General features: G+C 38.5%; 1 protein-coding gene across 1 annotated transcript; it reads right to left on the bottom strand.

Annotated features, from left to right (window-relative positions):
- Positions 1-41400: 41400 nt before the first annotated feature.
- Positions 41401-63924, bottom strand: Tram1 (translocation associated membrane protein 1). Its single transcript, XM_019205235.1, has 10 exons — positions 63849-63924; positions 61907-62028; positions 61668-61784; positions 57423-57481; positions 55635-55719; positions 48547-48617; positions 48341-48445; positions 47293-47436; positions 46797-46960; positions 41401-42210 (listed from the first exon to the last, which is right to left on the bottom strand). The coding sequence occupies exons 2-10, from the start codon at positions 61955-61957 to the stop codon at positions 42137-42139; spliced, it is 870 nt and encodes a 289-aa protein (XP_019060780.1). The 5' UTR covers positions 61958-62028; positions 63849-63924; the 3' UTR covers positions 41401-42136.
- Between the last annotated feature and the right edge of the window lie 8165 nt (positions 63925-72089).

Raw genomic sequence — 72089 nt, 5'->3', positions numbered from 1 at the left:
TTTTTGAGACAGGCTCTCACTATGTAGTTTAGACACTATGTAGCCCAGGCTGGTCTGGAACTCATAGCGATCCTCTTGCCTCAGCCTCCCGAGTGCTGGGATTATAGGCATGCTCCACCATGCCTGGATTTGACTTTCCTATTGAATGAATTTAGATTTTCTTGCAATATTATTACCAATTTCCTGTCATAATCATTTACATTTTTATTGATCTCTATAGCACATTATTGAAAAGTCTTCACAATTGGCTTTTGATTGACAAATTATTTATTTATTTATTCATTTATTTGTTTATTTACTGGTACCTGGGATCAAACTCAGGACCTTATGCTTGCGAGGCAGGCAGCAAAACCACTGAGCTAAATCCCCAGCCCAATTGACTACTTTTTTTAAAAGCACCTTAATAGGAAAAGCCCATTCTAATTAGATCTGATCCAGTTGCTTTGGTCCCAACACGTAACTATCAAATGCTATGTGGAATCCACTGTGAATAGTATTTCTCTGTGTATTCTTTTTCCAATGTCAGAATAATTAAAAAGAATTTTTGCTTGAGGAAATCATTATGAATGACTTCTCTGTGTTTCACCATATTTCTGAGGGAAATTTGTCTTTAAAAAAATGGATTCAGTACTGGGAGAGGTTCTGCATGCCTTTTTGCTGACTTTCCCAGTCTCAAAATAACAATCTTCACAGTAGGGAATACTGAGGAGACTAATGGTAGGGTCACAATGGCAATTGTTTTCTAAAAATTATTTTATCTTCAAATATTTGAAATAAAGTTTTTTAGTATGTATAATTTCTTTTAAGAGACGGTGCAACCTTAGCATTTAAAGGTAGCGTTTTAAATATAAAACATTACTTTTCAAATATGCATGAAGATTATATTTTCTTAATATAGTGTTAGGATGTTTGTGAGGAAATGAAAATTATAGAAAACAGGCTTTTATGTTTTGCCACATTCTGAAGGGCTTGTTTCATGAATGAGGCAGGCTTTGTGAGAAAGTGAGTACTGCACTAATATAGATAATGTACATCTTTTTCCTAAGTTTCATTAGGATAAAACCTTTATTTTAATGTGGAAGTGAGTCAAGAAGCAAACTCTTTAAGATATTAGTATGTGTGTGGTAGCTCACAACTGTAATCCCAGCTACACTAGAGACTGAGGCAGGAGGATTACAACTTTGAGGCCAGCCTTGGCAACTAAGCAAGAGCCTGTCTCAAAATAAAATAATAGGGGCTGGGGATGTAGCTCAGTGCTTCCTGAGTTTAATCTCTGATACTGAAAAAAGAAGTTATCAAAAATTCAATTATCATCAGATGCATGATGCAGATCTATCTCTTACACAAATGTTGTGACTAGGACAATAACATTAGCTCACTTTAATAATTTTGCAGTTTCACTTCATTTTCCAATATCATGTTGATACTACCTCCATTATTATTATCAATTTAAAAAATAGCTAAACTTATTTACTAAGACTTACTGTATATTTGGCACAATATAGGTACTTATCACCTAATTCATAACAAACCAACAAAGTAATTGTTTATATTAGCTAGGAGTAGGTTTAGTTGTAACAGAAATCTAAAATAACTTATTTTAAATAAGAGGCTGGGAGGGCCGGGGATTTAGCTCAGTGGTTCGGTGGCCTGCCTTGCAAGCGCAAGGACCCGAATTCAATCCCTGGTACCAAAAAATAAAATAAAGTAAATAAGTAAATAAAAATAAGAGGTTGGGGATTTAGCTCAGTGGCACCGTGCCTGCCTCACAAGTATAAGGCCAGCTACTCAGGAGGCTGAGATTTAAGGAGAATCACTTGAGCCCAGGAGTTCAAGGCAGCCTGTCTCTTAAAAATAAATAATAAATAACTCAATACTTTAAAAAAATCTCAGCAAAGGAAATGCTAGCTTTGTTAGGAAAGTTTCCTCTACATGATATTTCACTTTGGATCTCAGGGATAGAACTTAGTCACATGAACACATGTAGGTGGGTGGCCACACACCCATCTAAATTTGAGGATCTAACATATGGAGAAAGGGTGGGACTCACACCAAAGGACAACTAAATTCCTTGTCTGCCAAAATATTGTCAACTTTGTTTTATAAATAAGGAACTTGAACTTTAGAACTTTTTTTTTTGGTACTGGGGATTGAACTCAGGACCTTGCGCTTGTGAGGCAGGCAGCAGCACCACTGAGCTAAATCCCTGGCCCTTGAGCTTTAGAGCTATTAGTTACTTTCCCTAATTAATAAGATAAGTAAGAGAGAATTGAAAACTACATCTATCTATCTGAAAAGCCTATGCTTTGGGGGCAGGATCAGAGGAGGTGGGAGTAATCATAACTTTGTTTGTTTATTTGTTTTTGGTACCAGGGATCGAACTTGGGTCCTTGCACTTGCATGGCGGAACCACTGAGCTAAATCCCTGGGCCTGTTTGTTTGTTTTTGCAATCCTGAAAATTAAACATAGGGTCTTCATACCTAGCTACATCCCATTCCCTTTTTTTATTTTGAGAAAGGGTCTCAATGATTCACTTAGTTGCCCAGGCTGGGCTCAGACTTGTCCTTTTCCTCAGCCTCCCAGATGTGCACAAAGTCCAGCTGTCTTTCAGAGGTGTAGTATATATTTTTTTGGTTTGGTTTGGTTTTGGGGTTTTGTTTTGTTTTGTTTTTGGTACCAGGGATTAGCACGTTGATTTAGAGTCTCAGTTAGTTGTCACCATGTAGAAAACCATGCCCAACATAAGCAATATTCATTCATTGAGCTCAGCAGATCATTTATGTGAATCTGTGTCAATCTTTGCTGTTCTTTGTATGGAGGATGGCAAGGGGCTGACAGATCTATGGTCTTAGTTGGGACAACTTGACACTGCTTGGCATGACCTCATTCTCCATCTGCCAACCTGGGTGTCTTGTGGCATGACAGATGTCCAAGAGCTGGGACAAAAGCATAGAAACCTTCTTAAGGCATAGATTGTTTTTTTGTTTGTTTGTTTGTTTGGTACTGGGGATTGAACTCGGGTCCTTGCACTTGCAAGGCAGGCCACTGAACTGCTGGGCTAAATTTCTGGCCCCCGTTTTTGTTTTTTGTTTTTGTACCAGAGATCGAACTCAGGACCTTACGCTTGCAAGGCAAGTGGCGGCACCACTGAGCTAAATCCCCTGCCCAACACTTAGGTTCTTAATTAGCTTACAGTTCTTTCTACTGGTTTATGTTGTCAAAATGAATAGGAAGACTAACCTAGATTCAAATGTGAGAAAACAGACTCCAAGATTCCTGCATACAGAGACTACTGATTGGGACAGTGAATGCAGTTAATCCACCATGATCATAATAAATTTGTTGACTGGGATTGAAAATAGTAAAGAGAATCTTCAATGTACTGTCCTTATTTAGCATATGGTTGTGTTTTTCTTCTTCAAGGAGCTCATATTCTATAATAGTTCTATTCGGCGGCCATACACATATCTGTGAAAAAAACAGAAAAGGATCCTTGGGTCTTGGAATATTTTCTTTTGCTGGATTGAACCTGTACTAAGTCTAGGAAGGAGCAGAAAGCACCTGTAGCTAAGGATTTCTCACTGTCCTTAGAAACTGTAACTGTAACCTATATTGCATTTTTCTCTAAAACATGTGTATGTTAAATCCTGATCAAAAGTGTGTCCATGTCCTTAGCTTCTTAAGAAACAGGATGAAGCCAGGATTTAGCTCAGTGATTCCTCCACCTGCCTAGCAAGCACAAGAACCTGAGTTCAATCCCCAGTACCATACCCCCCCAAAAGAAAAAAAGAAATAGGATGAAAAGACAATATTGTTTTGTTTTCTTCATTATTGAACTGTTTGTTCACTCACTTAACAAAAATGCATCAAATTACTGCTATGCACCAAGTTCTATGCTAGGTACAGAGGTGTAAGGATTAACAAATTAGAATTGTTGCCCTTTCTCATGAAGTTTATCACTGTGGGTTTGGAAATAAGACATTGACTATATACTCATACAAATAAATGCATCATGGAAAAATGTTAGAAGTGATATAAAGTCATATATAAGGCGAGCTGAGCTAAAACAAAGAGCTGATTTGGTGTTGGACATCAAAGGCTTTCTTTCATTTTTGGTATCAGGGATTGAACTCATGACTTTGCACTTGTAAGGTGGAGGCAGGCAGAAGAACCACTGAGCTAAATCCCCAAAAGCATTTTTTTTTTTTTTTTTTTTTTTTTTGATACCAGGGATCTAACTCAGATGCTTGCTCTTGCGAGGCAGGTGGTGGAACCACTGAGCTAAATCCCCGGCCCTCGGAAGCCTTTCTTGAGGAAGAGATGTTCAATCCAAATTTGAAGTGTGTACAGAGTAAGAGTACAAGAAAGGCTTCTAGGCAAAAAAAGAACTTTTGCAAAAGTCCTGAAGTGCTAAAAGAGCCCAGCAGTTATGAAGGCTGAAAGAAAGCCATTGGTCTAGAACACAGAGTGAGAGGAAGTGGGTTATGAGAAGAAATTAGAAGGCGAATATTGGAGCCCCATGCCATTTATGAAGCTTTTGTTTTTATCCTCAGTGGATGATAAGCAGAACTGCTGTCACGAGATGGTAGTAGAAAATCCACAGGCCTATTGCATTAGTCAGCGTTCTCCTTTCTGGAAACAATATCCACACTCACTACTTAAAGGCCAAGAGGTTTAATGTAGCTCATGGTTTGAGTAATTCAGTCCACAGTCACCTGGCTCCAAGGCAGGGACTTCATGGTGGAAGGGTTTCGCAGAGCAAAGCAAGCACAGCAAAGCAGGGGCCAAGAGCCAGAAAAGGATGGGTGAGTGAGCTTACATAGCACCTGCCGCCATACCTCCCCCACCCACCCAGACACACCCAGGAGTGTGGCTCTACTCTTCTGCCAGGGGTTTCTTAATCCAATGAAGTTGACACTTCAGGATTGATGGTCAAGCTTTGTGTCAGCTAGGGAAAGTAAAGGAGATGTGATGTATTGAATTTTTCACCCTTCCCTGCATCTGCATGATTGTGCTCTCACTCACTTTGGGCTTGATCATGGGGCCTGCCTCAGCCAATGACATACACAGAAATGTCAGCACATCATTTGAAGCCTAGGATTAAGGAGATTTTGAGTATTTTCATGTGTGCTATTGCGCCTTAGCCACAGCAATGAAAGGAACATGCCCAGGCTGGCTTACTAGCCTGAAAGGATGGGAAACATGGAATAGAGCTACCCCATAGACCTACAGAAAGAAGCAGAGTTTTTCCGGGCTGCTGCAACCTAAAACAGATTTGCCCAACTGAGCCCCACCTGAACCAGCCAAAATTCGACTTCTAAATATATGAGTAACAATAGATGAATGTTGCTTTAAATATGGAAATTTGGAATTGTTTGTTACTCGCCAATAACTGACTGATGCCAAGAGAGTCAACACTTACTCTTGGACTCTCTGCTTGCAAAATTAAATGGATGCTGGTACCGTTTACTCCAGCTAATCCATTTTCTATCTCTAAAAATCTTTCTTTACTGGACCAATTTTCCCAGTTTGTTTTTTTTTTCGTTTTTTCTTTTCAATATCAGGGATCGAACTGCCTTAGAGGCAGGCACAGTGCCACTGAGCTAAATCCCTGGCCCCAAATTTCCCAGTTCTTTTCCTGCCACAATTACTTATCTCTATTATGTCTACTTAATCTTTATAGACAAAGGTAAGTAGACTGCTAAGTAAGAGGAATGACACAAGCGTCGGTGTTATCTATGAACTGAACTGTGTCCTTCCACAATATGTATGTTAAAGTCCCAGTGTAATTTTATTTCAGAATAGGGCTTTTATGGAAGTACCTTAGTTTTTTGTTTTGTTTTGGTTTGGTTTGGTTTTTTGAGACAGGGTCTCACTATGTAGTTGAGATTGACCTGGAACTCACTGTGTAGCCCAGGCTGGTCATGAACTCACAGGGTCCCTCCTGCCTCAGCCTCCCGAGTACTGGGATCACAGGCGTGCACCACCACGCCTAGCTGGAAGTACCTGAATTTAAATGAAGTCATAAGAGCTCCAGATCCATAGGATTAGTGTCCTTATAAAGAGGAGAAGGCACCTGAAAATCTCTCTTTTATACAAAAAAGGAGGTCATGTGAATTCACAGTGAAGGTGGCTGCCTAAAAACCAAGAAAAGAGGCTTCAGAGTAGAACTTCCTTGCTCTTGGACTTCTCAACTTCCAGAATCGTGAGGACTACCTTTCTGTTGTTTAAGCCACCAGATTCATGGAATTTTGTTATGGCAGCCAAAGTATAAGAGCACAGAGCAGGTGTGAAATTCTGTGAGGGTGGAAAAGTGGGTGGGTGGATGGAGGTGACAGCAGAGAACAACTCTGCTGGGGAAAAGAAATAGATTGGTCACATGTGGGCATCTCCTTAGAAGGAAATGCTTTAGGCAGCTCAGACACTATTCTGCTGTCACTGGCCTCGCTGAAGCTCATAAAGTGATCATCTACCTTTTTTCCAAATTTCTCTGACTCCCTTGATTGTATATATCAGGTACCATCTATCTGCCGGAAATATGGATATTAACAGTGCAGGTTAGTGTATCCTCCCAAGGTTTGGGCCAAAATAGAAAAGTCTGAGAAGGTCAAGAGGTGGGTGCTCCACACTGAAGGGCTGCGTCAGAGGTCGTCTCGCCAGCCCCAAACAGGCGAGCAAAGCCCATGGAGCCATGCTTTCGAATAGCTCTTCAAGGGACTCTGCTAAACACTTAGACCTGAGAACCGTAGATCAAGGCCCACTCTGCTTTGTCCAAGCTAACACCTGAGTTCTGGCAGGGTGGAAAGACTGTCCCATGCTAAGTGAGGCTCAGACTCCCAGGCCACAGTTGTTTCTTCTCCATGGACCTCACTTCTCCACCAGATTTCTTTGTCTAATATAGATTTTTGTGGGGCAGGGTCCTAGGACTTGAACCCAGGGCCTCATGTGTGCTATGCGTGTATTCTACAGTGAGCTGCACTCCCAGCCCCATTTGTCTGACTTAGACTTTAACACCAGTAAGAAAGGTCTGCAGTTACCTCTTGTGTTTGTAACATGCCATCAGTTTTGCTAGTAAATCGGTATGTATCGCACCAGGTGATACCCCTAGTTTCCCAGCAGTTTTACCTTGTATAGCATTCTCATCAGTGGAGAGTTTTCACTGGCTCAGCCTTTATCCTTCGGCCTAGCAGCTTCTTTGCAGAATCTGGTCTTTGTCTGGACTGACCAAATGTCTTCATGTAAAATCTGGACTCAGGATAGAAAAATACCCCTATTTTTGTAAAAGATGATGTGTGAAAAAAGATAGGCCAAGAATCTACAAATCCACTTTAGTACTTATGGATGATACAGAATGAAAGACAAGATCACTGCATTTAGGAACATTTGAATCTCACTGGTTGTGGAGACCTTAACAGTGACACTAAGATTTCTTTCCATTTCATTTCTCCTTCAGAATGCAGATCCCCTTGGAATTCATCACAGCCATGTGACCTGCTTTAGCCAGGGAAATGTTAGTATAAACAATGTGTATCGCTTCCTAGTGGAGGAGACACACACAACTTCTCCATTCTTCATGCTTTCTTCCCCTGCTCCACTGATCCCTGGAAACTTTTGTTGTGGTGATGATGTCAGATGGTGGATTAGCTGCTAAGCAAGGCCATGTAGTGAGTATGACCACCAGCACCAATGTGAGAAATGTAGTGTGAATGTCAAACAGCAACACCCACCGCTACACTATTGTTTTAAGCCACAGAGTGATTTGTTTACTGCTGCATAATTTAGCTTCATCTGACTAATGCGCTAGTTAATAAGAAATATGTCTAGGAAGCCAGCAGCTAATAATACAAGTTTTGAGGTATTACAAAAAAGAAAGATCTGAGAGGATTGGCGCCATCACAGAGCCGATGTTGGTCAACTGGAATAATGGAACATAGACTGATAGACTGTGGTAGAAAGTTTCAGTAGAAAAATTCATGGTTATACACTTGGAGTTGAAAAGTGAACATGTTCAAAGGCAAGATGCCAAGCACTCAAAGGCAGTTGGCTGGAAAATTGAAAGTATGGCTTTAGTGGATAGCCAGTTGACCGGGAGGAACTGTCACAACCCTGCAGTTCTGTTGAATGAAAAAAATGCAAGCAGGGAACTGTGGCAAATGAAAAGCATGTCTGTATCATGAGGTAATTGTTACATTGCAATTCTGCACTGACCAGAGCTGTAACACAGAGCTGGGGCTGGCTCCAGGCTCCATCGCTCAGTGGGAATTGAGAGAGTGTGCAGAGAGTTCAGAGCAAAAGCAGGATAGTCATTCAGTGACTAGCAAACAAGAGCTAAAGAACATAGGATTATTAGCTTAAAAAACAGATGCCACAGGGGTGACTTAAGTGGCAGCATTGTCTTAAATTTCAGAAGCTACTGGGTAGAGGATGATGGGCTGTTTTTTTCATTTAGTTTTGTTTAGTTTTTTTTTTTCTTCTGTTGGCAAAGATATAAAAAAGAATGGGCTTATTAAACTTGAAAGGAAGAATTTCCCAACCTTCCTGTCAGGATAGGAGATTTCTCTCTGAAGGAGCTCACAAAGATGAGCATGCCTTTCAGTATTCCTTTGAATGTCATGGATTTCCTGGGTCCTTCTTGATGCTGAGAGATGGAATGCTCTTGACCTCGTGTCTGCTGTGATCTGGACGATGTCCAGTGTGGGACCTCTCCCCGGGCATGCCAGACTGACATTTTGCACAACTCCCAGCATCCTGCTGGAAGCTGCATCCCTTTCCTTCTTCTCCAGGAAACGCATGAGATAAAAAGCCCATGTGCGATCAGGATAACCTCAAATCCTCTTTTAAGAAAGATAAATGTTTTGTAAGTGTAAGCCTTTTAACTGTTATTTGTAAAAACAATGAAACATGACCACTTGCACTTATTTAACAAGTAGTGAGTGTGTGTACATACGTAGCAGGCCGTCTATGGCTAAATCAACACAGTCACAGTTCCCCGTGATAAATTCCATTCTGTGGGAAGAGGGACCTGTTCCCGAGGCCTGATTAGCCTGCGCATGGAAAGCACACACAAGTTGAGACACACAGAAGAACAGAGGAGAAGCAGCCAAAAGGAGAGGCAGGCAACAAGACAGGGGGGCTGGGGGTGTGGAGGGTGGGGTCGGAAGCACACAGGGGAACCCCAAAAGAGGAAGTGTTCTGGACACAGCGCCTCAGCAGGGCCAGGGATTTGGCTCAGTGCTTCCGCCACTTGCCTTGCAAGTGCGAAGGTCCTGAGTTTGATCCCCGGTACCAAAAAAAAAAGAAAAGCAACCTGAAACAGCACCTGAGCAGAGCGGAAGCTGGTGAGGGAAGGAGACAAAGCTGGAACACAGGAGGCCAGAACCTTTGGGGACACATCCCAGGAATGGGGGGAGCCAAGGAAAGTTTCAGGGGCACACTTCAGAATGATCATGCTGTGGAAAATTGGTTTGGTGGGCTTTGAAATTAATCTAGCCTGAATTTAAATCTATTACCAGTTAATTTCACTGAATCTCAGTTTTTTCATCTGTAAAATAGATATTTATGTCTAGCCGGCAGGGTGGTTATGAGGGTAGATTTAAATATTGAATGTAAAATGCCTCAGAGTGTCTGATATGCTGGTATAGGCGCTCAACAAATATTGGTTCCATTCTCTACAAATTCATAGTAAATTAGCAAATGATACCATGCACTTGACACGGCGAAGAATCAAATACATTGTTTGCTGGAAAGCAATCATTAAATGTAGTATCTACAGTCCTCTTAAAACTATAGGGACCAGACTAGATTTTCCTTCAGTCCTTTAATCATCTTTGCGGTTCTTTGCAGAACTCTCTCCAATTTTTCAAAATTCCACTTCAATTGTGGAGACCACAGCTACATTAGTCACCGTAGAGAACTCATTATAATTAGATCAACACTGCAGTCGCTTGGGCGGCTGGCTCAGCCATGTAAACCCAGTCAGCCGGTCCCCATCGACAAATAGGTTGTGTTCCAGGAGTTCATTAGTAAGTTGGTTGTTTGGAATACAGAAAGCCTTTCCCCATAGAAACAGAATTATAGATGGTGGCTTGTTTCCCAGCCAGTGCACAAAAATCTATTTAATGCACATGCAGCTGAATCAGGGCTTGGCAATGATAGTTCCTCAAGCCCTTGACTTGCCCAAGTCCCAGTGGAATATGCAATCCCAAGGAGCACTGAGAATCTCTGAACCCTATGGAGGCAACCCTGAACCCTCTGAGGGAAGTGAGCAGCATGACTGTTGGAGAGTGAGAATCATTTGCAGCATAATCCTGAAGATCATCTCTTTGCAATGGCCCTTGATCTGCAGATGTGTTTGTTATTACATAAGTAAGAGCTCTCTTGTGATAAATACACCCATCCACTATATGCTGGATTCTTTACCAAAATCTGCCTACATTATCTTTAATCCTATAAGAAAAGTCTTACTCCTGATACTCCTATACTCTTGATACTCCTGTAAGAAAAATCTTAGACTTTCTATCTTACTAGTATTTTCAGGAGATTGTGCCCGGCCCAGCACCAGGCAGGTAGAAGGTGACAGAACTGGTGAGGTAGCCCTGACTTTTCAAACTTGCAGAACTGAGATCTTTTTCCCTGCACAACACTGCCTCCCAGTGGAATGTTATTAATGTATCATAGCATCACTAAATCAACCAAGTATATTCTCTCTGAGCGCAGTAACAAGTTCTGCATTCATCTCCCCAACAAAGAATCTTTGAGTGCTTTCAATGAGTTAGGCCTTGGGAACACAAAATCAAATTAGACTTGGTGTTTGGTGTTCTCGCAGAGTGGCTGGGAAAAAGAACAACTGAATTAATAACTGAAATCAACAAGACAATAACACCATCAAATTAAAAGACAAAAAGATGAGACAAAAACTGGACTAGTCAGGCAGGGTGGTGGTGGTGGATGAGGAAGGGTTTCTGGAGGAGATGAGCTGTGCTGAGCTCTGAAGGATAAACTGGGGTTGTATATGAAGCTACAATGACCGAAGGGCACCCAATGCCGAAGGCACAGCAGTGTTTAAATGTGCAAGACACGAGGCACAGCAAAAGCACATAGAGCATTTGTTTGACTTGTCTTCTGGATAGATCAGTTTTATGCATGACAGAGAAGCCAATGGCCTATCTTGTGAGCAGACAAATGAAAAGTATATTTTAGCATAGCTTTGTCTTTTGTAAATAATTTTGATGTTTTAGATGTGTGGCTTTTTTGTTTTTGTTTGCTTGTTTTTTTTGAGACAGGGTCTCACTATGTAGTTGAGATTGACCTGGAACTCACTATGTAGCCCAGGCTGGTCTCAAACCTACAGTGATCCTCCTGCCTCAGCTTCCCGAGTGCTGGGATTACAGGCGTGTGCTACCACGGCCGGCTGTTTTAGATGTTTTTAAAAAGTTACCAGGGGATGAATTTGGGGAGCTCTACCACTGAGCTATATCATATCACCTTTTTTTTTTTGGTACTGGGGATTGAACTCAGGTCCTTGCAGGCCACCAAACTGCTGAGCTAAATCCCCAGCCCTCACATCTCCTATTTAAATTTTTTAAATTTTGAGACATGATCTCAGTAAGTTGCCCAAGCTGGCCTCAAATTTTTGATTCTCCTGCCTCAGCACCTACATCCTCATCAGCGGGCTCTTCTTTTCTGTCTGTCTTTTTTTCTTTCTTTTTAATTTTGCATTTTTTTTTCTGCACCAGAAATTGAACTCAGGAACTTGTGCTTGCCAGTTTTTCTTTTTCGACAGAGTCTCTCTAAATTGTTAAGTTGCCCAGGCTGGATTTAAACTTGTGATCCTCCTGCCTCAGTCTCTCAAGTGCTAAGATTATAGGTGAGCATCATTACACCCGACTAGATTCTTTTTTTTTTTTTGGTATTGGAATCAAACTATGGTTCTTGTGTTTGTGAGGCAGGCACTGGAACCACTGAGCTAAATTCCCAGCCCCCAATTAGAAATTTAAAATTTAAAATATGTGTGTATATTAATGCTATTGGTACATTAGAAATTTAAAATTTAAAATATGTGTGTATATTAATGCTATTGGTACATTTGAGATATACAATATGCTGACATTCATTATTGGGGATTGGAACCTTTACACAACTTGGTTATTTTATTTTATTTTATTTTATTTTTTGGTACTGGGGATCTAACTCAGGTCCTTGTGCTTGTGAGGCAGGCAACAGAACCACTGAGTTAAATCCCTGGCCCTTGGTTCTTATTTTTTTTCCCATTCCCCTGCCCTCCATTCAACCCCTCCAGCCCTTCCTATTTTCAAAGACTTTGTTTCCATTTTTTCCTTTTCTCATATTTATTCCTGTCCCTTCTTTCCTTTTCCCTACCCCTCCCACTTCCCCTTCCACTTTGCACCTTTTCTTCCTATTTCACATTATCTATTCTACATTTTGATCCTTATTTACACTTTCAGTTTCTCACACCAGAGAAATTATTCCGTATTTACAGGAGTGTGTCATACTTATTTCACTTGAGTATCACCTCAATGTGCATCCATGTAGCTATAAATATCTCTAGTTTATCATTCTTTATGGCTGAGTAGTACTCTATTTTATAAGAAAAACCACATCATCTTTATCCAGTCTCCAGTTGATGGGCAACAGGGCTGTTTCCAAGTTTTAGCTATTACAGACTGTGCTGCTATAAACATGGGTGAGCATATATCCCTGTGGTATGATTCTTTTGGGAAGATACCCAGTAGGGGAATAGCTGGCTCAAATGGGACTTCTAATCCTAGGGTGTTTTATTTGTTTGTTTATTTTTGTACTGGGGATCAAACTTGGGACCTTGTGCTTGTGAGGCAGGTGCTGGAACCACTGAGCTAAATCCTTGGCCCTCTAATCCTAGTACTTTGAGGTATCTCCATACTGATTTCCACAGTGGTTGCACCAGTCTGCACTCCCACCAGCAGTGGAGCAGGGTGCCTTTTCCCCAAAAGCCACACCAGCATCTGTTATTAATTAATTTCTTTTTTTTCTTTTATTGAGTTTATTGGTACATTTTAGGTATACAGTACAGTTACATTCATTATTGGTATCTTGTACCTTTACATGACAGATCTTGGTTCTCATTTTTCCTCCTTGTCCCTGCTCTCCCTTCACCCATTCCTCCCCTCCCCATTTACAAACACTTTATTTCATTTTTTTCATTTTCTCATATTTTTTTCTTTTCCCTTATTACCTTTCCCCTACCCTTCCCATTTTCCCTACACCTTTAGCCCTTTTCTTCCTATTTCACATGGTCAATTATTTCATTAGGATCTTAAGTACTATTATAGCTTTTCACACCAGAGAAACGATTCGGTATTTACACATGTGTGATTTATTTATTTCACTTAGGAGTATATCCTCAATATGTATCCATTTTGCTATGAATGAATCTAATTTCTCATTCTTTATGGCTGAGTAGTATTCCATTTTATAGAAAAAAAACCACATCTTCTTTATCCAATTTCCAACTAATGGGCAAATGGGCTGTTTCCAAGATACATTCCACCTCACCCCACAAAGAATGGCTGCTATCAAGAAATCAATCAATAACATATATTGGTGGGGTTGTGGGGAGAAAGGAACCCTTCTCCATTGTTGGTGGGAGTACAGACTGGTGCAACCACTATGGAAATCAATATGGAGATACCTCAAAGAGCTGGGACTAGAGGTTCCATTTGACCCAGCCATCCCTCTGCTGGATATCTTTCCAAAAGAATTAAAGGAATCATACCACAGTGATATATGTGCACCCATGTTTATAGTGGCACAGTTTGTAATAGCTAAAATTTGGAAACAGCCTATTAATTGATTTCTTGATAGCAGCCATTCCCTTCTGGAGTGAGGTGGAATCTCAGCATTGTTTTCATTTGTATCTCTCGAATGACCTGTGATGCTGAACATTTTTCATATGTTTATTTGATATTTGTACTTCTTTGAGAAATGTCTGTTCATTTAAGATGGGGAGGTAGGATTTTTTTTAAGTTCTTTGTATATTCTAGATAGTGGACCCTTGTCTGAGAAGCAGCTAGTAAAAAATTTTCCCACATTGTGGATTGTCTGTTCGTGCTATTGGTGGTTTCTCTTGCTGTGCAGAAGCTTTTAAATAAGAAGACATCCCACTTGTTGATTCTTTGCTCTAGTTCATGTGCGACTAAGGTTTTGTTCATGAAATATTTTCCTACACCATTGTCTTCAAGAGTTCTACCTAGCCCAAAATACTGTGTGTTTTCACTACTTTTTTTCAGGCAGCCGGAAAGATTGTGGACATTCAGACTGAGTGTTCTTACCCAAAGCAGCCAGCTATCTTCCCAAAAAAGAGGGTCCTGCCAGGAGAAACTCCCTCTATACAACAAGAGCACTGGTCTGGGTTTCAAGAAAGGTCCAGAGAGGTCATCAAGGGCTCCTACATCGTCAAGAAATGCCTCTTCACTGATCATGTCCCTATCCAAGGGGAAATCCCTTCAGGACCAAGATGAAGATGCAGAGGACTGTTGTCTGCTGGGGCTATCTCTGCTACATCTGTGAGTCCAATTGCTTTAGCACCAGAAGAACAGGCCATGCTCCTGTTCCCTGCTTCAGAGACAGCCAGATCAGTGACATTGTCATGATGGTGACTCAGCAAGACAGGCCACTTCTGTGTGCTCAAGGTCACCAAGGCCACCAGCACCGAGAAGCAGTTCTAGAAGGTCTGAGATGGTCACGTGGTCTCTGCCAAAGAGAATAAGGTGTTGTTCACATGCATACATGCACACATTTTTCTTTCTTTGAACTGTTTCCATTTTGCGTTGATTTTACTGTTGGGTTCTGGTCCCTTAAAGACACTTGTAGCTGGGCACGGTGATGAGATTAGAGTCTCTCCTCCTGGTGATCTTAACACACACGTTGCTGAAGGTTTCAATACGCAAGCTTGAGCTCCCTTTGTTATCTCCTGTACCTCAGCTGTGGACCTCAGGGTCATTCTCTAGACCTGACCACTACCAATAACTGCCAGGGCTCAGTGACCTCGAGGCCAGCACTCCACCTGCTGAGCGTGATCCTGTCTTTGTCTTTCAGACACTTCTGGTTCTCCTTTTCACTCGTGACGCTGGAAACCTGTGCCTTCCTTCTCTCTTAAAACTCAGTCTTACTAGGGGTTAACCAATTTTATCTTTTCCAAGACCTTATAAAATTTTGGCTTTTTCTACCCTTTTACTTTATATATTTCTGCAGCCTTATGCTGTTTTTTGTTTTGTTTTTGGTACCAGGGATCGAACTTGAGACCTGGTGCTTGCAAGGCAGGCGACAGCACCACTGAGCTAAATCCCCGGTCCCTGTATCCTTATGTTGTAAAAACAGAGTGTTGAGGATGTGTGTGTCTGAGTCTACCTAGCTGTATCTAATCACATAGCATCAAATTATGTAAAGATAAATTGCTCAAATATCCAATCTGACAATCTTTGTTTTTATTACAACATTTTGTCCTTTGGCATTTACTTATTAGGGATTTGGGAGAGGGGCTCAAATATACTTTCTTATAAGTGCATTTTCTTCCTTCTGTTTATTCCATGTTACTTTCCTTTATTCTGTTTTTTAGGTCAGCAAGATTTTTCATTATTCCAATTCCACCTCCATTACTTTGGAAATTGTATATTTTTTAATTATCTCCCCCCCTAGATAATTACTATAATGGCAGTAGCATGCTTTTCTTTTAGTACTGGGGATTGAACTCAGGACAGTGTATTTGTGAGGCATGTACAAGTGCTTTTTGACTCTTCAGTCTGATATGATTTGGTACTTTTACTTCTTTTCAGTTGATGCCAAGAATCTTGGAATAGGGTAGTACCTGGTTCATATACTCAGTTATCTCCATGATTCTGGTCACAAACTGAACTTGGCAAGAACCAAATCAAATTTCCCCATAAGGTCAACATTAAACCTAACCGTTGAATTTGATTTGGTTCTCATCCAACTGGCTTTGCGACCAGAATCCAGAAAGAATCCAGTTCATGAACTGAGGTACTACTATACTTTAGTTCTATTTACTTTGCCATGTATTTTTTTTTTTTTGCCATTTTTGTCAGGTATTTTTCTATCTGTGGTTTAAGCTCCAAAGTTATTATTGTTGTTTTATGTCATCAGTGTCCTTTTAGATTTATCCATATAGCTACCATCTCCATTGCGTCTCATCCTTTCCTTCATTTCCAACTTTTTGTCCTTTATCTAAAAACAGTTTTCAGGATTTTCATTAAGTCATTGTCCTACGGCGATAAAAGTTAATGTAGCTCCCCTGGCCCTGGGATTGAACTCAGGACCTTGCACTTGCCAGGCAGGCGAGGCACCACTGAGGCGAATCCCCAGTCCTAATGTAGCTTATTTAAAAATTATTTTGTTTCACTTTTCTTTTTTTGGGTTTTTTGAGACAGGATCTCCCTATGTAGTTGAGACTGACCTGGAACTCACAGTGTAACCCAGCTGGTCTCGGACTCACAGTGATCCTTCTGCCTCAGCCTCCCGAGTGCTGGAATTACAGGTGTGAGCCACCATACTTGGCTCATTTCGCATTTGTTTTTGAAGTGTACTTTTGCTGGATTCTAGGTTGGAATTTTTTTGTTGTTAATTTTTTTCCTTACTTTGAAGATATTCCATTGTTTTTTGGCTTCCATGATTTCTGTTGAGAAATCAACTGTCACTTTAATGAAATGCCATTGAATTCATTCTTCCTTTACTTTTCTTCTTCTTCTTCTTTTTTTTTTTTTAGTGTCCTGTTTGGAATTTTTAGAGGTTCTTGATTCTCTTATTTTTTTAAGCTAGTTTCTAGCAATTATCTTATTAAACAATTGTTTTTGTCCCCCTTCTCTTTATTCTCTTCTTTTGGGAGTTACATATATTGATCTTTACTGAATACTTTATGCCTTTTTTCTTTTTCTTTCTTTCTTTCTTTCCTATTTTTTTTTTTTTTTTTTTGGTACGGGGTATTGACTCAAGATGTTGCCTTTGTGAGGGAGGTGTGGCACCACTAAGCTAAATCCCTGGCCTCCTTTTTCCTTTTTATCTGTATTTTTCTGTGTACCTTGCTTTAAAATTTTCTCATCATCTTCTAGGACACAAAAGCTTTTTTTTATCTAGTGTAAAATACAGTCAATTAAGCCCTTAGTTCAGTTACTGAATTTTTCAATTATAGAATTTCTGTTTAAAAACTTTATGACTAGCTAGACATGGTGGTGCACTCTTGTAATCCCAGCACTCAGGAGGCTGAGGCAGGAGGATTGCTGTGAGTTCAAGACCAGCCTGGGCTACATAGTGAGTTCCAGGTCAATCTCAACTACATAGTGAGACCCTGTCTCAAAAAACTGAAAAAAAAAATATTACTAGAATTTTCAGCTTTATTGATCTCTGAAGATAGAACCCAGAGTTAAAGCATTTGGAAAACTCTAATACTTGAAGGCATTGTGGATTTTGTTTTTACTGTCCTTGGTCTTTGTTGTTTTGGGCTCACATTGTCTCATTTCATGTGCATGGTTGTTATATGCCACATATTTTACCTGCCAAAGTATTTATAGAAATAATCAAGAGAACTTGGATGATAAGGCCATTCCTCTGAAATGATTTATATTTCTAGTGCCTGGGATTTATATAGGATTGCTAGCACTAATCAAATTGAGAAATTGAGATGATTAGGAAGTAAACTTTAGTTCCCAGCAATGGCCTGTGTATTTCAGTTTACTAAATCTTCCCAGATGTACCTTTGTTGGGTGTCACCCCAAAGGCATGGGGTCTAATAGGGCCGACTCAGTCAATGGACTCTAAATTCCAGTCCTGGTTCTTTAGCACCAAGAGGTTGACAAAAGTGTAGATAGGCTTCTGGTCTCCTAGAGTCACCATGGAATAAGCAGAAACCATTTGACTGTCACTCCCCTAGTGTCTATGCTTCCTTTGGATAACAGCCCACTAATTCTTTACTCTCTTATTAACTCTTCTTCTTACATCAGATGATTCTTATAATTTTTTTCAGTCTTTCTAGTTGCCCTCATGTCTTTCATGTTGCCCTCAGTTGTTTATCTGAGATATTTAGTTTATTGTTATCTTCCCTTACCAGAGTTGGAAGTCTTTGGTATGTTTAATTGCTGATAATTTCTGTCCTCAATATTTCCTTTGTTTGTTTGTTTTTTGAGACAGGGTCTCACTATGTAGTTGAGACTGACCTGGAACTCACTATGTAGCCCAGGCTGGTCTCGAACTCACAGTGATCCTCCTGCCTCAGCCTCCCAAGTGCTGGGATTACAGGCATGCACCACCATGCCCGCCTCCATATTTCTAATTTTATACTTTTCTTTTAAAGTCTCAGTTGTTTGCACTTCAAGACAAATAAATTAGTTTATCAATTTGAAATTTTTAATTGTAATGTAATTATACTTAAGCTTATATATTAATGTGAAGAGATTTTTTTTTTTTTTTGGTACCAGGGATCGAACTCATGCTCTTGTGCTTTCAAGGCAGGCTGCAGAATCACTGAGCCAAATCCCTGGCCCATGATGATAATTTTGATGAATAACTTTTCAATAATATTATGTACTCTATAGGTCGTATCATTTAGAAATATAAATAATCTTCATCCTGTGGTATAAATGGTGAGTTGTTGGAAAAGTAAATAAACTAATCTAAGAAAAGCTGTTGGAACAGTGTCTGGTACTTAATGAGTGCTCAATAAATAATAGTTGGTAACTTTTGCTAATTCTTTTTGTGTGTGTGGTACCAGGGATCACACTCAGGACCTTGAACTTGCCGGGCAGGTACAGTGCCACTGAGCCACACCTGCTGCCTGTCTCTTTCAGTTTATTTTTTCCTTTCATTTCGTTGTAGTTGTGCTCTCTCGTACACAAAACAGTCACTAACTTTTTTTGCTCCAGTGCTGGGGATTGAACCCAGGGCCATTCTCACTGGGCTCTATGCCCAACCCTTTATATTTTTTATTTTGAGATAGAGTCTTGCCTAGGCTGGCCTCAAACTTGTGACCCTGTTTACATCAGCTTCCCTACTGCAAGTAGCTGGTTTACAAGCATGAGCTACTGTATCTGGCCAAATGTTATATATATATATATGTGTGTGTGTGTGTGTGTGTGTATTCACAAACATTTAATTATAAACAAATATATCTAAAAATAAATATATAAATAAATATATATTTAAAATAGTATACGTCCAGAAAAGTACACAAAATCATAAATGCATTACTTAGGAAATTTCCACTAAGTTAGAAGGCCAGAGGAACCAGCATTTAGATCACACATGGGTCACCACTCCTACCAGCACAGATGAGTTTTACCTGGTACTGAATTTTAAATGAGTGGACTCATAGAGCACATGCACTTTGGTGTGCATGTTCCTCTGTACAGCACATTTATGAGATCTGTCCTTACAGGAGGGTCTGCCTGTACTCTGCTCGTTCTCACTGTAGAGTAGCACCACATTTATCATCGATGGTCTTCGGGTATTGCAGAGTTTAGAACTGTCTCCTGCGGTGCTGCTGTGCTCTACTACATGGGAATGTACCTAGAGATGGAATTAGTGGATCACAAGATGTGCATTTTTATTTTGTTTGGTTTTGTTTTTAAGAATAGGGAATATTTGGGGCCAGGGATTTAGCTCGGTGGTGCCACCACCTGCCTCACAAGCACAAGGTCCTGAGTTTGATCCCCGGTATCAAAAAAATGTAAAAATAATTAGTTAAATAAAACATATGAGCAGTATAGACTTGGAAGATTAAAAACATTGAAAAAGAATAGGGAATATTTACTGGGGGAAAGAAGGCTCCTGCCTGAGGAACAGAAGGGGACAGTCCAAAAGTGGATTGCCCCTGGATATGCGTATTTTTTTGTTTTAGAAGACAGTGTTAAACAGTTCTAAGTGGTTGTACCAATATAGACTCCCACAAACTTTGCCTTTTAATAAGAAATTTTAATTCTCATAATTGCTATGGCCACTGTCATACTATTTTGTGGTTCTATTTCTGGTTTCCTTGATTTAAAAAAAATGCAATTCTCTTTGTAGTATAAACAGAATTTTATTTTCTCTTGTATCTTGCAATAATTATAAGGATACAAAAATCTGTTCTTCATTTTACTAATAGTATAAAGCAGTTTACAACCGTGTTCATAAGTCTTTAATTATAAAAATTATAATAAACACAATGACTTTGGCTCATTTTGCATGAAACGCAAAGCCTGTAGTGCTGTTACTTTTGTTTCTTTCACGGGTCTTGTCTTCATAAAATTATCTTTGTGTCTTAAATCCAATCACACAGAAGTCAGCCTCATCATAGAGGCCCAACCTGTAGTGCTCGACAATCGCCTATGTAAAGCTGACCAGATGGCATTTGCCATTGACCTTGAATGTTGGTGCAAGATAAATTGAATGAAACTACTGACTACGTACCATGAGGATCTTATTCATTGCATTACTGTGTCCTCTAAACAAGACATTGTTCTCAGATCACAGAATTAGAAATCATAAAGAAATTCTTTATGAGTATCGTGTTCTACATTGTGAATGGGATAGTTCTCCTTTTATAATTTTAGCCCCTAGGAAATTTAGAATATGTTTATCTCTCTGTGTGGTTCATATTTTTGAAAACAGTCTTGAATTCATTTGGAAAGGAGGTAAAATTTGAATCCATGTGTCAAGGCAAAGATGTCACCCATATCGATGATGGTTTATCTCCTGTGAGAGAAGTGAGATGGGAAAAAGCAGTGTGAAAATGGCATTCACTGTCTATGCATCTCTTATGTGAATTGAGTATGAATTTTTACATTATTTTCACAATATTAAAAACAAATAAGTATGCTTTTAAAAAAATAAAGAAGAGTATACCTAAGAAGCAAGACAGAACTTCCTAAGTAAGACACTAGAGCTAGAAACCATAAAGAATTGACAGATTGAGCCAGATGTGGTGCCTGTAATCCCAGCACTCGGGAGGCTGAGGCAGGAGGATCACTGTGAGTTCAAGACCAGCCTGGACTACATAATGAGTTCCAGGTCAGTCTCAGCTACATAGTGAGACCCTGTCTCAAACAAACAAACAAACAAACAAACAAAAAAAAGAATTGACAGATTTCATTCATAAACATCTTATCTTCAACCCAATCAAAACAAAAATATAAAAACCAGTATCAGAGGAGGAGACAATATTTATAACAAATACTATAGGCAAGATTAACAACCTTAAAATAGGGTTGGGGATGTAGCTTGGTGGTAGAATGCCTTCCTACTGTGCACAAGGCCCTGGATTCCATCTCCAAGCAATGCAAATAAAACAACTACAAAAAGACCCCACAAAATAGCAAAGGATATCCCTGAATAATTCATGAAGAAGAAATAGAAGGAGCCTTGTCTTAGTTCAGGCTGCTTATAACAAATTATCATAGACTTGTTGGCTTAAACAATACACTTTTTTTTTTTTTGTTCTTTGGTTTTTTGAGACAGTGTCTCACTATGTAGTTGAGACTGACCTGGAACTCACTTTGTAGCCCAGTCTGGTCTCGAACTCACAGCGATCCTCCTGCCTCAGCCTCCGGAGTGCTGGGATTACAGGCATGCAGCACCAAGCCTGGCAAAACAATACAGTCTTGACATTTCTGGAGGCTTGAAAGTCCAAGATCAGCACGCTGGAAGAGCTAGTTTTTGAGGAGGAACCACTTCCTAATTGTAGACAATTGTCTTCTCATATCTTCACTTAGTGGAGAGGAGAAAGAGAAACAACTGTCTTTTTCTTTTAATAGGGGCACTGAAGTGAAATAAATAAGTCACACATGTGTAAACACCAAATAGTTTCTCTGGTGTGAAAAACTACATAGTACATAAGATCCTAATGAGATAATTGACCATGTGAAATAAGAAGAAAAGGGCTAAAGGTGTAGGGAAAGTGGCAAGGGTAGGGGAAATGTAATAAGGGAAAAGAAAAAAATATGAGAAAATGAAAAAATGGAAATGAAGTGTTCATAAATGGGGAGGGGAGGAGGGGTGAAGGGAGGGCAGGGACAAAGGGAAAAATGAGAACCAAAACCTGTCATGTAAAGGTGCAGGATCCCAATGATGAATGTAACTGTACTGTATACCTAAAATGTACCAATAAACTCAATTAAAAAAATGTTATTCATGAAAAATAATAGGGGCACTGTTCCTATTTACGAGGGTATCTGCCCTTGACATAATTACCTCCTGCAGGGACCATGTCCAAATACTTTTATGTGAGGGGCTAGAATACTAACATATGAATTTAGAATGAACACAAATATTAGTTCATAGCAGACCTATAAATATATATTAAATTGGCAAAAATTCAGGATACATGATGTAAGAGAAAAGAGTATGTTATTGGTTAGGTAAAATAATGCAGCATTTTGGAAGGATAATTGAATACTATATGAACTGTTAATCCTATTTCTTGGACGCTAGCCTACAAATATATAGAGAGGTATGGATATATTTACATCTCTCTCTATATATATATGGACATACACACATCGCAGTATTATTTGTAAGCATACTAAAATGAAAATGATTTAAATGTTGACTTTTTGAGAACATCTATAAATGGAAAACTAAGCATCTAATAAGAAAAATATGGTTGCTTTATATACACTGTCCTTCATGTTACCCCAAATTTTTGTTTTGCTTTATTTTTTGAGACAGGGTCTCACTATGTAGTTGAGACTGACCTGGATCTCATTATGCAGCCCAGGCTGGTCTCGAACTCACAGCATCCTCCTGCCTCAGCCTCCTGAGTGCTGGGATTATAGGCGTGCATCACCACACCTGGCCAAAATATTTTATTAAGTGCAAAAAAGCAAATTGCAGATATGGTCCTACTTTTGTACTCTCGGACAAAGAACTGTCATACGGTATGCATGCCTCTGTCCAAGCAGAAGATAACTTTTGGAAGGATGAAGAACGGGGAGTGGTGGTTTTCCATAGGAAGGAAGTAGAGGGAAGGAGTGGGGACTGTTCTTTCTCTTTGTATATAATTTCTCTTTCCCGTTATGTGTGCCTTTCACTAGTTGTTACTTTGATATTTTTTTTTCAGTAATCCTCAATCTCGCTTGTTTTACATGCACTTAAAGTAGAAAGGGAGTGGTTTTTAGTGTTAGTAATAATTTGTTCATTTCCTTTTGGATCGGTTCATGATAGGAACATACAGTGCCTTGTTAGAAGAAGTAATAGGTAATGAATCACACTGTATAATTAATTAGGTTTCAAGATCAATTAAATAAAACCAACATAAATTATTTCAAAGTGTCTCATTAGCCATTTTTATTCAAAGGCTTAACACCACAAGGATATGGTAAGGTGCGTGGGTATTTGGTCCTTGAAGTTTGAAGAGAGCCATATCAGGGAGAGGGAGGTTAGCAAGGACTTCCTAGGTGTACTGGCAGATGTGACGTGTGGTGACGCCAATGCTGACAACTACCCAGAACCAGTATTAATCTATCAGCCTGCAGAAGAAGATGCTGGGTTACACACACTGAGTCTCTGCTCTTTCCAGGGACAAAAGAGGCCCTTTCCTGGGCCCCGCTTTTATCCTCTTCTTACCACACCCTTCCCGATCAAAGAGCCCTTCCAAACAAAGAAACGCCCACCGAAAGCCTGAAGTCCTATCCCTCTACTACGCTCCAGGCCCTGGGGGATTTTGAATTTCCTGCCCAAACAATCCCAAGATCATGTCTACAGAATGGATGAGCCTCTACATTGGGTTCACTGTCTCAGAGGTGAGCACTGCTCCGGGTATTGCCCTAGGACCAAGGTCGGGTCTCAAGAGGAGGCTGTTTTCAAGGGGTTGGATGGAGCTGGACCGCAAGGGTTGGGTGAGAAGAAGGACAAGCTGCTGCAGGGTGGAACCGCTGGTGTGAAGGGGCAGCGGGCTGGCTTCAGGGCAGGGCCAGGGTGGGAAGAGAATAGGTGTGCTGGGAGCCAAGGGCTTGGAGATGGCTTTCCTTCTCTTCCTCCTTGAAGTATGCACTGCCTAGGTACTCACGAATTCTAAATGCAAACTGGGCTTTTCAGGTTGTCATGCAATTATCTGATTCAAGGTAGTAGTGTAGAATATGCTTTAAGAGTTAAGTAGCTTGATTTACAACCGAGGTGTTTAGGCACGCGATGCGTTCCTGCGACTGTACTCTTCCCTTGAACTTCATCAATACAGGGGCAGCTGTGAAAGATCAGTCAACTAAATTGGAGAAGAGTTATCTAGAAAATAAAATGTGAGCAGAACAAGAAACTTTGGCAAGAGGCTGAGGCAGTGTTGCGGAATAACATTGAGAGATGCACTTCCAGCTGGTGTCGGGAGGTGGCTGATGTATGTGCCCTTGTGCCCAGAAGAACATCGGGAACCCTGTAGATAAAAATGGGACAGGAAAAAACCAGCAGACACAGCGGTTCAAAATATTTTCTGCTTTTGGTCATATGTTGTCATTTTCTATTAGATCTTGGAGTTATTTAAAGGCATAGGAGTTATTCTCTTAGTCACTTTCTTTGTCCCTGAGACATAATACCTGGCATTTGCAACTTAATTAGAGGAGGAGAGGTTTATTTTGGCTCATCTTTTTCAGAGGTTTCAGTCCCTAGTTGGCTGGCTCCAAGGAGTAGATGGCGAGGCAGTGAGCCAAGCTGGTCATGCCACGGCGTTAAGGAAGCAGAGAGAAGCGAAGAGCCAGGGAAGGAGATGCATCCTTCCAGGCCACAGTCCCAGGGACCTGTCTCTGTCCAGCTCTCAGGGCCACGCAGCAAGTCAGCTCTAGCACCCCCGTCACCCAGTCACTTCTCAAAAGCAGCACCCGAGTGCATGAGGCTCTTGGGTGTGACTAGATGCAACCAGAACGGTTACCTTCCAAGACCTGTGTACTTAAAACATAACCTATCGGAGGGTGATCCATCCTCCAGCTACCTAGAAAGGGGAACAGCAAGGGCTAAGGAAAAAAAGACAACAGAGACTTGCATAATTTCAAGGTACATGGGGGCTGGAGGGTCCGTGCCTAGAGAGGGCAGAGACAAAGACTCCAGGCCAGCTACCATTTATTGGGTGCTCACAGTAACTGGAGGGAGTCAGGTGACTTAGAGGGTGGTGATCCTATGCTCAGGAAGATCTTATGCTGATACGGATCTTAGGTCACGAGGTTCTTAGGTTGAGTAGAACGGTAAGGAGAGCGTTCTTCCAATAGTAGGTGGGAAGAATTAAACCGATAAGGACTTCGTTCCTCCCCAGGTGAAACCTTCCTGTTACTACTGGGTTCTCAAGGAACCAGGATGTCTTCAGTTGATGAAATCTCGTCCTGAAGGGCCACAGCATCATTGGACCATTGAGCTTTTAGCTGTGCCTGGAGGCAAAAGTGGAGCTATGTCTCCGCATGTCATAGCTGGCCTGAAGACAGGAAAACTAGGCCTAATAGTATTTTAATTGTGAAATGATTCCCCCCCAAATTATGTAACAACAAGCTTCCTTCTCCTTCCTCCCCCGCCCCTTGTATTTGCCTGTATCATGTGTACCTGCTGATAGACTACAGATGTTTACACATAGCGTTCCTTTGGTCTCCCTGGGGGATCAGTTTCAAATCCTTTCTTTCTTTAAAATGGTGTTAACATTTGCATATAACTTAGCAATCTTTTCATATACTTGAAATCATATCTCAATTACAACACCTAGTCCAATGTACAGTAAATGCTATGTAAATAATTGTTATACTGTATGAAGTGAAATTACAAACTATAGTAAATATTTAAATTGAAGGAAGGGCTGGGGATGTAGCTTAGCAGCACAGTGCCAGCCTGGCAAGTGCAAGGAACTGAGTTCAATTCCCGGTATCAGAAAAAAAAAATTTTTTTTAAGGAACTTACTACTGTAAAAAACACATTGCTTGGCCTGGGATTTAGCTCAGTGGTTCCACAGCCTGCCTCATAAGTGCAAGGTCCCAAGTTTGACCCCTGGTACCAAAAAACAAAAAACAAAAACAAAAAACCCCACCTTTCTATTAACTCCCCTCAAAATACTCCCCCTCACTTTGAACATGCTTATAGCATTATTGCCACATTCTGGAGCAGTTTTGGAAGTCCTCTTTTCTGAATGTCTATAGTTTCACCAATGTGGCTGTCTTGATGTCTGTATTAGTTACTTTTCTCTCATTGCTGAGTCAAAATATCTGACACCCAAAGTTTAAAGGAGGAAAGGTTTATTTAGCTCACAGTTCAGAGAGGTTTCAGTCCATAATCGCCTGGCTCCAGGGCAGAGTGGCACATGACAGAGGGGCAACAGGTCATCACAGAAGACAGCAAAAACAAGCAAGCAAGGGAAATTAACTACATCTTTTTGTGCTTTTAGTTTATTCAGACTACTTAGGGTCGGGAGCACTAGCACCCTTAATCCAAGTGCCCTTGAGCCTAGCATTGCATCATGAATCAAACCCCAGCATCACACACTCTAGATCCAGCCACCTCTGCAAAAGTCTATGACCACATGAGGCTTTGGGGGGACATCTAGACACAAACCATAACAGTATCCTCTACTGTTTCAAAACATTTACCTTTCATGGTCATTTTGACTTTGGGGCAGAGCCACAGATCACGGAAAGCCAGATCTGGTGAATAAGGTGGATGAGGACAGACCATAATATCCTTACAAGCCTGCCTTTCTGCTGAATGATGCAGTGTTCGCTATAATTTTGATCACCTCACAAAATTCACAAAAGAGTTCCAAAACTGCTTCAACAGTGCCAAGAATTGTGGGATAAGATTTTCTTGAGAGAGATTGATGGCAATGTACCTTTAACTGTAATAATATTCTAAAAATTCAATTGTGTGTATATATATAAAAAAATATATATATGTAATTTTTTTCCTGGTACCAGGAATCAAACTCAGGACCTTGCTCTTACCAGGCAGGCTCAGAGCCACTGAGCCATATTCCCAGCCCTCACACTATATATTTAGATTATCCTTTGTTTTATTGTTCAGGGAATAATGACAAGGGAAAAAATCTGTACATATTCAGTGCAGATACAGTTTTTTTCCAAGTATTTCCAATCTGGATCCCATATATGCACTTTTATTTATTTTCTCTTTCCCACTAGAATGTAAGCTCCACGACATTAGGGATTTTCGACTGTTTTGTTCACTGATGCGTGTACTTAGCGCCTCTAAAGCTTCGTGGCACACAGCGGATTTCAATAATTGCTGAACCAGTGGTGGGCTACATGCACAGAAACCCACTCCCTGGTGGAACAAACACAAACTGGGCACAGTAGTGGCTTCCAGGCATTAGGCTCCTGCTCTGTGGAGTCACGCTAGGACTTTCCTCTGCTCCTTTTCTTATGGTTCCTTGTCTGCCACCCGGGGGTGAAGATCCATCTGTCTCAGTTGGACGCATCAACCAAGACATAGCAGTTATTTTCTCCATTCCTCCAGGCTGACTCTGTGTTTCCTTGTCGTCATCATGGTGCCTTGGTCTCAGCAGTGAGGCCAGTATTGCTCTTAGTTCATTTGCATAAAAAACTTGGTGGAAAGGACTCTAAGCTCACTTAATTTACAAACACTTAGAATGAAATTCCTTAATCCTGAAACCTAAATTCCACCTGAAGGCTAGAAGTCCTATATGACTCAGGAGATAGAGGAAAAGGGAACACACTCCCAGGTCTCATCAAGTATTTTATGTATATTTGTCTTGCTTGTGGTGATATATTCATGTCCCTCCTTTTCTATGCAATGATTTAAGGTGACTTACAAAACCCCACACAGATATCTAAGCTCTCTGAGAGCAGAGACTTTGTTCTGTTTGCGGCTATGGTCTGAAATCTTAGAACTGGCACGTGGTGAGTGCTCGTGTGTTGGCTGAAGGCAAGAATGAATGTCCAGTGAACAGAGCTCGACAGTCTTAAAGAAAGAGCAGAAACTCTTCAAAATGGCAATATTTTCCATCTCTCCCAAAATACTGCACCCACATTTAATATTGCCATTCAGCAATAACGTCAACACGTTTTAGAATCTTACAACCTCCTCTACTGTGGATTTGCTTCCAAATCCCCAACTGTAAGTGAGATGGGAACACAGTCCTTAGCCAGGATGTTATTAAAGAGCTTTGGCCTTTTCTTAGGAAGGAGACAGATGTCTGCTCCTGACGTTTAGGGCCAGGATTAACACTCCGGGGCAATCTAGACCTGTATAATAGGTTGACGTTGCTGGATTGCCTTCACTTCCCTCTTCTTGGCACAGATTGGCAGATAGGTAGGAGTGTGGGTTTGTTTAGGAGGAGAACGGACAGAGTTTATAAAAGACTTAAGGAGGTATCATGTAGCTCTCTTAGATGTCTTCTTCATCTTATAAATAGGAACATGTAGGGCTGGGGATTTAGCTCAGTGATTCTGGCGGCTGCTTCACAAGTGCAAGGACCCGAGTTCGATCTCCAGTACCAAAAATAAAATAAAAAAAAAAAAGGAACATATACAAGTAACTGAACTTCACTCTAGCAGGAATTAAGAGTTAGTTGTTAATGTTTTCTAATTCTCTCTCACTGTCCTTCTATCCCTGTTTCTTAACTTTTTGAGCTTTTCTCTGTTACACTAGGAAATATCCCAGAACAGCTATGTGACTACACCACAGGTAATGAAACTCTGATTTTGAGACATAGAAAAGTGCCTGACCCTCCCTTTCCCCCTGGCCAGCGGAGGGCATGATTTGACCAGTGTTGGTCATCCTCCTCCACCTCACTTCCCTTCATCCCTTCCCCACCAGAATGAACTGACGGATTGGGATAACTTTCCTTTTGCCTCAGTGTCCTCCTGGTACCTCTGAAATTGCTCCATGGCTGCTCTCCAGGCTGCTCTGATAGGAAGTGTGGCTTGGCTGTCAGCCATGGTGCCCCTCCCTCGCTCTGCCACTCCAGACACTGAAGAAGCAGTAGGGTGAACCAATGTGACAGAGATCAGGGAGGGATTTTGGTCCATTATTAATATTTCCAACCTCTCCAAGCCCCAGTAAACTGTAATGAACACAATTAACCCACCTGATATTCCTTGGTTTCAGCCCTACCATTTTTTGCAGCATTGCAACAGCTGTTAGTCAAACAGCTGGATTGTAGCCATGATAGCTGGCTATACCTAAAAGAACCAATCGTAGGCCTGCACTTGGACCAATCAGCAGGCCCAAATTTGGGAGGCAGTTGGCAGAACCACTGAGCTAAGTCCCCGGCCCTTAGCAGGCCCAATTTTGAACCAATCACAGGGTTACACTTGGACCAATTAAAGGTCTGTAGTTACCATATAAGCAGTGCTCCTTTCATATTTCTTGGGTTAGTCTAGAAGGGCTCCCTCTGGTGTTCTCACACCACCTCTTGGACTGTAGCACAGGTCCTGTTAAAATAAGGATTTGCTCTGGTGGCCCTGTGAATCTGGTCTTTAGATTGTGATTTATTTCTTGGGTAGTGTATCCTCAAAATGTTCAGCCAGAATAGTGTGGGCAGAGTGGTTGCTCTAAAAGAAAGCAATAGACATTAGGGGTTGTTAGCCCTGAAGAACTCCAGAGACCAGCATCCAAGGAAGATGAAAGCCAGAGGCCAGAATCCAGCAAAGTAGACAGACCAACAGTGTCTAATACAAATTAATTTTGAACAGCAGTGGGTGGGTGGCAGAGGCAGAAACCAGCAGCATCTGTGTTAACTGACAACATCCAGCATTATCTGGCATTGTCTAGTAGCATCGGGGTCATTAGCAGAGCTGCACTTTGCTGACTCATGATTTCTATCTGAATTGAGCAAAAGAACCCTCAATTAATTGGCAACAACTTCAAAATGAATCACTAAGAAGTCAAGTCCTGTACACAGATGAAAGACTTATTCTGCAAACTTCTGCTGATAGCAATAAACCATAACTACGGTGCAAAATGCATTCCTCAAAAAATCAAACAAAGGAAATAGGAAGAAACTACTTTTTTCTCCTTCTTTCCTTCCTTTCTTCCAAGGAACTGGGTAATAGGGACACGCTGTCAGAAAAGATTAATGTATAGGATCCTGTTTAATTGATGTGGTGGCTAATCTTTGTTGTCAACTTGATTGACACTTAGGAGATTAGTAAAGCACACTTTTCAGGGTGTTCGGGGCATGACGTTGGGGACTCTGGCCCCTTCCTCTGGGAATCTGCTTTTCCTCTCTCTTGCTTTTTTTTTTTTTTTTAGACAGGGTCTCACTATGTAGTTGAGACTGACCTGGAACTCACTATGTAGTCCAGGCTGGTCTCATACTCCCAGCGATCCTCCTGCCTCAGCCTCCTGAGTGCTGGGATTACAGGCGTGCACCACCACACTCAGCTTCTTTCTCCTCCTGCTGGCTGCCATGAGTTGAGCGGCCCTCTTCCATCACCCCTTCTGCCATGTTATTTCTGCTTTGGAGCCAGTCAAACATGGGCTGAGTCCTCTGAAATCATGAGCCAAAATAAATCTTCCTTTAAATTGTTCGTATCAGGCATTTCGTCCCATGAATGGAAAGGTGATTAATGCAGTTCCTATAACAAAGGGTTGCTAAAGAAAGAAAAAACCTGGCCCATGAATCTTGGAGTTCCTGTCTTTCCATGTGCCCTCTTTCTCTTGGATGTACTCCCACTGTGATACCATCCACCATGTTGTAATACAGCCAGAGTGGCCCTCTCCAGAGCTGATATTGCACCATACTTTTGAGTGTCCAGATCATTAAGCTAAATGTCTTTTCTTTATAAATCACTCAACCTGTGGTGTTTTGTAATAGCAATAGAAAACAGACTAACACAGGTGGGAAATGATTTGGGCTAAGCGAAGTTGGGGTTGGCGCAGGCGGAGAGAGGGGAGAAGAGGCAAAGAATGGAATGAAATTCCTAAGCCCGAAGTGCTACCAGAACTCCACAAGTGGACTCATGTCAACAGTGGTTTGCTGCCGTACACTGTGCTCTCCCCTCTTTGACCACCCCCCTTGGCTTTGTTCTATCAACCTCACGCCCTCCAGACTCCATCCCAGCAGGAGCTCTGCTTACTGGATATTTGGTGGCGTTTCCCTGTTACAAGAAAGAATACATCCACTTTCTGTCTGAGTATTTCTGCCTATTTGTCTGGAAATTTAAAAACAAACAAGAAAAACAAACAAGGAAAAGGAGTTATGAAAGCACATGTGTTTTAGGTCTCAGTTTCTTAACTGCCCTTGAAATCTAATCACTTGAGGCTTCCTCAAATGGGTGAGTAGTTTGGATTTTGCCTTAACTCATTAGGCATTGACACAAATGTGCCAAGTTCTGAGGGAGGGCACAATACCTGAGAAATGAGAGCTAAGTGATCAAATTTTGTGTTATTTTTTTTCTTACGTGTTTTCATTTTCAAAATATTAAATCCTTGGAGCCTTGACCAAAACAGCATAACTGTGAGGAAAACAGATGTCCTTTGAAAGTGAAGAAAAGGAACCTGTTGTTTGACTTACATCATTTTATCAACTTGGGTTAGTCAATATTTCCTGAGAACCTGCTAGGTACAGAATGTAACAGACTGTGGGAAAATTCCAAAAGATATGGGAAGATTATTATTCATTTTTGCCTGCAAAAAATCCAACTAGTTTAGTCTAAGGGGAGACACCACCTAAAGACATAGAACAGCTAAGATTATAAATAAGGGAAATGTGCAATGTCCATTGTGAATATATGAGTTTCAGTCTGCTCTAAGGGCTGAAATGGAGTCTCAGCGAATTCCTTCAGAATTCAAGAAGCCACCATGTTTGGATTAAGAATCGCACTTGGGGACATTGCATCGTCTTCCTAGCAAAAATCAAACCAACTCTAGGAATAATTAGACAGGTAACTTTGTTTGTTGTTGTTGTTGTTTTTTAGACTGGATCTCACTATGTAGTTGAGACTTACCTGGAACTCACTATGTAGCCCAGGCTGGTTTCCAACTCACAGTGATCCTCCTGCCTCAGCCTCCCAAGTGCTGGGATTACAGGTGTGCGCCACCACACCCAGCCTAGGCAGGTAACTTTGAAGGGCTGCTTTCTACTCCAGATGAGTGACTTTATTTCCCTGATGATTCCATGATAGCTCTTTGAGGAGCTATTTCAGGACCTTTTTTCTTTTAAACTTAGAAAAAGCAGATGTGACACTTAGCTCGGAAGACATCCCAGGGGACACTCAAGCTCTCTCCGTCTCCACGTGGCCAGCTTACCATGGTGTGGATTTGTTTCATGCAAAATCAAACCTGTACTCAGGAAAAAGGCAGTTATCTGATTTATTGCCTGACTGTGAAGGGAGGGTGTCTTAGTTTCTGAAGCCTCCTTATCTGAGCTTCCTGCCAACAGCGATCAGGAAAGCTGCCAAGAATCCAGACAAGAAGCCTGGCTCTGAATGAGACATCTGCAGGGTGGCACCGGGCTTGCCTCTGACTTGTGGTGAGTAACTCAGTCCTTCTGGAAGCTGCTGGGTGTATGTGCCATGCTCGGATGCAGTGCCTTGGATGCCCACTTAGTGGCTCACAACAATGCGTCTTAGGCTTTCTGTGTGGAAGGAGCTTTTTGTCTCAAAGATGCTGTGGACCAGAACATTTTAAAATATAATAAACTATCAGAAAAATGGAATTTAAAGAAGACGTATAAACACAAGCTCTGTTCTTTTCATTAGCTCCAACAGACATAAAATGACTCTGATTGAAAAACATTCTAAATGCTTACTCTGAACTTGTCTGACTGCAGGTTTCTTTCTGTTTGAAGAATGAAGCAGGAATCAGTCCCTGGCTGCCGTTTGAGTAGCACTAACTTAAAAGATGATGGAGTTGTGCATTGTTTTCGCTTGGAGAGTCAGGGAACAAATCCTCTTCAGTTGATTCAATGTACTTATTTGTTCTGAGGTAAATCAGAGCTTGATGTTTTGAACCCCTCCCCGCCATATCTCTGAGATGTGGTTGCCATTGCTCTGGTCTCCCGGCTGAGAGGCACAATCATCCTGAGAACTGCTGTGTGTCTCTTCCGCTAACCTGGAAGGTCTCATTCAATGGTGCTCAAGAGATGTGTGAAGGAGGATGAAACAATGACATAACACTGGAAATATGCTAGAAAATAAGTGGACACTTTCCCCATCAGGCTCACAGACATTACTGGGAGGGTCCCAAGAAGTCTCACTTTTACCAATGTCTTCACAGGAGAAAGACTTACACACACCGATGCACATATATACACACACACATAGAGAGAGAGAGAGGGAGAGGGAGAGAGGGAGAGCACAAGCGCACAAGCACTGCTATTGCCCCATTGGGCCCTCGGCCCAGCATGGTATGGTATAGGCCTCAGGCCATACTTCCTGTGGAAACCGTGAGAGGAGGAAACGTGGAGACACCTTGAGGAGAAGGAAGGCTATGCCTGGAGTCGCAAGGCCTCCCTAAACCCCGGTCCCCGGCTGTGTCCTGGAATGCTCTGCCCTGCCCACCTCCCTAATCATACTTCTGTCCTGAGAAGTTGTTCTGACAAATGCCTCCCTCCTGCTACTCTTGACCAAATTAAACTCACCCTGGGTTTCTACAAGCGGCCTCCCCTGCTCCATGCCTCCCCACGCCTGGCTCCTTCTGTCTCATGAGCACCCTGCCTTTCCCTGACAGCATTTATAATTTGTGAAATGGAACCTAGCGTAAAACCACAGTTCCATGAAACAGATCTGTGCTTGAAGGGGCTGGCTATGCCACTAAGTCTCTTCACCTCTTCACCAAGATTCTGTTTCTGTCAAACAGGGCCAAAAACTGCCCCTACCTATTAAGAGGGTTCTTGTGGAGGACATCAGTGAGAGGGGCCTCGCATCTGAAATACTTCCCAGGGCTTAATAAGCCGTCAGTAAATGTTAGCAATGTTTACCGAATGCCATACAACTTAGAAACCACTTATGTCTTAGTCTGTTTTGTGATACTATTACAGAATACCATGGGCAGGGTACTTTATAAAGAGCATAACACTATTGGATCACAGTTCTGGAGGCTGGGAAGTCTGTGATCCAAGAACTAGCATCTGACTAGGGCCTTTTTGCTGTGTCTTCCCATGGTAGAAGGGCAAAGTTGGGAGAGAAAGTGGGAGGGAAGAGAGGGAGAAGGAGAGGGAGAGGGAGAGACAGATCAAACGCATCCTTCCTCTGGAATATCAATCTTAATCCATTCAATCACTTCTCAAAAGCCTCACCTCTTAATACTGTCAAAATAGCAATTAAGGGCCGTGGATTTAGCTCAGTGGTTCGGGGGCCTGCCTTGCAAGCGCAGGGACCTGAGTTCAATCCCTGGTACCAAAAAAAAAGCAATTGAATTTTAACATGAGTTTGGGAGATAAACATTCAAACCACAACAGTTTATAAACCCATATTTTGTGTACCACCAAGAAAAACAAGTCATTGTACCTACAATCCCGTGTTTCATACACTGAAATCCTTCGAGATGAGCTGTTATGAGGCGGGACCTCTGGGAGGTGAATGGGTCACGAGAGCTCTATGAAGAGCTTAATGCTCTTATGAAAGAGGCCCGAGGGACCCATGCCTCCGTTTGTGAGGACACTGCAGGAAGGCAACATCTAGAAGGAAGCAGGTCTTCACCAAATGTCAGATCTGCTGGTTACTTCGTCTTGGACTTTCTAGTGTCCAAAAAGTGTGGAAATTTCTGTTGTTTATAAGTTGTCTCCCAGTTTACGGTACTTTGATACAGCACCCAAGACTAAGACAGTTGTGAGTATGGGGGAGGATTGTGGAGGGCAAAGATTGGGCTATTAGGGATATTTTGGGGACTGTGAGGTCGGTCCCGTGCAATAAGCCAGGATGTAAAATGCAACAATCCTTTCTCCATTTCCTCCCTTCAGATGTAAGGAACACGCAGGAAAAGTTGGAGATAAAGGGTATTCAAATTTACTGTTCTGCCAAGAAGAAAATCTGCAGAGCTAAGGGGGAGTCAGAGCATTTCAGAATAGGAAGCCATTAAAATTAATCTTTCCTGAAATGAGAATCAGTAAGTATGAAATTTCCTGTGTACCTGACAACTTCAGTTTTTTAGGCAATTGGAAATATCAAGAAATCAATTTCCAGTATTTTTGAAGTTAAACTTTCAGATCAGGGACTGAAGCTCTGCACCTCCTCCCACCTTGGTCCCTCACATCAGCTATGCTACTGCATTGAGTCATTGTCACGTGCAGGTCTTCTCTTGGAATATTTGAACCTCAGTGTGAAATACAAGAACATTTCTTTAGACAGAAGTGCAGATTCTGCCTGAGAAACAGCTGAAATAATCAACTGGAAGACATCACAGGCCAAAAGTAGAGAATTTTGTGACATTAGGAAAACAACAACAAAAAAAGCGGGGTGGGGGTCAAATGTCAAGGGCAGCTGGATGAATGAGTACAGCGAGTACAGCTGCTCCCACCTCTGGAGACCGAACATGGACGTAGATGGAGTGTGAGTGGAAAATTAGGTGGTGATTGCAGCAGCCCCTTATGGCACTTACTCTACAGCACTGTATAATGGGGCATGATTGGCAACTCCTGCTAAACAAGAGATGCTGGACTGTAATTAGAATGTTGGTGCTCTTCAAAACACAGTAAAACAAGAACAGTGATTACTTAAACCTGCAGCCACATTCTACAAGATGGCTTTGCTTTTTAAATTGTTTATTCTGTTTCAATGTTCATGAAAAAAACCCTCAGGACATGCAAAATTAAGAGGCTATATAATGGAGGAATGAGATGAGCCTGAGATTTCTTAATAACAGCCACTATTTTGAAATGTATGCAATAAATGTCAGTGAATATCACTGAAGAATATTTGTCTTCAGAGGGATTTTCTTCAGCCAAATGGTGATCTTTGCCTCCGTTTCTATTAGTGCTTCGTCAGCTGACCCACCATGCTATGTAAATGAAAAAATTACTTCTAGATTTGTACTGGATTGTCCAGTTCCTGAGAATGAATGATTATAGTTATGGAGGTTCTCTTTGAAGATGTAGATGAACACAGCTGTGCATATTTTCTTTTGAATTTTCCCAAGTTTCTAACATCTATGTCATGGTTTGTATCTTCATCTCCTGAAAGCTTATGTGTTGAAGGCTTGGTCCCCATTTCCCCTCGTGCAGGAATATTCAGAGGCTGGAGTCTCTGGGAGGTGATGAGGAACATGAGGGCGTTGGTCTTAGTTACTTCCTCATTGCTAGGACAAAGTACTTAATACCACAAGTTAAAGGAGGAAAGGCTCATCGTTTCTAGAGGCTTCAGGTAACTGAAGCTGGCTCCAAGGCAGGGTGGCATGGCAGAAGAGAAACAGTCCATGGCAGGGTAGCAAGTCTCCCTTTCCCTTTTATTCCATTTGGGCTATAAAACTATTCGGTGGTCCTATCCACACCCTGGGTGGGGCTTCCCATTATCCACAGCCAGAACTATGCTAAGTTATTATGCTAGTTATGCTAGTTTAGTTATTATATGCTCTTGATCCATATTCACACAGCCTGCATCTAGCTGTCTCTGAAGTCCCACAAATGAGTGCATGAGGCTTTGCGGGGGGGGGCATCTAGATACAGGCCACAACAGCTCTGATCTCATGAAAGGATTGATCCATTTATGGATTCATAGATTAAGAAGTTTTGGGAAGGAGTTTTGTTATAAAACCAAGAGCTCTCTTTGCTCCCTGGCTGTCAAGGAGTGAATAGCTTTGGTCCACCACATACTCCCTGCCATGATGTTCTGCCCTGCCACAGGCCCAGAGTGATGAAACCAAATCACCATGCACTAAAGACTCTGAAACTGTGAGCCAAAATAAATATGTCCTCCTTTTATTTATTTTTTGTTTTGTCTTGTTTTTTTGTTTTTGTTTTTGTTTTTTTGGTACCAGGGATTGAGCTTATGTCCTCCTTTTAAGTTGCTTATCTCAGGTATTTTGTCACAGTGACAGAAAGCTACAACAATGGATTATGGTATAGGTTTATCACAAATCTAATCATTCCTGGTAGTCTTCTAGGCTTTAGTCCTACAGAACTGAATTCTCTCATTAGGAACAATTTTATATTTAGTAATTACACCACAATATTTTGCCTTCTGACCTAATTATAAATAACTTATCTTATTCTTTGTTGAGAATGTCAGAGAAAAATAGAAATAGACCACTGGTTTGCTAATGAACTCACTAGTGACCTAAATTAATTAGCTTGATTGAATTGCATTTTTGAAAAACTCTCATTTTTTCAAAGGAACTTTATTCTAGTTTCTTATTCATGGAGGGAAAAAAAGCAAGCATGCAACATAGTAAGGGCCCTCCTTTTCAGATTTTAGTCTGTCTCACACATGACCCCCACACACCCGCGTATCATATATTTTGTCACTTGCAGGTCTTTTAGCCCATTTAAAGAAATGTGATTCCTAGGATATGAGGTCAAGTTTTTTGATAAACATTATCATGTAATGTTTCCATTTACCTGGAGGTTAAATTCTTCCTACTAGAAAATATAAAAACTGCAGGCAGCTAAACATTCTGCAGAAGGTATACATATCTTCTGAGGAGAAATATGGCTTCCCAGATCATATACAATGGTACTTTGGTACATGAATTTAATTCATTCCACAATTCTAGGGAAATTGGCCACATTCATGTTTGTGCAAAAAGATGTTGTGGTTGTGTCTGTCACCCAGTGTGAGTACACACACACACACACACACATACACACAAAACAAAACCCAAAAAACTCACAAAATTTTGCCAAATAGTTCTATTTGCAAAAACTTTCATGAACTGAGGTACCACTGTATTTGATTTTAAAATACCATTCTGTAGAAATATATATACAGGGGACTTGCTTTTGATTATTATACTACATAAGTGTAAAAGATTCACAGTCATGGGCAGGGTATTTAGCTCAGTGGTTCTGCCGCCTGCCTCGCAAGTGCAAGGACCCGAGTTCGATCCCCAGTACACCCCCCAAAAAAGATTCAGTTGATTTATATGTTTTATGAATGTTTGTGCTGGCTCAGCAAGGCTGCAAAGTCTTCCAGTGATTCAGTATAATTTTGCTGGCTGACACTGGCCCAAATACTTCATGTGACTTTACTGGCCGACTTGCTCAAGGATGGCAATCATAGAACACTGTAGTTACACTGCAAAGCATGAATGCTCAAGAAAGTTGTAAAACCTTAACATCAAAGAGTAAAAATAGTAACAGCTGATGATTTTTGCAGTTTTCCACAACCTGATGAGCTAATGATTAACAGTTGGAAACATCAGGCATAGAGCTATGCACAATTTATGTCCAATATCTAACTCTCTGGACTGTCTTGTGGGTCAGCACTATTACAGGTGTTCCTCAAATCTCTGATGGGGTCACATCCCAATGTACTCACCATGACTAAAAAAATATCTTAAGTCAAAAATGCATTCAATGCACCTAAACTAACAAACATAGTTTAGCTTAGCCTACTTCCAACAGGCTCAGGATATTTGTGTTAGTTCATAGCTGGACAAAATAATTTAATACAAAGCCTATTTTATAATGAAGTCTGAGTATCTCTATGTAATTTATTGAATACTGTATTGAAAGTAATAATCAGAATGGCTGTATGCACAGACTTTTGAGCCATCATAAAGTTGAAAAGTTCTAAGTCAGGGACCATCTATTCTTACCACAGGAAACTGTGGTAGATATTTATTTGCAGAATTGAGTAGTGGAATCAAAGTTTGAACTCTGTTTAGCTAATCTTACCATTGTGTGACTATAAATGATGACTGATATTGAGGTTATCACTTGAATTGGCAAATTTCATCACACTTCTTCCTTCAGTCAACTTAAAATGGATGTTACTAACAAAAGTCTTGAATGAGACTATGTCATAGATCTGCCTCCCCCGCAAAAAAAATTTTTTTCACTTGTTTTCAGGACTTCCCAAATATTTTACTAGTTAACAAATACATTACTGTCCAAAAGGGAGCTGAGCCCTGCAGATATGTAGCCTCCTGTAAGTGGTGAATAACCTTAGGGAACTCCAGTAACCAGACCAACAAAGCACTCTTAGGAGTTTGTCCTCTGGCCTGTTTTATTCTAGCGGCATGAGTGATTTATACACTCAGAATGTCTCTACATCCTGTAGGGACCACAACCCCATTCTCTCTCCTCAGCCCGAGTGTTTAGTCTTTCTCTTCCTAAGTCTGTCAATGTACACTTTGAAATTTCCAAACTTGTGTTGAAATTTGTAGTAATTTTTCAATCATCCAGCACATCTAGGGTGACATGTTTAAGCATTAGCCCTTACAATCTTCTCTGGATCACTTTAAAAGCCATTCATTTAAAGATGCAAAAAATTTAATATTATTCAATATTAATTAATATGAATTAATATAAATTCAATATTATTATTTCTAACAATTCTCACTGTCCATATGTGCACAGGAGCAAAACTAGTTTCAGTAAAAACATTTGGTAACACCGTGGAGATACAGGGTGGTACTGGGCTAGTGCTAATTGTTGTGGGCGGAGCCTAAGGGTGGCCCGGCCCTTCATCTCTTCCCTGCCCCCTTCTTCCTCCTTTGATTAAAGGCTCATATTGTAGAACCCGGATGGCACAGCCCCAGGAGACAGTTACACCGTATATCCTTCCCTGCTCCCACGCCCCAACACGGAACAATCACGCTACTCTGCATGGGCCATAAAGCACTACTTGCCCCCCTTCTCTTCCTGTTTGCCTTCCATCATAAAGAGCGAGCGAGCGGCCATTAGCTCCCGACAAGCCATGGTCCCACCTGGCCCCACTTAAGAGTAATCTTGGTCGTGGTCTTCATCTCCCACCACTCACCCTAGCTTTGGACCTCACTGCAGTTAATAACATCTTTACGACAAAAATTTTCTCTTCCATTTCATCACCTACACAAAATTTGCTCTGTTAATTTTGAATTTAAAGACTGTAAGACTGTTTGAGAAGAATTTAACAGCCTTCTTCCAGAATAATCTACTTGGACTATACACAATCATATTCTAAAATGCAGGCAGAGAAAGCATTTTAGAGGGAAAGACAAAAACAACAAAAAACCCCTCAGAATGGCAAAATGACTAGTTCAAGGTCACTAAGCATCTAAGAGCAGAGGACAGCTGTCCTGACTCATGGACCTACCTGTTTCTCATCAGGCTCTGAAGTTTCAAGAGTAGGAGACAGTGACTTCAGGATTTGGAAGCAGTAAGATTCTCCTGAGTTGATCTGGAGCCCAGGCTCACAATTTACAATTATAGTTGTGTGTCCGTGTGTGCTTTGTAAGTTCTAATTATATACAAAGGGACCCCCCACTTTCCTAAACCCATAGCCGATGATGTAGATCATGTGCTGTTAAATAATTCAATGAAAAAGAATTCCACAGTCAAGGTGGGAAACTCTATTATACCCCCAATCGCCAACATTTCTGGAGTACTAGAAAGCATGCTGGCACATTAAAAATTGGACAGGGCAGTAAAGAAGTACCTTAATCCAATGGTCCCCAAATGTATTTGGTTACCAACTATTTCTGCCTCAGGACTATTCATACATATTCTATGTAACTAATAATCTTTTTCTAATGGGACATTTTAATGAGATTATACACTGAAAAGTGCATAAACACTAATAAAGGACTCATCAAGGAAGCAGTTTGTGAAAGTAAAAATTTTTATTCTGATTTCTCAATGTATAGTTCAATATGCCAGTTTTTAATGGCAAAAATTTGGTTCCACTGAAACTCCATAATGCTACAGAGAGCTACTACTTTTTCCAGGAAGTAGGTAAACAACTGGAAAGAGAAAGCACACTTTCTAGCAGCGTGGCAACTTAAACCACAGACCCTGGTAGATCTGTAACTTTTACACTAAAAATGGCACGAACATTTATTAGCTGGTGACAGAAGTGAGAAATGGGGAACAAGACATGAGCACCAAAAGGTGCACTATATCTACTATAAAGACAGACAACCAAATATATCTATCTATTAGCATTTTAAAGGATAATTATAGAAAAGGGAACCAAAATTTTACTCAAATGTTTTTTAGAGCCTTTCTGTAGAGATACAAATATATATATATATATATATATTTATCCAAAAATATGTTTTATACAGATAAATGTTTCTCAATTAAAGATGGGTCCAAAGCTATAGTTATAACATAAAGCAGTCTTTTATAAGACTATCCACCTGAATTTTTAATTTCTTTAAAGTTAGTGCATTAGTTTTCCAAATGTAATTACCTGACATCTTTTTATAGATATAAATCAAGTAGGCGTTGTCTTTTAAAAGGGTGCACAGGATATTTCTAAGATGCTGTGCATATGAAACTTATGACAAGCCCCCAATAAGAATAATTTTTAATAAACATATCAAAAAGGGCTACATAAGTTGGATTTTCCTCTTCATAGCAAATATTTTGATCACCAGTTGTTGAGTATTGAAAATGCACAAGAAAGATTTTCACAAGTACTTTTACGTTAAGATATTTTGATTCTCTATATATGGCAATAAATCATCATGTTGTAACCATTAGTATATATATATTTTTTAAAATGGGAGATTAACACTAATAATGTCTATGTATAAAATAAAGCACACAATTATTTTGGTGATTTTACAAATTGCTTTTCCCAGGTGTAAAGGCTACAAAAATTCCTAAAATACAGAACACTGAAAACATATTAAAGTTTGACATCTGACTTTATAGTATTTCCATTTTACCCTGAAAGATAACTTAAAAAATATGACCTTGTTGTTACAGGTCACTTTGCTGATATAAAAAATTGGTGAGTGCAAGAAACTGTTTCACTGATATGTGGAATTTCTGCAAATAATTTTTTTTCTTCTCCAAATCATTAGAAAAATGTTTGAAGATTAAAAAACAAAATAAAATATGTGGTGGTCCCTAAACTATTTTGAAGGCAGGTAGCTTAGTCTAAGCTAAAATATTTTTCACTCATAGTAATCATCCCCCTTCAAATGCCCTTTTAAAAAAATGCATGAAACAGTACAATAGCAAGAATCAAAAGAGCAGAAACTGTATTTTTAAGAACAGAAAAAATCTCTAGTGCTGAAAGATATAGTAAAAAGCAGATTTCTTTGGGGACATTGATGAATTAATTTGATTCATTATGTAGATTTCTCTTTTCTATTACGGGGAGAGTCTGCTCCATTTGACGTCACTGTTCCATTCACACCATTTTCTAAAAAGAGAAAATTATCACTGTTATTCTCATAAGTAAATGCAGGCAATAATTTTTATACACAAAGGTACCATCTGAAAAAAAAAAAATTAAAGTCCAGTATACAGTCAAGTAAAACTTACTAGATTTAATCAAGCATAAAACCTGGTAAATGAACATGATGAACTGAAAGCAGAAAATTAAAAAACAGTAACCACTACTGGAAGCAGAAAAGAGTAATAAAATAGAAAATTACTTAAAAGAATATACAAGACAGGCAAGGTGGTGCATGCCTATAACTCCAGCAGGCTGAGGAAGGAGGATCTCTTCAAATTCAAGGCCAGCCTGAGCATAGTGAGTCTTTGACCCAAAACAAAGAAACAAAAAACCAAACAACAACAAAAACCCAAGAATTTAAAAATCAAGGAATAGTTTTGGTAGAAATTAAAAAAAAAAAATCTCTTCATGTGTGACAGCAAAGTCCTTTGATGAGACATTTCTTTACAGCAATTTAAGATGATGTTGATGTTTAAGAGTGTATCATGGCTTTAGCTCAGTGGTTCTGCCACCTGCCTTGCAAGCTCAAGGTCTTGAGTTCAATCCCTGGTACAAAAAAAAAAGTGTATCATGGCTTTTTTAAATTTTATTTTTGCAGTTCTGGGCAATCAAATCCAGGGGTGCTGTGCCACTAAGCTACATCCCCAGTCCTTTCTGTTTTTTAACTTTGGAGTCAGGATCTTATTAAATTGCCCAGATAGAACTTGAACTTGTGATCCTCCTGCCTCACATCCCTCAGTGCTCAGCATACAGGAGTGTATGCTTCCTTCTTAAAGCCGATAATACATAGTAACTAATGTCTGAGGAGTCCTCTCTCCAAACACAGCCACACAATTTGAAAATAAAAATCAGTGTTTCATAGCTCTGGAAAATAAGAAGGCAGACAGGACTTATTGTCTAGGTTCTAGAAGGAAAAGAAAATGAACCAAGACAACTGCATTAATCACCATTTTCTTGAAATAATCCAAACACTTGATGATCTACACCTGCAGATTCAGAGGCTCAGCCAGCGAGCACAATAGAGGGAGGGATAGCCTAGGGTTGAGTGCAGGCAGAGCAAGTGGTCAAACTCTCAGGAAAAGAACTGATATTCTGTGTGTATTTCTCCCTCAACATTTTTGCACATGTGATACACTGGCTGTTTATGATTAAAAGCTATCAAAAGTTCACAACCACTGCTCTAGGTCCTCCTATGAGCCCAGTATTACATTGATACTCAAACCAAAGACATTACAACAGAAAATACAGGCAATATCCTTTAATACACATATAGAAGACCTCAGCAAAATCCAAGCACATCAAATCCTGAAACATAAAAGCAAGTATACACCACGACCAAATGGGATTTATTTCAGGAATGCAATGTTAGTCTATTATCTTAAAATCAGTAAATGTAATAAGAAAAAAAACCCAGATCAGTTCAGATGCAGAAAGAACTGACAAAATCAATTATCTTTTCATAATAAAAACAGAGCTGGGAGAGGAGCTCAGTGGCAGATCACTTGCCTAACGCATGGCATTTGATCCCAGATCCACAAAAGCAAACAAACAGAAAAGCAACCCTCCAAAAAACCATCCCAGCATGCGTGTGCGTGCACACACAGACACACAAAATGAGAAATAGGATGGTTCTTTTCCTGATGAAACACATAGCTAACATCATATTTAATGGTAAGAGCAAATGCTGATCCCCTAAGATCAGGAATAAAACATGGATATTTCTACTCAACACCCTGCTGGAGGTTCTAGTCAGGGTAATTTGGCAAGAAAATGCAATAGTAGAAAGCATCCAAGTTGGATATCAAGAACTAGAAATTATTTTTATTTTTTAATTTTATTTATTTATTTTTTGTTTTTTTGAGGCAGGGTCTCACTTTGTAGTTGAGACTGACCTGGAACTCACTATGTAGCCCAGGCTGGTCTCGAACTCACAGCGATCCTCCTGCCTCAGCCTCCCGAGTGCTGGGATTATAGGTGTGCACCACCACACCCGGTGGAAATTGTTTTATGTATGATCCACGTATACTGAAAAATTCACAGGAATACACACATATTAAAACACTATCAGCACAAATAAGACAGCAAAGTTGGATACCAGGATTTCAATTTCTATTGAAATTTCTAATAATTCTATTTCTAACAATTTCTATTTCTATTCCAATTTTGTTCTACTTCTATTCTATTCTAAATTTCTTTTCTAATTTCTAACAATTCAATTTCAGCAATGAGCAACCTGAAAGCAAAATGAAGAGAGGATTTTATTTTATAATAACATCAAAAAGAATAATGTAGGAATAAATTCAATGAAAGTACAAGATTTACTGATTGATAACTATAAAGTTTAACTGAAAAAAATGAAAGACCAAAATAAACGAAGGCACTCATGTTCATACGTTCCCCTAGGCAATCTAAAGATAAAGGCAATCAATCCATATCACAACCTTCCACCTGGCTTTTTTGCAAAAACCAAAAAGCTGATCCTAAAATCCATATGAAAATACAAGACTCCTAGAATAACCAAAGTGTGACAAAAAACAAATCTAGAGGATTCACATCTGATATCAAAACTTAAAAACTATAGAAACCAATACAGTGTGATACTGGTATAAGAATAGATACAAATAAATGAACCAAATTCAGAATACAGAGTTAAACTCTTATTATGACTTCTGATAAAGGGTAGTGAGACAATTTAGAGTAAGGTTAGTATTTTCAACAAATGGCACAGGAGCAAATGAGCATCAACCTGCAAGATTATAAAATAGTACGGCCACTTGGAAGACAGTTTGATATTTCCCTCCAAAAAATTTTTTAATTAAAAAAATGTTTAATTAATTTTATTGGTACATTTAAGGTATACAATATGACATTCATCATTGGAAATTTGCACCTTTACATAATCCATCTTGGTTTCTTAAAGAAGGAAAGGTGTTTTGTTTTGTTTCTTTTGATACCAGGGATCGAACTCAGGACCTTGCACTTGCAAGGCAGGTATGATGCCAATGAGCTAAATCCCCAGCCCTTCCCTCCAAATATTAACCCCCCCCCCAAGAATATAATGAGTGTGGGCCGGGCATGGTGGCGCATGCCTGTAATCCCAGCACTCCAGAGACTGAGGCAGGAGGATCGCTGTGAGTTTGAGCCTGAGCTACATAGTGAGTTCCAGGCCAGTCTCAACTATATAGTGAGACCCTGTCTCAAAAAGCAAACAAACAAACAAAAAGAATATAATGAGCGTGTAAACAAAAGCTTATATGTGAATTTTTGTATTTCCATAATGGACAAAAACTGGAATTAACCCAAATATCCATCAAATGATGAATGAGCACAATGTAACAGATCCATACAGTGGAGTATTTGATCATGAAAAGGAATGAATAATGGATGCATGCTACAACACAGATGAACCTCAAAAATCTGCTAAGTCAAGGAAGCCAGTCACAAAAGACCACATATATGGCTCCATTTACATCAATTGTCCAGAAAAAAGCCAATCCATAGACTCACAAAATAGCCTAGTGTTTACCAGGGACAAGGGGAATAGAAAGACTGCCAGTGACTGTGAGGATTCTTTCTGGGGTGATTAAAAATGTTCTGAAATTAGTGGTTCACACAACTTGGTGAAGTATGTAAAAAAGAATGAAATGTGTATTTTCAAGGGTGAACCCCAATGAAGCTATTTAATAAACATTCAATATCCCTAACTATCTATAGGTTCACTGTAATTCAACCCAGTATCTCAGTAAATATTTTTTGTGTGGAGACTGACCAAGTACGACATGCTGGGACAAATGTGGAAGACAAACTAAAAGATGCCAAGACTTACAAAAGGCGGAACAGAGATGATACATTTTTCAACTGGCATTCCCTGTGTTACAGTTCCAAGTATAACACCACATACACACTGAAAATATCCGCAATGCCAAGGGTATTTTCATTCAAAAGCCAGTAGAAGTTAAATGCAGGCTCAGGGACAAAGGATTAAGCAATCAGAAGTTATAAAAAATGTCATTCCACTTGGGACTAAGAGGTAGATGGGAAGAGGTTGAAGAAATTTTTAAAATATGAACAGAGCTGGGCATGGTGGCGCAAACCTGTAGACCCAGCACTTGGGAGCTGAGGCAGGAGGATCAGCAAGGCTAGCCTGGGGTACACAGTGAGTTCAACACCAGCCTATACTGCACAGCTAAGACCTTGTCTCAAAGAGCAATGAAAACAAAACAAAACAACAAAAAAATGTGAATAAGAAGCTTGATAACTTCCAGAAACACCTCATTCTTGCTTAGCAGCTGTTTACTAGAAGTGCCCAGAGACAATGGTTTACAGTGGCTCAAAGTAAAAATCGTAAAAACTTGTGAAAGGAAAACATAGCTGACAGCTTTGAGGGGTGTAACTGACTCTCCTCATTCAGAGGATCACCTGGCTATACAACAGAGGGAGAATACTTTTCCTCCCCTTTTATTCTTTATAACATTTGAAAATAAGATCCATAACAAAATTTTAAAATGTGATTTACTTCTTAAGTTTTTCACTGCCCAGCAAACACGAACCTGTTCCTTTTCTAGAAGACCGGCCGCCTTTAGTCATGGGTAGTTTCTTTCTTACAGGTGGGGCCTGAAAAGTAGAGTGTTCCCTCCACCTTCGAAGCTGAAAATTAATAAACTTCCACATCATGAATGCTTGAGTAATACAAATAGATGCCAGAACAGCAATTCTGAAAAATATTAATAAAAAATTAGTGTAGGAAAATAATGCATTTGAATAAAAATATACTCTGCTTCGATAATTTAATGTATAATTTTCATTCTGTTTATAAGATTATGTTAATACTCATTCAAGTAATAATTTATCCCAGATGCTAAAGGCTTCAGTTTAGTATTTCAATTTAGAAATAAAACTAGTGCTGGGGATTTAGCTCAGTGGTACCGCTGTCTGCCTTGCAAGTGCAAGGTCCTGAGTTTGATCCCTGGTACCAAAAGAAAAGAAATAAAACCAGTAACATGTATTATACAGTGGTACGAAGTGAAAATCTTAAATTTACTGTACCTAACAGCCAACACGTTGAAGTTTCCAGTACTGAAATCCAGCTTCTGATTCTCTGCTCTTGCAAGGCCAAAACCAACAGTGAGTACTGAAAGAATTAAAGTCAGAAGTCTTCCCAAAACAAAAAGAACTGCCCACAGAGAAAATCTGTAAGAAAAATATCATTAAGTCAAATTCATAAAACCACAAACATTGAAATATTTTATTAGAAATTAGATTCCAATCAAGTAAATGCATTTTAAAACAGCATTTCTTATTCTTCCGCAAAAAAGCAAATTTCTCCTGAAGTGTCTAGGAAATGTAACATATCACTCTTAAGAGAAAAATAACACATATTAACCTATTTAAGGTTCTAAGAATCTAGTAGAAAAATGTGTGTAATTTTTTTGGTTAGCTCTTTTAAAAACATTTTTATGAGTACATGTTTATAGTACATATTTGTATTCATCATGGGGAGCTGGTATGTATTCATTTCTTTTTTTTTGTATAAATAATACTAACATTTCTCAAAAGTAATATGCAAATAATTTTGAAAAATGCCAAACAAAAAAACTGCTATAAAGAATAGGACATCAAATTCCCATCTCAGAGTCTTAGTTTTATGTTTGTTTTTTTTTAAAGACTTTACACTCTTTATAAGTTATACATCTCCAATTTAGCTTCAGTCCAACTTTCCCATGAAAATCTTTTAGAATTTTTAAGGCTATCTTATCTATTTTTATTTCCTTCTGAAAGTTTACTTTTCTATTGCTCCTTTTCCCAACAAAACAAAAACATGCAATAAACAAAGTAGAAGTCACCACAGAAAAATGAACTCCAAAAGCCTTGAAAATTTTAAGTTCTAACAAAATAATCTGAGAAAGACTTCATTTAGATTAAAGTGTCAAGTGTAAAATAGTTTCATTTTATTTAATAATGCCATTAGTTTAAAAAGTAGTAATATAAATGTCAAGGGCATGAACCTTGGTAATCTTAGCACTGTCTTTAAATAACCCACCACACACACACACACACACACACACACACACGCACGCACGATTCAGTAACTTACCCTTTCTGATATTTTTCATCACTAAAATAAAACAGGCGGGAAATGTGGAAAAGAAATTCAACAAAATAATGCAGCACCAGAAGAACAAGTCCTAGATGATTCAGGCTGTTGAAAGAACACATTCCAAGTTGAAAGGTTAATTATCAATTAAACTAGCATACTATCTGCCCTATCTACTTACACACCCAAGCAAAATCCCAACTCACTTCAAAAGATAAGCTCCAGCAATGTGAAAGAGGTAAAGACCAATGTAGACAAGCTGACGAGGAATATCTTCCTACAAACAGAAAAATACACATATTAAAACATGGTGAAACACTTTTTTTTGGGTGGTACTGGAGACTGAACCCAGAACCTTGCCCAGACTCAATAAACACTCTACCAGTGAGTGAGCTACATCCCCACCTTAAAAACAAAACAAAACAAAAAACAGTAGTAAGGATTGAACTAGGGCTTTGTGAATGTTAGGCAAATTTCTATCACTGAGCTAATTCACTAGCCCTATTTAATGTAACATTTCTGGTTTTTTGAGACAGGGTCTCGCCACATAGTCTAGGATGGTCTTGAACTTCCTATGATCCTCCTGCCTCAGCCTCCTGAGAACATTTCTGTTCTTTAAGAGAAGTGTGGAAGAGTGAAAAGTGTACTATAATAGAAGAAGGAGAGATGATGGCTATTTTTCTCTCACCTCACCCCAAACTCACATGCTGTGTGGCTTTCCCACATTTTTTTCTTGGCTTCAGCTATTTCATGTGTAAAATGTGAATACTTGGTTTTTTCAATTAGACAACGAAAAATCCCTTTCAGACCTAAGATTTATGGATCTTTTTATAATAAACATTTATTTAATAATACAATATTATTAACCAGTTATATGCTGGGAATTTGATGCATGTCTAACGTTAAAACTGCTATGTTTATTAGCATGAGACAATTTGTTTATCTAATAGTCACATTCTTAATCTTACACTTTAGCCCCTTTACTGTCAGTCATTAAAACTTAAGATTAAACTTTACTCCACTTATGATACCATCTAACTACATATTTTTTTCCCATCAATATCTCTATAAGCCCAAGTATCCAGATTTAATATTTTTCTCCTATAGTCCCTAGCTGACTATGTAGTTCTGTTATCTCAAAATCAAGGTTTTTTAAAAAAATAATTTAAGTTAAGACCTACTAGTGGACTGTGAAATCAATTTAGGGGTCACATCAGCATCTTTTAAAATATGAAAACAGCTGGGTGTGGTGGCGCACGCTGTAATCCCAGCACTCGGGAGGCCAAGGCAGGAGGATCGCTGAGTTCGAGACCAGCCTGGGCTACACAGTGAGTTTCAGGTCAGTCTCAACTACACAGTGAGACCCTGTCTCACAAAACCAGGAAGAAAAAAAGATAATGTTGAAAGCTAGGCGTGGTGGCGCGAGTCTGTAGTCCCAGCACTAAAGAGGCTGAGTGAGACAGGAAAGCCAGTGTGTACAGTAAATTTTAACATGAAATTCTAGATTAGACACACAGACACACACACACACACATTGAATTATGAGGTAAATCTTGCTTTTAATCCTGGGTTGCAGTTAAAATGTTTATAAAACACTGACAGTGATAAATAAACTCAGTAAGTGCTTGCTGATGGATGAAGTACCTCTCTGCCGTTTCTGCTCTGTCTGGTTTGGGCTGTTTTCCTCACATATCTTATTTATTTATAACACTTATGTTAGCCTGGTTAGTACTACTCATGTAGCACACCTATCTATTAAAATGATCGACATGTGGGGTGATGCTGGCAGACTGAACTGTATTTCTTAGAACCTTATTACACGGTCTCCTGATTCTAGGACTCTATGCTGCTCTATTATTTCTCCCCTTATATTTCAGTGGTGACTACTTCACCAAACCTTCTGAGAAAGAGTAGAGATTTTACAAGTCAAGTTTTGAAACTGAAAATACTTCTTTGGTCAGAATGCTGCAAAGAATAAGTATGAGGTAGAATGTAGTATAATAGTCTGACTGATTTTGAGAATCTCAGGAAATTCCTAAGATATGACACTAAGTTTATAATGATTCTATCAACTGGAAAACTATCCCTAAAAATATGTGGTCTTAAGATCCTTTCCATGTAATTTTCATAGTTCCAATGAAATATTTTTTTCACAAAAGGAAAGGAGAAAGGCTGGTGAGGCAACATGCTAGACCTAACCACAAGGGAGCCTTCTCTCTTCTCCTGACAACAATTTCAGTAGAGTTCACGTGTGGTGTTATTGATACAACTGGATGTGCTATAGATATAAAGTTGTCACCATATATATGAAAAATCAGTGTTTCCCAAAGTATAGTTTTCTTATCATTGGTATAGTACAAAATGATTTTTTAGACAGTATACAAGGAAATACTTTTAACTTTTTAATTTTGAATATTTTAAGTCAAATATATCTTATTAAAATGCCATACTGCACAGAATCAGGATACAGTCAGAAGTATGAGCTGGTAGTATGTAAATATGGTAAAACAGGATGGTGGCATGCGAATAAGTACCGCTTCTCTGCCCCGTTCAGATGTGTTAATGCTTCGAAGTTCTGATGAGAAAGCAGGCCAAGGGGACCCTCAATATTTATAAGGGACAATTTTAGCTTTTAACTGCTGCAGAGTGAAATCATTTCACTACCCAGTAATTTGCATAAGTCAATGCAAAAACACTAACATGCCATGAAAACCATTTTATAGATCTATAACTTATTAGGAATATTTAAAAAATTAACTTTTAAGAAATCTAAGTTTAAAAATACACATTGGTCATTCATCAAAGAACCTACACAATCTTTTTCTCCTCTGAAAAATCTAAAAACTACAAACCTCATTTCAGAAAACCATTCCATTTGTTTAATCTTTTATCTTTAAATCTCAACTCAATTACATGGGTCAAGGCTGTGCTTGGCACAAGCTAAGAAAAAAGATCCCTATTGCTTCTTTCCTAAATTCAGATTCAACTTTGCATTTTAGCCCTGCCTCTTGGTAGTCAGTCAACAGAGCTGATAATGACACAGGGCAAAATGCCATTACCAGATTCTATCCTTACAATTATCAAATATCGAAGCTTTTGAAATAGCATCTACAGCTTTCAAAAGGCCTGAAGTACCAAGAAACATTTTCCTAAGTAATGGTCCCTTCAGCTGCATACAAATTGACCAGTGTCTCTAGAGCAACGTTTGTTTACTTAAAACCTACTACAAAAAAGTAAAATACCACAATGAGTGGTAGGGATTGTGGCTAAATGGAGAATACACACTCTAGAAAAATACATTCTCATATGAAAATACAATAGTAGAGGAGGTACTATAGCATGGTTTTTTGTTTTGTTTTGGTACTGGGGATCGAACTTGGGACCTTGAACTTGCAAAACAGGTGGAGGAACCACTGAGCTAAATTCCTGGCCCAGTACAGCATGATTTTTAAAATGTGAAGTTTTATCTAGAAAATGGCTGTGTTTAGCATCAATGCCTCTGGCCAGACTTCCCCAACACACTCTGGATCCCTTGGTGTTACAGCCCAGAAGCATAGTGCTCACATATCCGAGACCAACAAAAGGCTTCACCTAGCACCTGGTCACTGGGACACACATACATGGGTCATGGCAAATGGGAGAAAATCAAGGAGGCTGGTAAATCTGGCCTTTGCAGAGGGAGCTCCTGAAATCCATTCACTGGACATACTGCAGATTCTAATTAGGAAACTAGCAAACCATCCCCGAGTGGCTTCTCACTGCTCTAGCAATTATAGTCTAGATTCCATAAAAGTGACTAAGAATAAGTTATTTTGTTTCTGAAAACATTTTTTATATGTCATCTTATGCTTCTGTTACATAAATTAACTTTTCTACCAGGAAACCCAGTTTGAGGTTTGGTTTACTTATTGAAGACTAATAATACTTTAATACTTAAATAGAAAGATATATACAATGGAAATGAGTTTTTAGAAAAAATTTTCAGTCTGTCTGTGGCACCAGGCAATGAACTCGGGGCCTTTACACTTAGCTGCAACACTATGCCCTGGTTTGTTTGTTTGTTTTTTTGTTTTGGTACTGGGGATCAAACTTGGGTCCTTGTACTTGCAAGGCAGGCGGTGGAACCACCTAGCTAAATCCCCGGAGCCTCCAAAATTTTTCATAAAAAAGGATAATGTCATATGTTGATAAATTTCTATTTTATAAGTAAATACATTTCTTCACAGTACTACACTAAAAAACAAACTATCACATATATACTCAAATATAAGGCAAAGATCCAAAGGTGCATATGAAAAGTGGAACATAACTTTCATGAAGAATGGAAAAAAAAACATTTCTAATTTAATGACTCTTGACATACAATTATGTATAATCAAGTCAATTATTTATGTAGGTAGGTATAATCAAAGTCAAGCTGAGTATTAGGAATGCTAGCCATTTCATGACTGTCCCAAAAACTCATGTGTTAAGTTGGCTGAGAAAAGCATAGCCTTTGCATTCTCTATGGCCTCTACAGAGATCCTAAGCAGCAACATCTTGGTATTATGATGTACAGAAATGGAGAAGGGTATTAAACCGTATTTAAGAAAAAAAAAAGTTGGCTGAGAAACTATTTACTTATTTATTTATTTTGATCTGGCCTTGAACTCTTGGGCTCACGTAATCCTCTCACGTCAGCCTCCCAAGTAGCCAGGACTACAAGGTGTTGTGTCACCATGCTCAGTCAGCTAAGACAGTACTTCAAATCTTCTCATGGGTAAAATGAAGAAGTGTATATAGTATGTATGATTTAAATTTTCTCGAAGAAACTAAGTTATTTGCTACTAATAAACTTCTTGAACTGATACTAATAGTGTTCTTTTCTTCATTTGTCTGTAGGACTGGGTCGAAACAATCACTGTACTAATTTCTTCCAGTAGAGTTCTTCCAAAAATAATTTTCATAGAGTAAATTTTAAGAAACTGTTTAACACATGCAGCTGTTACTTTCAAATTATGTTAATTACTTGAAACAGTTACTTTCAACTGTCACATGTAGGTGTTAAAAATAGTTTCAGTTAAGTTCTAAGTTATGCAAATCATTCCATAAAAATTAGATTGCATTTCTGGAGAAATGCCATCTGGCAGGAACTGAGAAGAAAGAAGCTTCAAGAACTAAAATGAACAATTACTTTGAAACGACCCTCTTTACTTATCAGGGTCAATGAACAAGATACAGACAGATTAATAATGAAAACCCAGATGTATTATGCCCAATGGTATACAAATAACAGGAAAACTTAAAATATTTGAGCCATCATATTAAGACATCAAGAAACCAATGTCTGACAGAACTTTCTATAATCACAGAAATACTCCATATTTCTTATATCAGAAATGGTAGGTACTAGAGCCGGGAATTTAGCTCAGTGGTGCCGCTGCTTGCCTCCCAATCACAAGGTTCTGAGTTTGATCCCCAGTACCAAAAGAAATGGTAGGTACTAGCGACATACAGCTAATGGGTATTTGAAATATGGTTAGACTGAGGGAAATGTGTTTTTAAATTTAATCTTGATATGCTAGTGGCTATCATTTGGACAGTACAGATCAGATCTCAATTACCTATGATTCATGTTAGGAGTTTACTAAATATGGAAAGGCTCCTGGAAACTGGGCATAATAATTTTATCTTAGGGCAGTTGGAGGTCAAATATTAAAAAATAAAGACCTTAATCCTAATCCTTATAATCAAATGGAAAAACATTTTACTTTTCTTTTTTTTTTGTTTGTTTTTTGAGACAGGGTTTCACTATGTAGTTCAGACGGCTCTGGAACTCACTGGGTAGCTCCGGCTGGTCTTGAATTCACAGCAATCCTCCTGCCTCAGCCTCCCGAGTGCTGGGATTACAGGTGTGTGCCACCACGCCCAGCTAAAACATTCTACTTTTCAAAATAATCACCATTATAAGAACTTGTACGTCATAGCACATGGACTCTAATTTGGTGCTCTTTTCCACTTCCAGCAGACAATGACAGACACACAACACATGAAATACAGACAAAGTAGCACAAGGTCCCAAGTTTGATTCCTAGTACAAAAAAACAAAACAAAAAACAAACAAAAAAAACCCTACAAATCAAGGGCCTTTACCATAAATCATTTATAGTACATATGAAAATAAGTGGCTCTGGGGAAGATAGATACATTGTCACTATCATAATTCTACTTAGGATGGCTTCTTAAAGGGGGTAAAGAAAAAACATTTAAAATGTAGAACAATGTGTGTATTAATCTATGTGCACACACAAACATACACACTTACACACTACTGATAGAGAATAAAATGAATCCCCATATATCCATAAACCGGTCTTAATAGTTATTAATAAATAACCAAGCTTCTTTAATGTATATCCCTACTGGCTTACTTACCTTTATCGGCTATTATTCTGGAGTAAATCTCACATAACATATCATACATGGAGATTTTAAAAAATACCTCCCAAAAGAAAGGGAATAAAGTGCTTAATTATCAGAGGGAAAAAGTTGTTCTAGAAAAAAAGAATTGATATGCTGGGATTACAGTAAAGACAGCATGAATAAAGCCAAAGAAGAGAGCAGAAGAGAGGCCAGGGAAGAGGAGGTGCAGAAGAAAGAGACCTTTACAGCACAGGAATGTAGTTCTGCTTTAGTTTAAAGCAGTAAGGAACTAGTACAGGTTTCAGGGGAGAAGAGCTAACTAAAGAAAACAAAGTTGACTTTTGTGATACCAGAAAAAGAAAAAGGAGGTTACTGCGGTGCCCCAGTAGTGTGCTTGTTTAAACAAACATCTTTCCCACATGCTAAAAAGGGAATGCTCCACCCATTTCAGGAAAGGCTTCTCTGGTGAATATTTAACCATGGTTTACTTGTTTTTTCTCAATACTGAATTTTTCTTTGGGACTCATACACAGAATCAACAGTTATAGAATAATCTGACTAACCCTTTTTGTCTTGTGAAATAAGTTGCTAAGAATATCAATAAGATGACATTAATATCATATTTCAAAATTTGCTTAAATTTTAACTTAAATTACCGCTAATATAATTTTTAAATGAGCAATTAATGTGTCAAATGTAAAAGATCCCTAAGTTAAAATAATGACTGAAGTTTGTTTTAAGAAATTGATTTTAGTCTTTGCGGAAAGGGTGGAGATGGGAGAATGACAGGGGAAGAGTTGAGTAAGGGCAAAGACATAAGAAAATACTTAATTTTAGAAAGGCTTTTCAACAAGAAGAAAAGACAAAATTTAAAACTAAAATCCCAGCTTACTTTTTTGGTTTTCTGGAAGTAGAGTTCAGGGAATGCATGAAACCAGTAAGCCAACTGTGATATGTAGAAAAACTTCATTTGAAATCTGTACAAGAAAGCCAAAAATATCTTTTAAATCATATTTTTAAAGGATAAGGTAAACAAATACTGGAAATCAGGATACTATAAACAGGTACCTTTATGAGTGATAATTTTGTACAATAGTCTATGTATGTTTAAGTAATTCTTCAGCAGTATTTCCCCCTATTTCTCTAGGATACTCACTCCCAGTCAGTCAGTTCCCCTGCATTATCAGGCAAAGACGGCTGCAGAAGGCTGGTGGCATGCAAATTAGATGGGAGGAGCCAGAACCCCCTTTTTGTTAATTAATATTTAGTCCGGTTGGTTACTGAAAACACAAGGAACATGATCAACCCAGCTTTCTAAACAGCTTATCAAATGGGAAACAAGACAAAAAGACTGATATGTTAAGTAAAGGAACCTAGATTAATAATTGCCCCAAAATGGGATAATCTCCATTTCATTTTCTCCTTAGGAAAATATAGTAATTCTGGCTAAATGGAACATGGAAAGACAAATAAATGGAGGCAGAACCAGAATTCAAGAAAGAGATAAGGCACATAAGGGTTCTCTAGGAGATAATACCCTAAATCAGTCCATAATCAAGCCTCCTCTTTATAGTCCTTTAGCCTTCCTGATGCCTCTTTATTCTCCATTTCCCTCTCCTCCTAAAGTCTAACAGAAGATACAAGGCCAATCTGGAATAATTTTGGGGGTGGGAGTGACAGTACTACATAAATAGGATATTTGTAACCCCATTCCGTAAAAGTTCACTAAATTAATATACTTTTTTTTTTTTTTTTAAATCAGAGAATGATTCAGTGGAGTGGGTATTATTGCTACACTTAAAGATATGTGTGCCCATATCATTCCCTTCTTTCCTTCATAGCTTTTTCTTCATTTCTCGTATTACAATAGATTTAGTGAGTAACGTCTCAGTGACAAGCACCCTGTAATCTATACAGCAAAGGTTATAAAAAGAAAATAAGAGTCTCTACTATTATTAAAGCACACACATTCTTGGTGGGTGCGGGCACAGGACTTATATAAACATGGTTAAATAACCATCAAGACAATATACAGGCACAACAGAAAATAAAAACCAAAGTGACAATTTTGGGGATGAAAAAGACTGACACAGGCTAATGTAGCAAGAAAAACTGATACGGAGAAGTTGTACTTGGGCAAGGCTTGAAAAAATGGTTAAAGAAGTAAATATATATCATACACAATAAAAAAGAGAAAAATGATTTATGTTAAATATCTTTGTAATCACTGAGATCCTGGAAACACTGCGTAGGAACCTGGGTGACTACAAGATTAACAAGATTATAGAAGAGAGCAAGAAATGAAGGGACTGGGAGAAGGGACAAAAGTATGGAGATGGACCCATGAAGAGAAGGAAGTCTGGGAAAAAGGGAGAGTTCACCAAAATTAAGATTACTGTTAGAATCTGTCGTTCAGATAACAAAGATATTCAAAAGATATATAAAACACACAGCAACATTTTTTTTTTTTTTGTACTGGGGATTGTAAGGCAGGCTTCGTGCCACTGAGCTAAATTCCTGGCAGCAATGTTTTTATTTATGGTAGCAAGACTGCCAAGACATAACTTTTGTACCTATTTTATGAACTGTTTAACCTCCTAAGAAGGATAATAAGAATGAGCTCTGCTTACTTATAATAGGACCATGTCTTATTAAGAAAGGCCTGCTAAAAACGACTTACGTCATGAGGTTATGGGGATAAGCCCTCCACAAGATTGTTGGGTCTGAGATGTAGTTTTCCTAAAAAAGAAGACATGATTATTAGCCTATTAGTATCATGCACAGATTTATACTTCCCCTTAGCAGGTTTTAAACTTAAGCCTTTTTAACTTAGTTATTTTCAATACAATTCAAATTGCTTATTTTAGCAAAGCGAAAAATACAAAGTCAAGTAGACTTAATTTCTGACTTTCAAATGTTTTTCAACCAAGTAAAAATTATGTATACAGAAACAAACAAGCAATCAACAGTCCTGGTATGTAATGAAAGTACAACAGCTATACAAGGGATGAATTTTTCTCTTGGGTAATTAGAGAAGGATTTCAGGAAAAATTAAAGCAGGAGAGAGGATCACAATACTGCCAAAATTTTATGGGATTATAATCATAAAATACTACCCAAATCTCTATTAGGTAACTAGATGCATTCAGTAAAAACCATTATGTACAAAAAATAAATAAAACCCTAGTGACTAATCTTTAACAAGAATATTTTCCCATAGAACTTTTTCAATTTTTTTATCAGTATATTACTGTGATACATAGTAAATATATTTATCGTGGGGGAAGTGGCACATATTCATACACATTAAACCTTTTTATCTCACCTTCCCTTTCTCCCATCTTTCCTATCTTCCTACTCTTTCAAAGAACCAACTCATCGATCATATATTTTTTTTTTAAGCTTCATTTCTGCACTAAGTCCTATGATTTCTATTAGCTTCAGATCTGCATTGTTCTGTCTAGATCCTTGAGATGCATCCTTACATCACGATTTGGGATCATTCTATTCTTTTTGTGTGCACTACAGCTATATCCTTTCCTCTCACAACTGCTTTCATGGTGTCCCACAGGTTTTGGTATGTTATGCTTCCACTGTCATTTGATTCTAGAAACTATTTCTTCCCTGATTTCTTCTGACATCTACCGACAATTCAATAACATATTATTTATTTTTTTTAATAACATTAAAGTTCACGTGTTTGTATAATTTCTATGGCTTTTGCTGTTCATTACTTGATCCAACAGAATGCAGCAGATTATAGTGTTTCAATTCTTATATTTATTTAAGCATGCTTTATGGCCTAAGATACGGTCTAGCTTGGAAACGCTCCTTGAGCTGTTGAAAAAAATGTGTACTCTGTTGTTGTTGGATGAAATACTGTAGGTATCTATTAAGTCCATTTAACTCTGATGTTTGTTGATTTGTCTGGTTGACCTAATTGTGAGTGCAGTATTGAAGCCCCCCTCACTGATTGTATTAGTGTCTATCTGTCCAGTTGAATGGTATACTGTTTTCCAACCTTTTAGTTTGTCTGTTTACTTCCTTTTGGAAGAGGTGTCTCCCCTGTGGGCAATTTTTTATTGCTTGTTTTTTTTTAATTAAATCTGCCAGCCTGTGTCTTTTGATTGAGTTGAGACCATCAACATTAAGGAGTTTATTGACTTCTGTTGTATTATCCTTCCAGGGCTGATACTTTTTTTTCTTTTATTTAAATACTGTCCAAGTTAGATAAATACTGTCCAAGTTAGATATATACTCTCCTTTGGGCAGTGGGTTGTTGATGGCCTCCCTGTCTCTATCGAGGTTTCTATTACTTCTCCATCAATTTTGAAGGCTAATTTTGCAGGATATAAAAGCCTGGGTTGAGGGCCAGGGGTTTAGCTTAGTGGTTCTGCCACCTGCCTTGCAAGCACGAGGACCTGAGTTCGATCTCCCGTACCAAAAAAAAAAAAAAAAAGCCTGGGTTGACAACTGTGTTCTTTTAGTGCCTGAAAAACTGCTCCAGGCTCTCCCTGGCCTTTAAGGTTTGTGCTGAAAAATCCAATTATTTTGATGGGCTTGTCTTTATAGGTTACTTGTTGTTTTTCTCTAATAGCTTTCATTATTTTCTCCTTTTGCTGAGTTTCTGGAATTCTCATTATGATGTGTCATGGAGAGGTTCTTTTCTGGTTGTTGCTATTTAGGGTTCTATATGCCTATGAATATTGGATTCTTTCCTTAGATTTGGAAAATTTTCTGCTGATTTCAGTGAATAAATTTTTTATACCTTTGAGTCATCTTCTAATTTTTCCTTTATTCCTATAATTCAAAGTGTTTTTTTCTTCTTTTTCGTCATCTAGCAGCTGTTGGATCCAGCTACATGGTATCTTGTTGTTTTTAGGGTATCCTGAATTTATGACCTACATCTACCTTGTCTTCTATTTCTAACACTATTTCTAACACCGTCCTCACAGTGCTCAAGTCAGTTACCCACTAAATTTTTCATCTTATCAACCCTTGCTTTCTTTTCATACTTTCTAATTCTTTTCTGATGTGCTCACTCAAGTTTTATATTATCTTGCTTAACTCAGTTTATTGTTTCTTCTTTAAACTTGTCAAACATTTTATTGATAAAAATACTTTATCTGGAGCCAGGGATTTACTCAGTGGTGCTGCTGCCACCTCCCTTGCAATCACAAGGTCCTGAGTTCAATCCCTGGTACTAAAAAAAAACAAAGAATACCGAATAGTTTCTCTGGTGTGAAAAACTGTAATAGTACTCAAGATCCTAATGGGATAATTAGCAAATAGGAAGAAAAGGACCAAAGGTGTAGGGACAGTGAGAAGGACAGGGAAAGGGGAATAAGGGAAAAGGAAAAAATGTGAGAAAATGTAAAAATGGAATTAAAGTGTTTGAAGGGGTGGGGGGAGGGTGAAGGGAGGGTGGGGACAAGGGAAAAAATGAGAACCAAGACCTGGCATATAAAGGTACAAGATCCCAGAAATGAATGTAGCTGTACTGTCTACCTAGAATGTACCAATAAATTAAATTAAAAAAAGAAAGAAAGAAAAAAATACCCCAAACTTTATCTGTTTAATTAAATCCTCTTTGAACATTTTAATGCATTTGCTTATATGTTTCTTCTTTTATTTCTCCAAATATTTTGACCATGTGGTTTTTGAGTTCTTTTCCTGTAGCTTCTACTTTAGGGTCCATAAGATCAGCTTCTGGGGAATTAAGGGTTTGGGGGAACATTTTGCTTGCCTTGCTTTCTCATGTTTTTATTGTTTTGTTCTGTGGGTTAGATCAGAGAAACTCTGTCACTACTGTGGAGATCCCTTCAGTTAGGTTTGGTCTCCCTGTGATGTGGCCTTCAGTTTGGTCATGTTTTGGCATTTATACTCCTTTTCAACCTACTCAGCATAATATTTGTATGTTTTCTGAGTTTCCAACCTTCTGGGTTGCTTAATATCCAGTACCAATTGTGCTTGCAAAGGAACTCTTTGGGAACCAGGGCTTAGCATTTCAGATTGTTTTGATCTTTTCTCTACATTGTCTTCAGTCCTCCCACAGAATTCTAACTCTTTTAATGTTTTTTAAAAAATTTGTAAGAGAAATTCTCATGCTACATTCATCAAACTAGGACTTCCCACATATCTGGGATTACAGAAATGCCCCACTGCACTAGATAATAAAATAGATTTTAGATGTAAAGTTTACATATGTCTATAAAATATTATTAAAACAGCAGAGTAAAATGCAGTAAGCACTGAATTGAAAAGCTGAATTTTAATCTATCTCCAACATGAAGAGTTGTATTCTACAAAATTTACTGTCAGCTGTGTAACTCTAACATGGTAAAAAAATGTATTCAACAAATTTAAAAGTATATAAACTTTAGAACACAATATAAATTTAAGGGATTGTTATTATAATATTAAAATTGATACTGCCTTCCTACTCCTCATTAGTGATACAACTTGAGGTTTTGATTGCATTACCCTCAAAATTATTCATTCTATGTTGTTTGGAAAACAGACTATTTTTAAAGGAGGAGAAAGCTAAAAACTTTGCAGTGTAGCCTGTTAAGAGAATCGCTGACATAGTTTTTGTTAATATAAATACCTGAAAATAATTACAAGATATAAAAATATCGACAGTGACTAAAAATGTGTAAGGTGTTCTGAAACAGTGAAAAGCTTAGAATGTTTCCTCTATAAAAACTGAAAGAGAAATTTATCACTGAAACTCTTAATTTATACTAGTCCCAGCTGGGGAGTTAGCTCAGTAGTCCCGCTCATAAGCCTGCCTCACAAGTACAAAGTCCCAAATTTGATCCCTGGTACCAAAACAAAACAACCAATACCAATCCTACACTAGTCCTTTATTAGAGTTCCTGAATTTTAGATGTGAAAGAATGAATATTAAGAGGGACATACTTACAGAGATTAGAATGAATGCACCCCAAATACAAGCAAAAAGGTAGAATGCACTAAGCTGACCAGATTCATTAAACTTGCTGTGTTTCGTTTTGGAGAAGTGCATTCGTCTGTTAATTTTCTAAAAATAAAAACAGCTATTAGTAAGAAAGAATAAGTTATAAAATATACTTAATATATGACTGTCATAGAATGGAGAGCTAGAGCTTTACAAAGTATAGATTTCTAAAATTGCATACTTACATCCAACACATACTCTTGAATTATGGCATGAATAATTATCGCCACTAGCATGTAGAAGAAAACTGTAGCCAAATCTTTGATACCATAGTAATAAAGGGATGCTGATTCTGTAGCTTGTTCTTCTGAAGGCCAAAAAGGACACACATACACAAAAATATACATTAAGATTATAAAAACAGCACTAGTACAACATAGTTATGGGAACAAAAGGATACTAACTTAGTAAACTTTATAGAAGATCATAGGTAATTTGCTCTTAGATATCTTGAGTCTTAGGAAGAATGAAAAATGAAAGAGACTATCTCATAAATCTGAAGCTTTAGAAATTACTTACAAAGCCTTGACACATGTTAGTTACAGCCATCAAAGACCAATCAACAAGGGAAGGGAGGCCACATTCAATAAACTGATATTGTCCCAGGGGAATACTTCATGTTGATAAAGTTATATTTGGGCTATTTGCTTGTTTTTTCAAAGAACTTTTCAAACTTTCCATCTCTCCTTCAAACTGGACACTATAATTCAGACAGAGAAACTGATTTGACTTTTGATTTAGCTTTGGTTTACAAGTAGAGATAGAAGCAACTACAACTTAATTTTTTTTTTTAAACTAGGGATCAAACCCAGGGACACTCTACATCTGAACTGCATTCCCAGCCCTTTTCATCTTTTATTTTTTGCTAAACTGCCAAAGTGTGCTGGAAGTGCTGTGCTGTTGATCACTATAGCCAGGCCGGGGACTGTGGGAGAACAGGGGACATGTGGTTGACATGAGGCCATGGTGGAGCAAGGCCTGGTGGAGAAGAGGACTATCTTCCTTCCTGCCCATTTGCCAGAGAAACGTCATGCATTCTCTCCTGCAGACCTCAGCCTTCTCCCTGGTTCCAATCAGGCATCCCCTTTGACCTCCCCCTGTGCTTCCCTTATCTACACTATAAATAAAGGTGCCTTGGAGGATGTCACCCATTCCCCTTTTTCCCATCAGGACAAAGGGTTTCTACCTGGCCTCAGCTATATCAGCTTTTCTTTGTCTTTCTTAATTTCCCAAATTTCCCACCATCATTTTTCACTCCATGAACCCTTCAACCACACAGGCAGTGTAAAAGTGAAACTTGAACTTGCAATCCTACGTCACCTTCGCAAAGTGTAGGAATTATAGGTATGTGCTGTTTTTAGCCTTTGTGATTGCTTTAATTTTTCAAAATAAATCTTAACCAAATACTTGTGAATTGCTGACACTTGTTCTCCAGCTTAATGTTTATGGGAACCATTTAGGTACCCTTTATATTCTCTGGCATATTCCAATTTCTAAACACTAACAGTTTTGAGTATACTTGATATGTAAATTACTAAATCAAGTATCTCAAAACTATAAGTAACTGAACAAAAACCTAACTCAATGTTGTTTATCTGATCTTACATTCCAAACAGAAAAAACTTCAGGGCCACTTTATGGTCTGAAAGGGTTCTTATTTTATTAACCAAATAACTCAGTCCTCATTTATGCTACTTAATTATAACAACTCAATTTACATAGCATAATTTAGAAATAAAACTTTTTGGAATAAAAACTAAAAGTGTAGTTTATAATTTCTAGAGTATACTAACATTCTTTCAAATCAATGTAATTGATAAAGGCAGAGCGCAACAAAAAATAAAAATAAAATAAGCTTAAATGGATTGTTATTCAAGGTCCAAAATATAATTTGGAGGGTCATAAAAACTGATCCTGAACACTGTCTGAACAATGACAATTATCAGATTTAAAGTATCTAACTTTTAGAATTTTCTTATGACAAGATAAAGGGAAGGCAGAGAAATGAGTAAGAAAGTTCTTTGATAGAATTTTAAGGCCACTCACAACTTAATTTTAACGAGTACTTCCAACTTTGTTCAAATGAACTTTTAATAAAACAGAAAATTCTTTATGAAAATTACTTACCTGTTGCAGGGAGGGTAACATTGTATTGAAGAGTAACAAAAATGATAGAAGCCTTTGCTGTTATCTAGAAAGAAAGAAAAAAAAAGATAGAGTTCATTTCTGACCCTCCTCCAAAGAAGCAGACCAGAGGCAAACCAATTCTGTCCCTAAGACTAAAAACCAAGAACAGCCTAATTCCTGAGCACAATGACAGGCACAATGGGAATTCCTGGTCAGCAAAGTTGAGCCTGGGAGTTACAGCAATTCACTCAAGTATTCCTCTGCAATTTAGATGAGATTATGTAACATTCTTAAGATTTCAAAAATAATGACAATAAAAATAAAGATCCTAACAAGAAAAATTTTAGGTATCAATAAAAAAAGGGGAAGCACAGTCAGCATGAGAAAAATACATCAAATGCAGGACCTACATGTTAATCTTCCAAACACTTGGCATAGTTTAGTGACCAATAAATGTTTAATTGACTTGACTACTGGAAAAAGCAGGACAGAAAAATGAAACGCTTACTAAACATTTATAGGCACCAGGCACAATACGACAAGAAAGCTAAAGCAATGATGAATGAAATTATTACCTGATGACAAGGAGCTCAACTGTCTCTGGGGACAGGTAAGCAAATTTTTAAAATACTGTAAAATCTGTTAATACCATTAACTGCGAGTATAATGAACTTCGTTTTCCCCATGTCCTAAAAAGGCTCCCTAAATGAGGTGGTGCCGGAGCTGTGCCTTGCTGGAAAATCCAAATTCCCTAGGCTCAAAAGTTGAGTGAGGAGGCGAGTACAGGTAGAAGAAACAAGATACAGCTGCAGTAAACAAGGCCAGACGTAACATCAGGGAGGGATTATAGAAAAGTCTAGACATTATTTAGTGGTAGAAAGCACCTTGCTTTTTGAATTAAGTAGTTTAGATTTTACTTTAGTATGACTGAAGGGCTTTAAGGAAGGGAATGTTCATTTATACCTTTTAAAGATTGCTAGTTGTAGCCTACTGAGTGGTTAATACCCTGCAACCAAAATGATCTACCTGGTTACTTCATCCTCCACCCTACTTGGTTAAAATCTGGCACTAGAAGCCACTTTTCTAAAATCATGTGGCTTATAACTCTGCTGCTGGACTCCACCCCTATGCCTCCTCAGAGTTATCCCTGACTACCTCCTCCCTGGCTCTCTCAAGCTCCTCCCACGAGAGTCCCTGCAGCTGGAAAACCTCTCTCCTTAGATCTCAGTTCAATCACAGGTTAAGGAAGCCTTCTCAATCTTCCAAGACATCAGGGCACTTCCAATGTCTGATTATTTCACAGAACTGTGCTCCTTTCCTTCAAAACACACACTCTGTTATGATTCTATTAATTTGTCTCACCCATTACAACGTATGTTCCACAAATGCTAGAAACATGCTTATTCCTGCTTGCTACTGTATGTTCAGTGCTAGCATTGGGCCTGGCATGGATGAGGAAACTAATCAATGCTACAGAATACCAGATAAAATACCTATTAGAGGAATCATGCAAGCCAAGTATAAGGCATCTGCAAGAGACCAGGTACAAGATAATTAAGACTTAAACTAAACAAGTGGTAGTGGCAAAGAAAAAGCACTTTTGAGGCAGCATATGGCTTAAGCAGCATAAGGCTTAAGCAAGAAAAAAAAGTTAAAGATTACTGACTGATAGTCACAGCTTTAACAAGTGAAAAGTATACTATTACTAAAAATGTGGAATACAAGAACAGCAAGTTTTTTTCCTGGTACAGGGGATCAAACTCAGGACCTTGCGCTTGCCAGGGAGGCGCAGCACCACTGAGCTACATCATAGGCAAGAATAGCAAATTCTGAGTAAAAAAGAAGAAACTGAGTTTTGCACAAACTGATATTCCTGTGAGACACATAGGTAGAAAGAGCAGCAGGCAGGTAAAACCTATGTCTAAAATTCAGCAGAGAACTTAAACATCTGGGAGTTCTATTTAGAGACAAATGTTGAGGCTGTAGAAGTATTCATATATGGAAAGTGTATCTGTAAAGAAGTAGGACATCAGACTTGTGGAGAGGGCAGAGAAAAAGTCAAAAACAAATATGCTATGGTTTGGATAAGTGTCCCCTAATGGCCCGGCCTGTGTTCTAAAGGCTTGGTTCCCAACTGGTGGCACTGCCAGGAGGCCTTCTGCTCACTGGGTGTGCGGCCTATAAAGGGATGGTGAAAAACTGATCTGTCTCTCTTTTCCTTTCCTGCCATGAGGTGAATCATTTTTGATTCACCATATACTCCCTGTTATGTTTTGCTTTGCCAAAGGACCAAAAGCAATGGGGTTATCTGAAAACAGACTGACACCTCCAAAACTGTGAGCCAAAATAAACTTTTTCTCTTATAAACTTTACTTTAGGTATTTGTTACCGTAACACAAAGCTGACTACTGTAGTTCCCTAAACTTAAGAAATGGTCAGGGGCAGAAAGGGAAAGAAGATGGGCTGGTAACTCAAAAGCCAAGGGGGAAACATTTTAGAAAGGTGCAGGATAACAGAGAGTTTTAAAACAGATGCAACATGCTGGATACTTATTCATCAGTAGTCATGGTGTGAGTGATTCCAACACAGTACTGAGAGAAGCAACCAGAATGCAGCTAACTGAAGAATGTAAGATAGACAAAACAGTACCTACTAGATGGCAGGTCGAGATTTATGTTGTTTTTAGGATGAGAGGCAAGACTGTGTTGGCAACAGTGAAGGTGCTGGAGAAAAGGGAGAAATGAAACACACAGGACCAAAGGGGATAATGGCTGGACAGATATGGCAGATATGAAACTGCAAGGATGCAGTCCTCTCGAATGTTACCTCTTAGACTGGGAAGAGGTTAATACAGGTTGAGTCTCTTTCTGAAATGCCTGGCATCAGAAATACTTTGTATTTCAAAGTTTTTATGATTTCTGGAATATCCACATACACACAGATTTCTTGGGAATGGGACTCAACTCTAAACATTCATTTTTATCTTTCATATATAGCTTATATACATTGCCTGAAGATAATATATAGTATTTTTAGTGTGTCTATGTTTTCACTACAATCTTTCACATGAGGTATAGGTGGAATTTTCTACGTGTGGTGTCCCATTGGTGTTCAAAACATTCTAGATTTTGAATAATTTTGGATTTTGGCTTTACAAATGCTCAACCTGTAGGTGTGATGAGACAGGTAAGAGAGATAATTTCAAAAGGCAGGAAACCAAGAAATCTACATTCAATAAACTCATCTTCCTTTTGTGTACATGTGTGTGGGGGGGTACAACATCACAAGTTTAAGCATAGTCAGGATCTGAATGAGAACTATTTATATAATTCCTCTTTGCAAAGGACCTGGCTAGGAAAAGTATAAAGATTACTGGATATTATTAATTCCTGAGGTTAGAAACCTGATTTGTAGTAATATCCATCAGGATAGATATGACTTTTTCTTATAACCCCTATGGATCTGTGATTTGAGAGGCACAAAAAGGCAGAAACAGTAGTCCTACACTTATCCTTGATTTCAACTGTTGTGGTTTCAATAACATGGGCAATAGCACTCTAAAAATATTAAGTGGAAAATTCCAGAAATAAACATAAGTTTTAAATTATGTGCTGTTCTCAGTAGCACGATGAAATCTTGTACTACTCTGTCCGTCTACCCCCGGACTTAAATCACCTTTGTCCAATATATCCATGCTGTATTTGCTACTGGGCCCATTAGTAACTGTTCTGGTTATCAGAAAACTGTGGAAGTGGTCTAATGGCTGACTCATTCACCTTTCTCTTGCGTTTCATACCATCAGAAGGAGGGAGAATAGAGTATAACAGGATATTCTAAGAGAAAGACCATGTTCTTATTACTTTTATTAAAGTATTGCATTCATCATTATAGCATATTATTATTAGTCATTACTGTCCATCTCTCACTGTGCCTAATTTATTAAACCTTATCAAAGTTATGTTTGTCTAGGAAAAGAGTATATAAAGAGGTGGTATTATTTGTGGTTTCAGGTATTCACTAAGGATTTTGGAGAAAATCCCTGTGGATAAAGTGGGGATACTATAGTAAAGTTTATGGAAAAAGAATACAGCAATGAGGGGGGCTAACACGCTGGAGGAAAGGAAAGGGGCCAAGGTATCATAAAATCTTGGAGTAGTTAGAGAACTGACGTATGAGTAGCAGAATGAGGAGGTGAACAACATGTTAGGTTATGGCTGATCTCTGCTATCCTAAAGTTCAGAATCTGGAACTTAATCAAGCCTGCTGACTCGTAAAGCTACTGTATTAAAATCTGGGCCATTCACAAGGATTCATTGCAACATAATGATGGCCTAAGTTTCTATTTCTAGGGCAGCAGAACTTTCATGTGGTTATTTTCAATAAAGTTGACTTAGTGAATTTCATTTACTTTTACATCTTCATTTAGACTTCATATAAACACATACTCCATGCCCCCATCTTGTTTCTAGTCTGTAACATGAGGTCACAATTACCATAGCTAAGAAAACTGCTGAGTCCTTTACAAAGAATAAATTAAATTCTTCAAAAAGAAATTTAGTATCAAATTTTAAAAGCAACAAAAACTAGATTATCCTTTTATGCTAAAATTCCAAATAAAATTAAAAGGTAACCCTCTATTTAGTTTAACATGTAATATTAAGCAAAATGAGAGGAGGAAAAATACAAAGTACGCCCCCCGCCAAAAAAAAATTTACAGGAAAATCGAACCAGAACTCATTCTGCTAGCCATTTTCAGACTTAATCTCCATTTATACCTGACCATTACTGCTTTAATTAAACAATATTACAATCAGTTGACAGTGAGATAAATTTGCAAGAACTCTAAATACACTATAGATATATTGCACCAAAACATTGCACCAAACCATAAATAAACATTTATAACAGTTTTGGACACACCATAGTTCTCCATTTATAAGAAAAAAAATGAGATTTATTCAGATTCATCTTAAGTAGGTTATCTCAAACTAATGAATTATCCACTTCTACATTTTATACAAAGTCATAAATATTATGCTTATTTAATTGAATGGTTTCATGTTGGGGCTTGGTGTCTTTTCTTGTTACTGTATACAGAGGACAAGTATTTGTTAGAGGAAAGTTGGATTCCAGAAAGTTAAGCCAATTCCAAGAAAACTTCACTTCTCCACCAGCTTATACAAAATTAAGTTCTTCAAAAGAGAGAAAACGCAAGTATATGTTGGCATTAAGGCAAACCATGCTTGGAAATAAAACAAGCAATAAAACTGTTCCAAGATCACTGTATAATAAATCTGCCCGACCACCTGTAAGAAATAAACAACTAATAGATTTTAAACATTTGGAAAGTCACTGCCTTCTCAATGGAAAGTTGTCTTGTGAAACCTTAACTCTAGACTCCTCTTCCATATCACTTTCAGAAAACTTTTCAAGTTCCTCACATTTTTTTGATCATTCAAATTTTCCTAACTTAACTATGAAACCATTGTTTATATTATGTGGACGGATACTGACCATAAAACTCCAGGATTTCAAAATTCATAAGCAATTTTAAGTTTTTGATTATACTACATTTCCAGAAATCAAATTCTTACATTTCCCTCAAATAGATCACTTTATCAATCTTTTCAGTATATATAATCTCTTCAGATACTAACTACTGAGTCCTTATAACATATAAAAATGCTGTCATCCATTTACAGATAAATGGAAGGAACTTGAGACCATACTTTTTTTTTTTTTTTTTGGTACCAGGGATCAAACTCGGGACCTTGCGCTTGGGAGACAGGTAGCGGAACCACTGAGCTAAATCCCCAGCCCAAGACCATAATCTTATGTGAAATAAATTGGATACACATTTAAATACCCCATTGTTTCTCTGGTGTGAGATACAATGTGGAAAAAGGACTGAGATTTATAATGGATGTTGGGAAATGGGATGAAAGTTGTTCAAATGGGAAGGGGAACAGGGAGGTCGGAGGGAGAAGGAAGGAAGGGACAGGAAAAACAAAACAGAAGGAAAAAATGGAAACAAGTCATTTGTACTGAGGGAGGGGAGGGTGCTTCAGAAGAATGGGATAACTCTTTTTTTAAATGCTGTCAACTATTTTCCAACTTTAATGATTTTCCACTAGCTACCCTCCTGTAAGCTAACCATCAAACTAGGTGTTCTACATTTTAGTTAACTTTAATTCTCTGAGTAACCCAACGAGCCCCATTTTACAGATAAAGAAATTTAAGTTCTAGAGCCAGGGATTTAGCTCACTGGTGCCCTGCCTTCTTCGCAATCACAAAGTGCCAGGTTTGATTCTGGTACCAAAAAAATAAAAAAAGAAATGTAAGTTCTAAGATGTCCTACTTTGAATATAAATCCCTTTGTCTTCAGAATCCATACTTCTACAGCTATATCTGCAATGTTTCACTCTGGTTAGTAGTACTGCATTTTATTTCTTTGCTGATTTCATCATAAATCCACTGACATTTCCTCAATACACTTAAACAAAATGCTCAACAGTTCTGCAAAAACATCTACTTTGTTCTTTTAGTAAATTGTAGTTGTAGAATTATGTTAAATTTGAGACCCAATAGCAATTATCTTAAAAGTCATATAGCAAAACTCAGCTAATCAACTTAAACATATGGGGATAACATGCTTTCAAATCCTAAAACTTTTAACATATGGTAAGAAAAATGAATGACGTACAAAATTCTGCATTCCACTTAACACTCCTTTTGGAAGTGACTTTTAAAATGTCTATTTAGCATTTTTGTTGTGTCTACATGGTGGATATAAAGATGAAAATCCACTGGCTGTTAAAAAATCATTAACATGAGAGGCAAAATATGGGCAGTGAACTTTCCTAGAAAATGTGATTAAGAATGTGAAATAGGTTACAGTGAAGCAAAGTTATAGCATTTCTAAGTGTAAGATTTTCTAATTTATATTTCATTTCATTCACCTCATGGCACTCCTAAATTATATTTTTAAAGTGAGGGATTCTTACCATGTGGAGATGGGTTATAGCAAGTTATACAACAGTGGTGAATACAGTATGCTGCATATGTGAAATTACTTTTAACATCAAAGGAGAAAGCACAAATATCAAATTCAGCATTGTAAACATATAGTGTATTTTATGCATGCTAAAGCAAGCACTCCACCACTGAGCTACACATCCAGACCTGTATTTTTAATAACACACATTCATACAAGACTTTCTAAACTGTCAGATGCTTGTAAGCCATATTACCTGACCTCCCAACTGCTATGAAGAGACTGGTAAGCAGAAAACTGAGTTTCAGACTTCAGTTACCTAGTAAGCTTATGACACATTCACTTTTTACTTGCCTTTCAACTGTACCTGTTGCCTCCTTAGCAGTGGTTGCAAACATACATGACACTACTATTAATAAAAATATGTTTATATGAACATGTGATTATGAATATGTGAATATGTGAAAAGCTCACTAACAGAGAAAACAAAAAAATATTAAATCATCTAAAAATAACATTTAAAAAAGCCCAAAGGGGCCCCATTTAAAAAAATCTGTTCAAACAGGGAAGGGTGAAGGGGGTGAAGGAACGGCAGGGGTATGGGGAAAAAATAAGAACCAAGACATATCATGTAAAGGTACAAGATCCCAGTGATAAATGTAACTGTACTGTTTGTTTTAAATGTACCAATAAACTTAATGGGGGGGGTAAAACATCTGTTCATCTTTTGGTCACCAACAGCTTCTCATTCCATTAGTTTTTTCATATCCTCAATTTCACTCAGTTTTTAAAGCACTCTTCCAGGGACTAGAAATAGACTAGTAAGTAAAATAGAGTAGAAAAATCTACTAGTAAAATAGAAATAAAAAATCCCTTCTCTTTATTGAGGTTACATGTGAGGGAAGAGGAGACAAAACAATAAAAAATCAGTATATTTGACGAGACAGTGGGGTTAGAGAAAAAAGGGAAAGAAAGGAAGGGGCGTGTATATTGGGGAGCAAGGGAAAAAACGTAGGCTGTTACTCATTCACCTTACAAAGTTTATTACCCACATTCAACAGCTGTTAAATAAGTCATCAAAATACGAGGTGTGGGAAGAGAATTTACACACTCCTGACATTTTCATCCTCTTCTGCGTCAAGAAAGACTGACTCCTCGGCACAGCTCTTCAGAATCTAGATTTATGGATCAGACCTTGTTTCTTTTTTTTTTTTGGTGGTATCGGGGATCGAACTCATGACTTTACG

Source organism: Fukomys damarensis, unplaced genomic scaffold (assembly GCF_012274545.1).
Source record: "Fukomys damarensis isolate Sample0158 unplaced genomic scaffold, DMR_v1.0_HiC HiC_scaffold_5, whole genome shotgun sequence".
In the NCBI taxonomy this organism is placed as follows: Eukaryota; Metazoa; Chordata; class Mammalia; order Rodentia; family Bathyergidae; genus Fukomys; species Fukomys damarensis.
Note: the sequence above shows the minus strand (reverse complement) of the source record. Positions and strands in the feature narration are given on the sequence as shown.

What these genes read in the sequence shown, in the direction of transcription:
- Tram1 (XM_019205235.1), bottom strand. Translation starts at nt 61,957, where the DNA reads ATGCTAGTGGCGATAATTATTCATGCCATAATTCAAGAGTATGTGTTG. An exon ending in GTGCATTCATTCTAATCTCT is followed by an intron (nt 57,482 to 61,667) that starts GTAAGTATGTCC and finishes CTTCTTTTTTAG; the next exon opens with GAAAACTACATCTCAGACCC. An exon ending in GATGAAAAATATCAGAAAGG is followed by an intron (nt 47,437 to 48,340) that starts GTAAGTTACTGA and finishes TTTTTCTTACAG; the next exon opens with ATTTTCTCTGTGGGCAGTTC.